The sequence below is a fragment of the Myxocyprinus asiaticus genome, chromosome 6 (assembly GCF_019703515.2).
Source record: "Myxocyprinus asiaticus isolate MX2 ecotype Aquarium Trade chromosome 6, UBuf_Myxa_2, whole genome shotgun sequence".
Taxonomy (NCBI): Eukaryota; Metazoa; Chordata; class Actinopteri; order Cypriniformes; family Catostomidae; genus Myxocyprinus; species Myxocyprinus asiaticus.
In genome coordinates this window covers 30,585,518-30,657,606 of record NC_059349.1, presented here as the reverse complement: position 1 = coordinate 30,657,606, position 72,089 = coordinate 30,585,518, and the positions used below count along the sequence as shown (strand labels likewise).

The following is a 72,089-nucleotide window of genomic DNA, read 5'->3' as shown; positions in this document are numbered from 1 at the left end:
ACTTGTGTATTTTGTCTTTCTGTACTGGCAGAGTTTTTTATAGTCAAAACAAGTGAAAAAAAATCTACCAGTGCTGAAGAAGTAATCCAAAGTATTTAGAATATGTTACTGACCTTGAGTAATCTAAATAGCATGTATTCTGTAATCTGTAGTGGAATACATTTCAAAAGTAACCCTCCCAACCTTGTATATACAGTTGTGCTCAAAAGTTTGCATACCTTGGCAGAATTTGTGACATTTTGGCATTGATTTTGAAAATTTGACTGATCATTTATTTAAGAATAGTGATCATATGAAGCCATTTATCATCACATAGTTGTTTGGCTCCTTTTTAAATCACATTGATAACAGAAATCACCCAAATGGCCCTGATCAAAAGTTTACATACCCTTGAATGTTTGGCCTTGTTACAGACACACAAGGTGACACACACAGGTTTAAATGGCAATTAAATGTTAATTCCCCACACCTGTGGCTTTTTAAATTGCAATTAGCGTCTGTGTATAAGTGAGTTTGTTGCACTGATCAGGCTAGATACTGAGCCATGGGGAGCAGAAAATAACTGTCAAAAGACCTGCGTAACAAGGTAATAATAAATCTTTATAAAGATGGAAAAGGATATAAAAAGATATCCAAAGCCTTGAAAATGCCAGTCAGTACTGTTCAATCACTTATTAAGAAGTGGAAAATTCAGGGATCTCTTGATACCAAGCCAAGGTCAGGTAGACCAAGAAAGATTTCAGCCACAACTGCCAGAAGAATTGTTCGGGATACAAAGAAAAACCCACAGGTAACGTCATGAGAAATACAGGCTGCTCTGGAAAAAGACGGTGTGGTTGTTTCAAGGAGCACAGTACGATGATACTTGAACAAAAATGAGCTGCATGGTCGAGCTGCCAGAAAGAAGCCTTTACTGCACCAATGCCACAAAAAAGCCCAGTTACAATATGCCCGATAACACCTTGACATGCCTCAAAGCTTCTGGCGCACTGTAATTTGGAGTGACAAGACCAAAATAAAGCTTTATTGTCACAACCATAAGCGCTATGTTTGGAGAGGGGTCAACAAGGCCTATAGTGAAAAGAATACCATCCCCACTGTGAAGCATGGTGGTGGCTCACTGATGTTTTGGGGGTGTGTGAGCTCTAAAGGCACAGGGAATCTTTTGAAAATTGATGGCAAAATGAATGCAGCATGTTATCAGAAAATACTGGCAGACAATTTGCATTCTTCTGCACGAAAGCTGCGCATGGGACGCTCTTGGACTTTCCAGCATGACAATGACCCTAAGCACAAGGCCAAGTTGTCCCTCCACTGGTTACAGCAGGAAAAAGGTGAAGGTTCTGGAGTGGCCATCACAGTCTCCTGACCTTAATATCATCGAGCCACTCTGGAGAGATCTCAAACGTGCGGTTTTTACACATGAAATGACTGCTTTAGAAATTGGTCAGACAGCTAACTGTGCAATAATTCAGCATTTAACTTCCTTTGGGATGCTTGTTAAGCTAGCTTAATGTTTTTGAAGTTTTAGTTTAAGACACCTTGATGATGCATTCAGTATTTTTTTCCTCATTAAAAAGGTTTACCCCTAAAGAAATGAAGAGTATTTTGAAAAATATGTTTAAAAATATGTACACTCACCTGAGATGATGGATCTAGTCATATCAGTAGCCTAGATTGACCTGAGTTGACTCATGTGGCTGCCATTTTAAGATGCCATTATCTGACACTTTTAAATCAGTTATCCCTGACTGTAAAATAAATAAAAAGTGATGTCAGACTGCAACAGCACATTTCAACAGTGGCATTGGCAAACAGTGGCATTGACAAATGGCAACTATTGCTTTTTCATGATGCTGCATCCACACCACTAGGTGTCAGTAAAAAATTTCAAGTTGACTGCCATATCGGCCAGACAAAAATTATAATAATAATGAGTGGTCCTCACCCAACTGTTAATGACTAGATGGCAAAGCTATACTATTATTATTATTATTATTATTGTTATTATTATTATTATTATTATTATTATTATTAAAGGTGCTGTAAGCGATTTTTTTTTCATGGAAAGGTATGCAAAAATGTTTACTACTCCCTGAAAAATATTAATTAAATAAGTGTCCTGAGATATCTCTGTGACAGCTCTAGACTCTATAAACAGCAAACAAAAATGTGTCCGGTCTCTGACGCTTTCTCAGGGGTGGTGCCAGAAGGGTGGCACAGGGTGGCAGCTGCCAACCTAAAAATGATCTTTGCAACCCCACTTTCCACCCCAACCTGGACCCCGATCACGTCCTGGAGACGGTGAGCAATGGCTTAACCCGTTCGTGTCTTGCATGGTCCATAACAACGTTCCGACCATATCTGTCGGTCTCAAAAAAGCTCATTTGGTATCTTTGGAGCACAGAGTTTTGGAAAAAAGATGCATGGCTAATCCAACGGCTCAGCTTGACAGCTTGTGGAAATTCTAGAATGGCTAAAATCGCTTACAGCACCTTTAAGTATAAACCATAAGAAATATTTATGTTGATGGCCTGGAGGGGAACAATCCTCATGTTATGACTGCCAATGCAGAGTATTGCTTTTGTGTCTATGGTTTTCAGCCTGTTGTGAATCACTCTTTATGGAGTGCTACTGTAATGTTACAATACTTAAGTGTTTTGTAATGAAAGCAATGATCATTAATAATAGCTCTTTATCTGACAGAACAGAATCTCTTTCTTCAGTAAAGAAAGATTTCAAAGTTTAATTTATGATGCATCCTTTTTCAGAGACACAAATGTTAAAAATTGTTATATCAAATAATTCTTTATTTGACCATTTAGTTCCTTTGTGTCTTGTCATTTTCTGGGGAGACTTTAATGAAGGCAGATTGCAGAAAATTACTTTCAAAGTGCCAAACATGCTCAGCAGGAGAAGGCTTTGCTTTTATTTATTTATTTATTTAATAGGGGAATTCCCATAGGCACTGCCATGAATTACAAAACACTAATCAATGTAGCCTGTCAAACACTGGAAGATTATAAATTATAATTAGGCTAATTATAACTATAAAAAATATACTCCTAGCTTAAGATTTGCTCTTTTTTTAATTTATTATCATTATTACAGAGGAATAAAAAAATAAAAATAATATAAAAAAACCTAACATGCTTGCTATTTAGAGCAGTACTAGCCATAAATCCCCTCCAATCAAATACTAATTGTAATGGAACTGTGATATGCAGCCATCCTGATTCAAAGATATCATTCTGTGAGAAATGTTGCTATTCTGTAAACCTGTTTGCTTTCACATAAACCTTTGAACTGATTTGGGCATATACAGGCAAAGGTCATGGCACACACCTGTAATGAGGTTAAATGAGCTGAATGTTGTATTATTCTGTGTACAAGAGCAGTGCAACTCTCATCATCAGTGCACGTTTTTTTTTTTTTTTTTAAATCAGTACCATGAAACCCCAGTCTGAGAGCTTTGGGGCCAAAGTAAATTAGCACTAGTGATTCTGAAGTCTTGCAGAATGGCTGAAAAGGCTGTCAGAAAGTCCAGATCATGTTCTCAATGAAAGTTGTGCAGACAGAATCAACACAACCTGCTTTTCAGAAATGTTGGAAGTGTAAGGCTGGTAACAAGCAATTTTTAAGGCATCCGGGAAACAATATAAAACAATGGCAATCAAAAAAAAAAAAAAAAAAAAAAGGGACTGCAGACTGAACCCCAGTGACCCCAAAATGTTAGAGAAGAGCAATGGGGAAATAGATCTCTTTAATTATAAAGCAGTCAATGGTGGATCGATGTGGTCCTCCTTGCATTAGGCTTTACCTTGTGGGGGAATCATAATGTGTCATGATGTATGATAAAAATTGTAAATAAAACTGTAACGTGTACTATTCAATAGCAGTCAGCACGAGCTGGTCTACATGAGCTGCCTGAAGGAACGAGCGATTTCAGGCTCTAGAATAGTAGTGGAGGGAGACCTGTTTTTTTTTTTTTTTTTTTTTGCAGAAAGTGTGGATAATATCTGTTTGAGAGAGATACTATCCAATGTAGCTCTATTGTATGTCCCTGTCCTGCCCTATATGGATGGATGGATGGATGGATAGATATGCTGTCCATATAATGACATACTTTCAGTTTAAACTGTATATGTGGGTGAGGCATTTATACCTTAGTTTATTTAAAGCTCTTACTATAAATGGCAGAATATATGTGAGAGGTGCACTTAATTGCAGCAATGTGATTAGTTTGCTTTTACAGGTGTGAAATGAAGATGAATGTGCATTTCTCCTATGTTAATGGTAATCTAAAACAGGGGCTACAGGTCAAGAGCAAGGTGAGTGACAGCATTTTGTGAGGAAAAACACTAATGATGACAGTAAGAAATGGGCCATACTCACAGAGGGGAAGTGGAGGAGACATCCAGTTTACAGCTCACACATGTCAAGACACAAGAAAGATTGGCAAGCATTGGTGTAAGTTAGCAGTATAAGACAGTCTTTCCAAGGACACTATTGTGTGAAGAGGCAGAGTGGCAGATAAGAATTGTAATGCTACAGTGCCAAAAAGATTTTAATTGGTTTGTTGACTCAACTAAGTCTCCCTCAAAGGTAGACCCTTAGCAGTGACAGATTGTCTTGTTATGCATTCTAGAATTACCTAGACGTCTAAGTGAGTCCTATGACTGGAACTAAAAATCAAGGGAATACTGATATTAAGGGAGTACAAAAAATTATTCAAAGTGATACAAATTAGTTTTTCTCAACTGAAGTGAATGTTTGGATGGGGTTGCCTGAGACAGAATGATTGACAAGGGACTGTAAGTCACTGAGATTGATGTATAATGACAACTCTATTTACAACTGTCATTATCTGTTTTAACAAGACCTAGGGAATATTGACCATGACAATCACAGACTTTCTTCCACTGGAGCCTTGACCTTAACCTTTCAGACAAGGAACACTCTGTCATCTCCAGGTACTGTTGTAATGGCTACCATGGCTTCGGGGGGTTTGGTTCTGTCTCTGAATGGTCCGTAGTTCTAGTGAGTGAGGGGGGGGTGCTGGTTCGGTGGGCTCAAGCAGAGATGAATAATAGCATCACTGAGATTGATGGAAAACAAGTTGATTAGGGGACAAGGGGTGGTTAAAATGCTTGCAGAAAAATGAAAGGGACTCCCAGGGGAAGTGGACAGAAGACTCAGAACCATATTATTAAGCAATATATTTGTCTTCTCATATGCTAGCAGGAATGTGCTGGCCTACTCAAAATGCTAATGCATTCTCATAATGAAATGCAAAATATGAGTTTGTTTTTTTCAGCAGAAATATTGTTTTCATTATTCCCTGTGTTTGCATGTGTGAAGCATACGTGCTGACATATTCTGAATGTAAAAAATATTGCTCACAGGATAGCACAGAATACTCTGCCCTTTAAGGGTATGCCTTGTTATTACTCTTGCATGACTTGTCTAATCAGTAACCCCTACTGGACTCTCTATACAGTATAATGTGAGGTTGTGTGCATACGTTACATTTCTGATGTTGAGAGTTTGAGGCACAATAGCTATGTAAAATAGTAGTTATGTAAAAAAAAGATATTTGTACTCCATATAGTTCTATTTATGTTTGTAGAAGAAACATTTCCTTCTTTTCCCTTTTCTCAGCAAATTGTTTAAGCATTTACAGGCATCACTCTAAATATGCTGCCCTCTTTATATAGAGCAGAGTCAATTGCATGGAATAATTTATTATGGAGTGTTTTGGATGTTTTTTTTTTTGTTTTTTTTTGTTTGTTTTTTTTTAGGTGTGGTGATGCCCTCTGGGGGTAAACACAACACATTGTTTTAAACGGAAGGCTCTGTCGTATACTAAGGCTTCAGATACATTTAATAAAGTTTGCGTTTTATTTAGTAAGTACTTGACCTGTATCCCATATGTGATCGTTACAAACATAGTATAAAGGCCTATACTACCTACTGTTGCTTTTCCAGGACAGCATTTGCCAAGAATATAATTTTAAATCACTAAGCACAAATCTTTTATTTTACAATGAGTCTGAAATAATTGAAGTCTGGTGCAATTGTGTACTTCTCTGGTAAACACAATGAGCTCATGAAGGCAAGACTGGCCATTAAATTACTGAGAAATAAATTTTTATAGTTAATATCCTAACTGATGCTAAGAGAGTATGAATCACACAGTGTTGGCAGCAACTAGGTGGAGATGGAGTTTTACCCTTCCATCACTTTAATGAAACTGTTGCACTATGATACAAGAATCAATATTAATTTCAGTAAAGAACAGTGCCTTCAAAATAAAGCCACCGATCTGCTCTCTCTGATTGGTTCCTTTTATCAGGCAAAAAACACTCACTCGGCAGGGGAGAGAAAAGATTTTCATGACCTAACAAAAAGGCATTGCTGTATAAAGGCAGAAAGACAAAAAAATATGGTGTGCTTCTCCAAACTAACAAGCAGATCAGATTTTCATGTTAAGAAAGATTTTTTTTTTCTGATGTAATGTAGTAGGGCTCCAGCATTGTGTGCTGGTACTGAGTCAAATGATTTTGTAACAATTACTGAATACACTGATGTAATATAATAGTAGTTTTGATGTCAGGCAATGGTACTGTAGCTAAGGTAACAAAAGGCTAAATTTTAACTGGAAATTTTGAAAGTGAATACTTTTGCTCACTTGTTAATGTTGGGGGTGATATTAACAGGTATTCCCCTATGGATATTTGGATGAAGGTGTCAATGATGTGAATTGTGCTCAATCAAAACTCTTTCCACCAAGCCCACAGTTGTCAAAATACACTGAAGTGTTATAATCTGCAACATGTGCAATCACACATAGGATTGTGCAATCTCAAAACATTCATAATTCATCAAAGTTTCTTACAGCTCCTGCAAATTCTGTCTGCAGTGCTATTGAAATTAATTAACTTCTGGTGTGGTATTTACTGTAGAAGCAGTGCTTGTCATTAATTTTGAAAGTTTCTCGTTAAACCAAAAAGTAGTAGTAGCTGTAGCAGTTGTTGATGGACAATGTGAAAATGGACTTTAACCAGCATCAAGACTTGATGAAATCAAGCAATGTGATAAGTGTGCGGTGTGATAAATAAATGTTTAAAAGTACAGATATACCATGCAGTCTCTCAATTAATAAAGCACATAAAAAGTCGCATGCGATGGATAGAAGAATGGATGGATGGATGGATGGCTGGCTAGATAGATAGATAGATAGACAGATAGATAGATGTAAGCCACTTTGAAATACTTAAAAAAAAAAAAAAAAAAAAAGACTGAATGCACCTTTAAGCTCAACTGACAGCATTTTCCGCATAATGTTGATTACAGCGTTGGGTCAGCAGCGTGGGAGACCTAGGTACGGATCCTGCATTAAAACCAAGAAGTAATCTTGTTTACATAATCAGTGACAAGTTTGATTCGGAGGCTGCAATTTTACCTCTAACATTAAATTTTTACTGGTTCACTTTTTGGTTTGGTTAAGGTTTAGTGTTTGGGTACACTTTGTAGAATATGGACAGCTGAAAACAACTCACTTTTGGCACCCCTCCATGAACATTACACCCATAAAATGGAGCTCACATGTGTCTATACAACCAACAACACTTACCGCTTTGGCCAATGGGGGTAGTCTTTCAAATTTTGGTAAGCACAGATCGATTTTAGCTAAAGAAATGTTAACCTACTGTTTACGATTTTACTGTGAGATCAGACTGTCCCAGTGCATAAAATGCTGAGTTAGACAACTTTACAGCTCAAATAATACATGTTTTTGCGGAAGTATTTATGTGTAAGTGCAATATAAAAACATTGAGCAAAGATATTTCGGCCTTTAAACCTTCTTTACGCTGGTACATTCACTTCCATTTAAAGTCTAACCCTAATTTTTGCATAAAAAAAATAAAAATTACATAAAAATTGTGGTAATCAACATATGCAACAAATACTATAGTGGGGTAGGTTGTAACTACAGCACTCTTTGTACTTGACACAAATTTACTCAGTTTAGAGACTGAGTCTACTAGGCCTAGTTTATTTTGTAGCCGATAAATAAGGGAATACTATATCAATACTACTACTACTACTACTACTACTACTACTACTACTAATAATAATAATAAAAACAGAAGAAAAAAAGAGAAAAAAAAAATAACAGATTTTGAAAAAATTGTTTGAACACTCCCGGATCACCCTTACTTATGTCACTAAAACAAAACTATTTATCTGTAACTATACCTGAGATAGTTATTAACCCCTATAAAACAAATGAACTATATATTGCTTAAAAAATTATTTTTAAGCTGATACAAGGGTTGACATTGTTGGGTAACCTGTGAGAGATGAATCCACTAATCAGAGGGGCATGAAATAGCTGTTCCAGTATTCTGGTATAGGTCAGCAAAGACCTCTAGAGTCTGCTCACAGCCTGTGCTTCCTCTGCAGAAAGTATTGCATCTCATTCTGAACAGACAGGACTGTTGCGCTTGATTTTGCATTCTCTTTTGATGTAGTGTCTGACTCAGCTGGTGTTTACATGTTTAATGTGGATTTGGTGTTATGTGGAGGGATTTCTTTATCTGTCTGCGCAATGGTCATAGACTACATGTAGAAAAAAAAGTCCAACTCTTTGAAGTCTTGAAGACTACATCTATGAATTTTATCAAGGACACTGTCAAGCATCTAGGTGGAGATTTTCACTATTGCTGATGCTCGGAAATGACTCATTAGGTAACAAAAGAGAATCTCTACAAGACCTTGTTCATTTATGGGCTTGCATGATGGCCATATATGAAACTACTGTATATAGGAGAGACTGGTCCGGGCCTAATTGTCACATGAGGAAGTTGTCACAAGGGGTATATCTGGGTTTTATATAATAATTTTTTGTAACAGCTGTTGGGTAAACAAGTGAACACAGTAAAAGCACACTATAGCATACTGTACACTCAGGCAAGGGCTAACTGTATATTTAAGGTAGAGTATAACTGAAAAGTTTAAATGTGTTCTCAGGACAAAGGTAAGTATTTTTCATAAATGTCAGGTTGGTGTCCCAAAATGATTCCAAATTATAACGTTATAGTACACTATATGGCCAAAAATATGTGGACACCCCCTTCTAATTAAAGAGTTTGGTTACCCCATCAATGCCAGTGAAGATAAATCATAATTCTACTCCAAACAATGGCATTCTAGGGCATTCGGTGCTTCCAACTTTATGGCAACAGTTTGGGGAGAGCCCTTTCCTATTTCAGCATGAAAATGCCCCTGTACACAAAGCAAAGTCCATAAAGAAATGGTTTACTGTGTCTGATGTGGAAGAAATTGACAGGCCTGCACAAAGCCCAGACCTGAACCCCACTAAACACCTTTGTGGTGAATTGGAATGCCAACTGAAAGCCAAGCCCCATCGCCCAACATCAGTGCTGGATCTCAGTGATGCACTTTTGTCTGAATGGGAACAAATCCCTGCAGCCATGTCACTACATACAGTATAGTGGAAAGCCTTCCTAGAAGAGTGGAAGTTGTTATTGCACCAAAGGGGGAAATTGATGCCTTTGGTTTTTAAATTTAAGGTTCATCAAGCACATATGGTGTCCACAAACTTTTGGCCACATAGTGTAATAATACAATTTTATCAATTAGATAAATAAAAGTATACATCAATAAGTTTTGCTGAAAAGCCTAGGCTATTTAATGGCATGTTCCCACTGTGACAGCTTCAATATTGTGACAACTTTACACATGTTATTGGGGTATATTGTAAGTACAATGGTCATTGTGTGTTAAATGAAATTATAAATTGTATGTTTTTACATGGGCAATACTAAAAAATGTCCAAAAGCTTTCAAGACTGAACATTTTTGTAAAAATAATAAGTAAAATAAATAACTTTTTGAGAAATATTTACTGGAGTACAAAAATGTGACTAGCCATGGTCTCCCCTACATTCTCAAATCATAAAAGAGGCTTTTATGATTTAATGGGTACCCGACACATAGTACAATTTCCATTGTGTCTTTGTAAATATAGATTTGTTAACTTTATTTTTATAAATTGGAGCTAGAAAACTACTCCCAATTGAACACTGTGAAAGCAGTTAGACAACTATTGATACATTAGCAGAGGAACATTTCAAAAAGATGTTGATACAAGAAAAGAACTCAGAACTTTCCTGGAGCAAGACCTGTCTAAAGTTAAAATCATCCTTGTTTCATTGTATTAAGAGCATGACTGGTATGACAATTAAAGTTCTAAGTTATCTGGTTCATTACAATAAAACTTGGATCTTGACATTTAGAATCCACTTGACATTTCTAAGTGCATTAACGTGTTCGAAAAACTGAAGGCAAGTCATCTTTCTCAACACAGGTAGGGTAAGATGTCCTCTTTGGATTGTGAGATAAAAAAAAATAAAAAAATAGCTCCTGATGATGAAAAAGGACAGAATTGGAAAGTGGAACATGCCTTATGTGATCAACCAGTTGATTACACAAGAGGAGTGCCAGCAATTGTGAGAGCCAAAAATGCATTTGGAGCCGGAAGTGTAGAAGTAATTTCCTTTGCCCTTTTTCAGTCTTTCTTCATGCAGGCATTGAAAAAGGCCATATATTCATTCTGTTCACACATGTTAGAAATGACAACACATTGTTGGGTCCAACATTTTTAATAACGAAAGAGTAAGGTGCACAAGCTGGTTTACATTTTGACAATATGTTGTGGTGGAATGACCCATCCCTCCCTCTTGTTATCGTCGCCCCGCCTCTGAGGGCCGTTATTCAGTCAGGCTCACAATGGAGTGGGGAGGAGAGAGCAGGGGCACAATTTAATAAGTCTCATTTGGCAGCGGATGATGAGGCACACCTGATTTGAATAGAGCCTCATCCGCTCTACCTTTAAAATGCAGAGCGCTCCGTTCCACAGGGAGCCGGCTTCTCCATTGTGTTACACACTGGCATCCTTGCAGGTCCAGGGGCCAGTTGCATCAGCTATATGTACATTACAACTTAGCCTAGTTTTGGCGTAAATTGGGCACTAAGTCACAATTTATGCACTACTAAATATTTGAGCATTGCTCCATTAAACTTAGGTAGAACGTAACCCTACGTATAAACAAAATATTTACGGAAGACTCACTTATTGACATCAATGAGCTCAAGTTTTGGTTGACAGGCTTCAGTCCTTTCGACATACATGATGGTTTTGAAATTTACAGTCGTTTACATTTACGTAAGAAAATATGATGTAAAAAATGTATCTCTTATGATCTAACGGTGCACTTTCCTGTGTACGCCGCCCGGTGTCAAGTTTCAACATATACGAAATAGATATTAAAATGAATAAATGTCTATTTTTCCAGCCTGTTGTATTAGTATTTATTTATTTATGGTCTCTTATTCATTTTAGATAGTTATTGAATATTGTAATTTATTTAAGCTAAATATATAATTAATGAAATCTTGTTTATTACGTATCATATTTCAATGGGGATATCATTTATTACAGCTGACAGTTACGAGCAAACAAGGTTTGAACAAGATCAAACTGAAATTCACGGCTGTCTAACACTTCTGTGTACTAATTTGAAGGCCTCTTATTGGATCAATACAGGTAAACGTCATATTATGCGACTACGCATCACTTTACAGAGAGCTTACAACCTACTAGTTAAGTCTTGCCTTAAGAACAGGTGGTGCAACCAGATTAAGCACTGACTTAGTTACAAACTAACTAGTAGTTACTAAGCCCTTAGTGTGAACATTACGTCTCAACTTACATGAGACCTTATGCACAGCTGGTGCAACCCTACCCAGGAGCAGAGCGGGGAGGGTACCGGGTGATCTAGATGTGCAATGGACCTGGGGATCACCCTTCCCATCACATGCCACAGCCCAGGGAAGGCTGCCACAGATGCCGCCGCCCCTCACATCCCGGAACCTATGAGGGGAGCGCATGCGACTGCCAAACCCCGCCCACATCCTGAACCATCCCATGGGCACTCCCTGACCAACACAAAGCCACGATCTCACTGCGAGGACACCAGATTCCCCTTTATTTTAGACACTTTAAAAATATTGTTCATAATCAGTTCTCAGAAGTTTAGGCAAAGTCATCAAGTACAAACAAAACCTTAAGTGACAAAAATACCTAAAATATTTACAATTTAGGGGAAATAAATGCCCCTAAAGTTAATTTTTCTGTTATTTATTTATTTATTTTTTGTTATCTAATAAATGTTATCTACTATTTGATAACATTCCACTCTAGTCTTATCTAGTTTTTGGGTTTAAACACTATACAGTAGGTGTGCGAGCGAGAGGGTGAGCTGGCCCGGAGATGTATGACCTAACCCTCCCTCTTGTCATCGTTGCCTGCCTCTGAGAGCCATCCTTCAGCCAGGCTCACAATGGTAGTGGGCAGGAGAGAGGAGGGGCAATTTAATAAACCAGTGGTTGATGAGACGCACCTGATGTCAGTAGAGCCTCATCACCGCTGCCTTTAAAACGTAGAGTGCACCTCTCCTCAGCTTCTATCTTCTTGTTTGCACACACAGGTGTCCTCGCAGATCCAGGAGCAGAGCAGGTACAGTGTACTGGCCGAGTTAGATGCATGTCAGACCCATTCCACCAGACCCCCCACGTGAATTAGAAGTGACACCGGGGATTACAGCATGTGTCACAGCCGACAGGCTAGGATGCCAGGCTGCCCTTCCCCTTACAAAAAAAACAGGCCACCACTTGCACCCTGGAACTAATGAGGTGAGTGCATGCAACTGCCGGACTCCGGCCATGTCCTGGACCATCCCATGAGCACTCCCCAACCTATACAAAGCCCACATCTCACCACAATGATGCCAGATTCCCCTTTATTTTGGACACTTTCCCCAATGAAACATCATTTCCCCTTTTGGACATTTTATGTTTATTATTATTTCAAATAAACACCTCTCCGAGGCCTGACGCCACACCCTCTGTGTCTGTCTCTTGCTCACCCTGCCACAACATAAACTGTATATATATCTATTTGTAATTCTGGGTATAAAATACTGTAACTGGGCAATAAAATCCAAACCTAGAGAAAAAAAAAAAAGGGCATTTAAGACAAACATAATAACTTAATTGTCCAAAGTCTCCATTTTAGTTATGGAATCAGAATCAGCTTTATTGCCAAGTATGCTTACACATACAAAGAATTTGTCTTGGTGACAGGAGCTTCCAGTGTACAACAATACAAAAACAATACAAAAACAGCAGCAAGACATAGACAATAGTAAAAAATAAAAAATTAAACTAATTATACACATACTTACAGACACACACATACATACATACACACATACACATGGGTAGTGCAAATCTAATACAATCTGTTATGTACAGTGCAAATACAAATCTTTTATGTACAGTGCAAATGTTTTTTTTTTTTGTTTTTTTTTTTTTCCAGAGGAATGAAATGGCAGAAGAGGTTGGATGTGTTGGATAAATATAAAAAAGACTAAACTGTGTATTGCACATAGTTATTGCTCAATGGGGCAATTTAACTGTTCATAAGATGGATAGCCTGAGGGAAAAAACTGTTCCTGTGCCTGACGTTTCTGGTGCTCAGAGCTCTGAAGCGTCGGCCAGAAGGCAACAGTTCAAAAAGATAGTGGGAAGGGTAAGTGGGGTCCAGAGTGATTTTTCCAGCCTTTTTCCTCACTCTGGAAGTGTGTAGTTCTTGAAGGGTGGGCAGGGGGCAACCAATAATCCTCTCAGAAGTCCAAACTGTCCTTTGTAGTCTTCTGATGTCTGGTTTCATAGCTTAACCAAACTAGACAGTTAATGAGTGCAGAGGACAGACTCAATGACCGCTGAGTAAAACTGTATCAGCAGCGCCTGTGGCAGGTTGAATTTCCTCAGCTGGCGAAAGAAGTACAACCTCTGCTGGGCCTTTTTCACAATGGAGTCAATGTGGGTCTCCCACTTCAGGTCCTGTGAGATGGTAGTGCCCAGGAACCTGAATGACTCCACTGCTACCACAGTGCTGTTTAGAATGGTGAGGGGGGTCAGTGTTGGGGTGTTTCTCCTAAAGTCCACAATGATCTCCACCGTTTTGAGCGTGTTCAGCTCAAGGTTGTTTTGACTGCACCAGACAGCCAGCTGTTCAACCTCCCTTCTGTATGCAGACTCATCGTCATCTCGGATGAGGCCGATGACAGTGGTGTCATCTGCAAACTTCAGGAGCTTGACAGAGGGGTCCTTGGCGATGCAGTCATTGGTGTAGAGGGAGAAGAGTAGTGGGGAGAGCACACATCCCTGGGGGGCACCAGTGCTGATGGTACAGGTGCTAGAAGTGAGTTTCCCCGTCTCACAAGCTGCTGTCTGTCCGTCAGAATGCTGGTAATCCACTGACAGATAGACATGGGAACAGAGAGTTGGTGTAATTTATTCTGGAGTATAGCTGGGATGATGGTGTTGAAAGCTGAACTGAAGTCCACAAAAAGGATCCTTGCATATGTCCTTGGTCTGTCCATATGTTGCAGGATATGATGCAATCCCATGTTGATTGCATCATCTACAGACCCGTTTGCTCGATAAGCAAATTGAAGGGGATCTAGAAAGGGTCCAGTGATGTTCTTCAGGTGGGCCAATACCAGTCTCTCAAATGATTTCATGACCACAGACGTCAGGGCGACAGGTCTGTAGTCATTAAGTCCTGTGATTTTTGGTTTCTTTGGGACAGGAATAATGATTGAGCGTTTGAAGCGGCATGGGACTTCACACTGCTCCAGTGATCTATTGAAGATCTGTGTGAAGATGGGGGCCAGCTGGTTAGCACATGATCTAAGACATGCTGGTGAGAAGCCATCTGGGCCTGAAGCCTTCCTCATCTTTTGTTTCTGAAAGACGCGGCTCACATCATCTTCACAGATCTTAAGTGCAGGTTGAGTAGCAGGAGGGGGGAGGAGGGGGGTTGCAGGAGGTGTTGGTGTTTGTGTGTAGTGAAGGTCAGAGGGGGTGTGGGGTGTGAGGTTGTGCCTTTCAAATCTGCAGTAGAACACATTCAGGTCGTCAGCCAGTTGTTGGTTCCCTACAGGGTTGGGGGTAGGAGTCCTCTAATTTGTGAGTTGTTTCATGCCACTCCACACTGATGCAGGGTCGTTAGCTGAAAACTTGTTTTTCAGCTTCTCAGAGTATCTTCTTTTAGCCACTCTGATTTCCCTGTTCAGTGTGTTCCTGGCCTGATTGTACAAGACTTTATCCCCATCCCTGTAAGCATCCTCTTTGGCCTGATGAAGCTGCCTGAGCTCTGTTGTAAACCACGGTTTGTCGTTGTTGAACTTTAAATAAGTCCTAGTAGAAATGCGTATATCCTCACAGAAACTGATATATGATGTAACAGTATCTGTGAGCTCGTCCAGGTCTGTGGCTGCAGCCTCAATAACACTCCAATCCGTGCAATCGAAGCAGGCTTGTAGTTCCCGCTCTGCTTCATTGGTCCATATGTTTACAGTCCTTACTACTGGCTTGGTTGATTTTAATTTCTGCCTGTAGGTTGTAAGAAGATGAACCAGACAGTGATCAGAGAGTCCCAAAGCTGCTCTAGGGACAGAGCGATATACATCCTTTATTGTTGTGTAACAATGATCAAGTATGTTCCTGACTCTGGTGGAGCATGTGATGTGCTGTTTGTTTTTGGGCAGTTCACGTGTGAGATTTGCTTTGTTAAAATCCCCAAGAATAATAATAACTGAGTCCAGGTATTGTTGTTCCATGTCTGTGATCTGATCAGCCAGCTGTTGCAGCACTGTGTTCAAACATGCGTTTGGTGCGATATATATACACTCACCAGAATAAACGAGGAAAACTCCCGTGGAGAGTAGAAAGGCTTACAGTTAATAAAGAGTGCTTCCAAATTAGGACAGCACATCCTCTTTAACGTTGTTACATCTGTACACCAACTTTCACTGATATAAAAGCATGTTCCACCGCCTCTCGTTTTCCCCGTTAACTCCGTGATGCGATCTGCTCTGAAAAGCTGGAAGCCCGGCAGATGTAACACACTGTCTGGAATGGCTTCACTCAGCCAGGATTCTGTGAAGCACAAGGCAGCAGAGGTTGAAAAGTCCTTGTTTGTGTGGGTGAGGAGATGTAGTTCGTCCATTTTGTTAGGAAGAGAGCGGAGATTCGCTAAGTGAATACTCGGCAGCGCTGTTCGAAATCCGTGCCGACGGAGTTTGACCAGCACACTGGCTCATCTCCCTCACCTGCGTCTCCTGAACAACAAAGCCGCGCCTCCAACTAAAATGTCTAGCAAAAACGTCTGAATATTCAAAAACCGGGAAAAGATTGTCTGGTACATGCTGTTGAATGTTCAGCAGTTTGTCTCTGTTAAAACTGACTGGAAAATGATTACTAAACACAGGACAAACAAACAAAAACAACAAAAGAACTGAGGAGCTCCACACCGAGGCAGCCATCCGTGGCGCCATCATGATGATCATTCACTATATGTGAATGATCACATATGATCACATATGATCACATCATGATGTTCATTCATTATAGACACATGTTTATACAATATACTCAGCAGTGGAAGTGATTTTTTCAAATTTTCTTGTAACAAGGTTTTGACAGATATCATTAGATCCTTCATCAGGGAGACTTTGATAGATAGTGTGGATCAAATTAACATCATCCTGAATCGGCTGGCCAGTACAGAATTACTGGAATAAAAAAATTGCCCAAAATTGCATGTAGGTTGGTGTCAGAGTGTTACCAAACTGTTAGACATTAAGACAGCTGGACCAGAGAGCCTGTGGCTATCAAACTGATGGCAGAGGACTGGAGGATAGTGTATCACCATAAAACAAGGGACAGTCTGGGACAGTCAGTGAGGACTATCCAAACAGATGTGTTCATGGGGCATCAGTGAAGAGTACTGACTGTGACACTGTATTAGGAATTGCCCTCACAGAATTCCTGCTAAGTGTTGGTAAATATGTTTGGAAAGGGAGTTAGCAGATTACTTTTTTTATTGTGATGTTTATCATATTTTTTGCTCCACGTGGCCCACTTTACACATTGAGCCTTACAGTTTAGCTACAGACTTCTCTTGGATCAATGCAAACAGTTGAAAGACAAATAAAAGCAGTTTATGAGGCACTTTTTTGTTTCAAAGGGGTATCACAGAATCCCCAAAAGAGATTTTTTGGTTCTTTGACTTTGAGAAATATAAAACCGACCTTAAAATGCAATTGGAAAGATTTGCCCTTGCAGTTCCACTTTTATTCAAATAATGAACAGAAGAGTGTAAAATATGCATGAGGAATAGGAAAGGCACATAGCCAACTTAATTAGTGTCTTTCCCTAGCCACAGAATTCTTCTTGATTTAAGAGGCATGCCTGAAATGAATATGCACTGTGTTTCTCACAGAGCTCCTGAAAAAGACATCATTCCAGTGTTTCCTTTATCGACTCAGTCTGTGGTCTAGTCTCTGAGTTCTCTGTGGCCTTAGACTCATGCTCTTTAAATATTCCAGCCAGTGTTTTGAAACGAGAGCCCCAGTCAAAGATGTTTCTGTAATCCTCCTTGGGATCAAGCACCCAGGACTCAATGGAACTGAGGGAATCTGCCACCGAGCCCTCTCCCTCATATGCATATGTGACTAGGGAATCATATGGAGAAGCTGAGTTACTGATGTGGTTCTCCAGAAGACAATGATGGATGTAAGCTTGGATGTCCTCACTGTCCTCCATGTGTGCATCAGTCTGATCCTCTGATCTTATTTTTGGTAGCTGTGCAGTCTCTTTGACACCTTTGGGATTGCATAATGTACCTATGTCAAAGGCCTGGGTGTCCTCCTCCCCACCCCCCTCATCATCGTAGTAGATCACATTGTCCCTAATGTCCTCTTTGGATGACATCAGAGTGTCCTTCTTCTTGTGTCTTCTCAGTCCCATATAGAGCACCACAATCACTGCAAAACACCAGAGGCAATTGTGATTTTTATTTTATTTTCTGAACAAGTAACTTGCTCTGTGACATAATGTGCACTGACATACACTACCGGTCAAAAGTTTTGAAACACTTGACTGAAATGTTTCTCATGATCTTAAAAATCTTTTGATGCTTAAATGTTTGAAATTAGTTTTGTAGACAAAAATATAATTGTGCCACCATCTAAATTTATTTAATTATAAAACTAAAATAATATATATATATATATATATATATATATATATATATATATATATATATATATATATATTGAAATTGATGACTTGGACCAAATAATAAAGAAAAGCAGCCAATAATTGCCCAACATAGATGGGAACTCCTTCAATACTGTTTAAAAAGCATCCCAGGATGATACCTCAAGAAGTTGGTTGAGAAAATGTCAAGAGTACATGTCTGCAAATTCTAGGCAAAGGGTGACTACTCTGAAGATGCTAAAATATGACACAGTTTTGATTTATTTTGGATTTTGTTTAGTCACAACATAATTCCCATAGTTCCATTTATGTTATTCCATAGTTTTGATGACTTTACTATTATTCTAAAATGTGAAAAAAAAAAAAAAAAAAAAAAAAAAAAGATAATAAAGAATAAAGTAGTGTAAATACAGGACACCTAAATGATAGGAGACTGGGGAGAAAAAAGGGAGGTCACATGAATTAGCTGATAAATTTTTTTTTTTCCTTCTGATGTGGGTTTTCAAAATGGAACAAAGAGAACGGCAGCCTGAGGGTTGCCATAATGCATTTGTGACATACTGTCTGTCTCCATTGTGGTGCCTCAGTTGTGCGAGAGGAGGCAGTTTTTCTGAGCTTTTATCTCCCTCCTCAGAGGCAGGCAGTGCTTACTCGCCCCACTCCACTCAAAGAAAGTAGGGAAGAGAGAGAGAAAGAGAGATAGACAGGGAGCCACCAGACACTGCTTAAACAAGAACTAAAGATTAAACCTTAAAAAACATGCTTTAAAAAGAGGCAGAGGGCAAAATTGGCCAAATAAATTTTGGCCAGTTTATTTGTTATTAGGATAAGGTATTCTCACGTTGATTCCAGTCCTTTGGAATATAATATTTAGTATCAGATTCTTATCATTATTTTGACTTCAGCTCCCCCAAGTGGCTGAAGTACATAAAAAAATGTAAAACAATAAATAAAAATAAAAATCTCTTTCTGTACCACTGACCAATGAAATTTTCCATTGAGACTAATTTTATGTTTGGGGTCCCTGGGACCCCGATGATGTAGGTATAAAAATAATAATGTTAATTTTGATATAAGCTTCTTATTTTCCAATCAAATTCTTGTAATACTGTATGTTCCTCTGACCAAATCAAAACCTAGTAGGTAGGTATTATTTAGGCTGCATTCCTCAGTTTTACCACAGAGCAGATTTTTGACTGGTATCCATTCTAATTACACTGTTTTTGTTTGGGGTTAATTTGAACAAAAAGACATTGTAGAAAAATATATTAAAATAAATCAAAACAACTAGCAAAACTGTATCTCTACAGTTTTATATCTCTGGTCTCTAAGACTCCAAACACAAGAAATGTAACATTTTTCATGGAAGACTTTTTACGCATGGTATTGCATGTTATTTTTAAGTTTGAAATATTGTTCATAATCAGTTCTCAGAAGATCAGGCAAAGTCATCAAGTATAAGCAAAAGCGCCACCTTAAGTGACAAAAATACCTAAAATATTTCAAATTTGGGGGAAATAAATGCCCCTAAAGTAAAATTATCTGTTATTTATTTATTGTTTGTTTGTTATCTAATATATGTTATCAACTATTTGATAACATTCCACTACTATCTAGTTTTTTGTTTAAACACTATATAGTAGTTACTGTTTCAACTAATTTATTCAATTGAATCATTTGCATTACATTACAATATGTTAGAAAAAAGTAATTATAAATACTTAATTCATTTGCTTTTTGAGTATTTAACCATTTTCTTGTATATACAGAATATACTGTACATCATTTTTTTCCATTTTTCCTTTATCACAAATAATAGCCGATTCTGTTATATTTCTCACAAAAAGCACCATGGTAATACACTTGTTTATTTATTTGTTTATTTTCAGACATGGTCTGTGATAACCCATGTTTATGACACATGTCATAGTAAAACCATGGTATTTTTTAAAGTACTTGGAGTACCATGACAGTATCATGAAATATGGACATGATCAATCATTCAGTACCATTCATTACCCTGGTAACGTGGTGCACGTTGCAAAGGCGCGATGAGAAAATGTGAGCACGAGGTGATCGACTGTGTTCCGTGAATGTTACAGGGTCCTTGAATAACATATAACATGCGAGTAAGGGCATGCACCCCTGCTAACCCCCGTTCTGTGCACGTCAGTGCTTCCTCATATTTAAATGCTAAATACATTTGTAATGCCTGTACCCTGTACCTCCAAACAGGAGGTAACCCCTCCTTTATTTACCAGCATCTTTTTAAAGACTATTTAGCACATTAATTGCATATGTCTTTGTTTTAATCACAGATACATGAACATGTGTCATGCAATAGGACACAACATACTGTATGCTGCACATTGTACCTACAGTACTGTAACTCACCCAGCAGAATGAAAATGCACAGAAATATGGCCATTATAGCTCCAGGGCTGAGTCCCATGGGAAAGAAGACTGCTTCCATATTGCAGGAAAGAAGGGAGCCGTCTGTGTCGCAGGTACACACACGCATTGACATTGTCCCCGTGCTGCTACGGATCGGGTACCCACCGTCCTCCACCACTACTGGCACATGATACATGTTCTTCTCTAGTCTCTGAAACCCTCCTCGCTTGGTCACCACTCCAGCTGTGTTGTCTGAAATTGAGCCCATTAGACCATAAAACTTTAATACTTACGGATATAGTGGAGAGCATAATTTATTTTACATAATGCATTTGCATCTATAGATAATCTGTGATAATCATAGTCATGCTGTCGAGGATCATAAACTGGCATACCTAAATTCCTCTGTGATGAAATAGAATGTATTCAAAAGCTATATATGCAGCACAGAAACTGGCATTATTCCAGAATTAATAAGAAAAGTCATTGCCTTTGAAGTGGAAATAAGTGCAGAAATAAATTGGTTTTGGTTAAGGGGATAACGTCTTACATGAGCTACTCTTTGGAAAAGCATGCTATACCTTCCTACAGAAGACTCTAAAACAGCTAAATTCAAAACAAAGGTAGGATATACAGGAGGCTGCTGAAGTGTGCTTTAATCACAGTAGGATTTCTAAATGACTATACTTCGCAGTATTAACTGTACATATAAAATCGTCCTAAATGAAGTATTAAGTTAGATGGTGGTGTGGCCTAGTAGATACAGTTTAAGGCTGGTAACTAAAATGTTGATGTTTCCTGCCCTTTAGCAAGACAATTAACCACAGGTTGTTCCAGGGGGATTTTCCCTGCAGTATGTGTATTGTAAATTGCTTTGGGTCAAAGCTTCTGCTAAATGACTAGTTGCTTACTGTAGGTCTGCCAGAATTTGGTTAATTTAATATCATATATGGGTGATTTTTAAATTAGGTGCACTATTAAATACTTGAAAACTTCTTCAAACTTTTTTATCTGTGTCAAAAATCTGATCATGACCTTGATTAACTTTCAAGTAGATTTTGGTATAATGTGTAATTTTTTATGTTGTGTGATATGATGATTTTTACTTAGATTTAGGTTTAGGATTAGGTTAGGTTAGGTTAAGTTAGGTTAGGGAACTGGGTAGCTCAGCGAGTACTGAAGCTGACTACCACCCCTGGAGTTGTGAGCTGGAACCCAGGGCATGCTGAGTGACTCCAGCCAGGTCTCCTAAGCAAACAAATTGGCCCGGTTGCTAGGGAGGGTAGAGTCACATGGGGTAACCTCTTAGTGGTCACAATTAATGGTTCTCGCTCTCAATGGGGCACGTGGTAAGTTGTGCGTGGATCGTGGAGAGTAGCATGAGCCTCCACATGCGGAGTCTCCGCGGTGTCATGCACGACGAGCCACGAGATAAGATGCGTGGATTGGTCTCAGAAGCGGAGGCAACTAAGACTTGTCCTCCACCACCCGGATTGAGGTGAGTAATTGCACCACCACGAGGACCTACTAAGTAGTGTGAATTGGGCATTCCAAATTGGGAGAAAAGGGGATACAATAAAATGTTAGGTTAGGGTTAGGATATAGAGTTAGTTGGGAAGGCCTTGAACTTGCTAACAAAACAAGTTAGATACACTGTAAAATACTTAGTTTTTCCAGTTAGATCTACAGTAACATTCAGGCAGCAGGTTGCCAGCTGTTACATTAAAAATAGATCAACAAAATTTGGTAGATCTGTGTTTTCAGTTAAAGCAGTAGAATAATGGAATTCTCTTCCAAGGAATTTTAGAGAGTGTAGCACTTTAAAAGTGTTAAATTAGGTGTAAAAAATGGCTGAAAGAAAAACAGTCATGTGTTCACTAAATAGAGTTGGTATGATTTGTGTATTACTGTTGATTTATTGTTCATTTTTGATTCATGCAAATCTCTGCGCTCTCACACAGATTTCCTTTGCTTTCACTCAAAACTGGACGCGCACTCTCAAATCTCCTTGCTCTCGTTCAGAGAGTGCGTGTGCCACTCAAAACATGTCATGTGTACTCGCAAATCATTTATAATGCAAAATAACTTAACAAAATAAATATGTTTTTTTCATACAAATATTCTGCCTCTGCAGACGTGGTATAGCGTTTGAGGAATCAACTTGCCATTTGGTCAGTGGTGAATAATACATGGTTAAAGTCGTACTGTAAGAATGATATTCTGATGCTTGCTGGCAATGTAAGAGACATGAGCAAATCAAATGCCAGAAACCCTTAACAAAGAACATGTTGCGACTCAAGTCCTCTCAAAACTTTCACCTCAGTAGAAAACTTACAGTACCTGTGCAAGATTGTCTAGAACGCATAAAGGATTGTTCAGAATCTATGTGGCGGCACATACGTAAAAATTTGAAAATATGTGGGAAAAAAATCATAAATCATTATTAGGAGTTATAATTATAACGGGAACAGAAGAATATTTAATTATAACGGGAACATAAGAATGAATGTTCATGCGTTTATGCAGTTTTACATAGAGACGGAGACTGGCTCGTGTGATGCGAGTTTATCACAAATGTAGGCGAAAACAGCTAAGTAATCCCATTGTTAAAATGACATCCATCCATCCATCCATCCAAGAAAAATCATGTGAATTGCTCCAACGCCTGAATTATAATAAATTGTGATAATATAACACTAGAGGACAATACCTTAGAAAAAACAAATAAATAAATAAACTTCAAATAAATGGCAAGAATGCATTGTTGTTTACAAAGGAAAGATATTTTTCTGACATCTAATTTTTTATTTCCTTGATTATTGTATAGGCCTATATACAACACTGTGAGATAGATAGATAGATAGATAGATAGATAGATAGATAAATAGATAGATAGATAGATAGATAGATAGATAGATAGATAGATAGATAGATAGATCGATAGATAGATAGATAGATATCAAAAAGCATATCAAACATCCAAGTAACATTAAGAAAATAAAAAACCTACAGAGATGGTATTGTTATTGTGTGTATGGTTTCTTGTACAGTGCACTTTGAAAGGCTGAGTGTGTGTGTGTGTGTGTGTGTGTGTGTGTGTGTGTGTGTGTGTGTGTGTGTGTGTGTGTGGGTGGGTTTAGGTGGTTTACCAGGAAAACAAATTAGGTTACAAACTGGTAATTGCAAGGGTATTATGCTAAAAATGTGGTATATGAGGAAATTTCTAGTGTACCCATAATTCAAATCACTTAACAAAACATACTAAACTATGTTTTGTTTTGTTTTTTATGTAAAAATGCAGAAAGTTTTTTGTGAGGGTTAGGTTTAGGGGATAGAATCAATAGTTCGTACAGTATAAAAATCATTAGGTCTATGGAGAGTCCTCATAAGGATAGCCACACCAACATGTGTGTGTGTGTGTGTGCCAATTAACTTAAAATGGCAATAGAATTGTGATTTCTTTGCTTATTTTATGACATAGTCAAGGACTCGTAACTCAGACTTGTATGCAGTTATTGGCGACTCGACTTGGACTCGGACTTGAGCAGTGAGGACTTGGACTTCACTCGGACTCGAGATGTAGTGACTTCACAACACTGGTAGATGTTGTGTGCATTTGTTTTTTTTTTTAAGAATGTTTGTTATTTGGTATGGTAATTATTCACCCTAGGGACAGCAAAACTCCCCTAATTGAAGAATTACCCACATATCTACAAAAGTCTTCATTTCACAGATTCAAATGTGAAATGTCTAGGCAGTTTGGACCTTCTTTGATTCCCCAACCATAAAAACACTTGTCTAGCAAAGTGTTCCTTGTGACCTCCCCCCCCTCCTTACTTGATGAGTCAACATGTTTAGATGTGCTTGTCCATGCCTGGAAGGTCAGCTGACCCCATCATCAGGGGTTTGTTATGCCTAGGAAGCTGGGGGATTTCACTTGACAAGGTAAGGGCCATTAAAGCACACCTTGTGCCTGTTTGGCTGCGTAACCCTGAGTAACCCTGTCTCTGTAAATCACAATTGATGATGTTCATGTGCTGAGAACACTAGGGACTGAGCTGAGGAGCAGGCAGCAAGGCTGTAGGTGTCTGTACAAATGGATCATGCAGAGATGTGCAGCGCTGGGACCCGGCCACTATTCAATTCACAGTACTAATTCAGTTAGCTTAGACAGATTATGACTTCCCAGTAGCAACTGCTATATGTAGTGTTATGCCAGGTTCACACATCCTCCGTGAGCGTGGCGTGAGCGAGGCACGAGTGGCGCGTGAGCTGGGTGGTTACGTTGGATGTTCACATAGGCCGCGTCTCTTCCGTGAGAAACAGCAGCGTCTCTGTGCAGAAAATAAAGTTATCTATATGGTCCTACGCCAAATTTTTCTTTAATAAGGTCATAATAAGATGAGGTTATTGCTGCTTCAAGGACAACAGTGAGAAGTCACGTACACTTCATCTTTATCAGCATATTTGGTTATGATTGGTTAATGTTGTGTCTATACTGTACCTATTTACACAGAATGGCAAAAGGTCTGGCAGTTTATTAATTCTTTCCTTTATTAAGTTATATTATTGAGTTTACTTACATGCAGACATATAAGTTGTAGTGTGCTATAGGTTCTGTTTGAATAATTTTCATTTGCTTTTGTGTCTTTTTGTAGCGTTGTTGCTGTAACATCTGTAATGATGGTGCTGGTAATGACAAAGATGATGATGAAGAAGTAAAGAACCCAAGTGCAAATTTATTCAAATCGTGACATTTACATTTACATTTATTCATTTGGAAAACACTTTTATCCAAAGCGACTTACAAAAGAGGAAAACATAAGCAAATCATCTTAAGGAGACAGTGGTACGAAAAAGTGCCATATTACAAAGTTTCACTAGCATCAGAATAGTTTTCAAAACAGATTAAAGTGCAAAAAGATTTTTATTTTTTTGATTTTTTATTAGTGACTGGTTAAGTGCTCATGGAAAAGATGTGTTTTTAGTCGTATTTTGAAGACAGAAAGTGAGTCAGCTTCACGGATGGAGTTGGGAAGGTCATTCCACCAACGTGGTATGATGAAGCCGAAAGTCCGGGAAAGTGTTTTGGTGCCTCTTTGTGTTGGAACAACAAGGCGACGTTCCTTAGCCAACTGCAGGCTTCTAGTGGGCGCATAGCTCTGCAGAAATGATTTTAGGTATGCTGGAGCAGACCCAGTGACTGTTCTGTATGCCAGCATCAGAGCCTTGAATTTGATACGTGCATTAACTGGCAGTCAGTGGAGAGAGACAAGGAGTAGTGTAACATGCGCTCTCTTTGGTTGATTAAAGACCAGACATGCTGCTGCATTCTGGATCATTTGCAGGGGTCTAATTGCACATGCAGGGAGGCCTGCAGTGAGAGCGTTACAGTAGTCCAGTCTAGTTATGACAAGTGACTGAACAAGAAGTTGTGTGGCATGTTCAGAGAGGAAGGGTCTTATCTTCCTGATATTGTAGAGAGTAAATCTACATGATCTTGCGGTCTTTGAGATGTGGTCTGTGAAATTTAGTTTATCGATGGTTACCCCTAGATTTCTAACCGTTTTGGAAGGCGTTACTGTACCCAGCTGCACTGTGATGTTGTGTTCAACAGCAGGGTTGGCTGGAAAGACAAGGAGTTCGGTCTTGGCTGGGTTGAGTTGCAGGTGGAGTTCCTTCATCTAGGCCGAGATGTCTGCCAGGCAGGCAGAGATTCAAGCAGTCATTGGGCTGGAAAGACAAGCAGAGCTGTGTGTCATCAGCGTAGCAGTGGAAAGAGAAACCGTGTGCCTGAATGATGGGTCCCAGTGATGTTGTGTATATAGAGAAGAGAAGTGGCCCAAGCACTGATCCCTGAGGTACCCCAGTAAGTAGCTGATGTGGCTTGGATACCTCACCTCTCCAGGCTACATTGAAGGACCTACCTGAGAGATAGGAATTAAACCAGTCAAGCACAGTTCCTGTGATGCCCAGTGAAGAGAGGGTGGAGAGTAAGATCTGAATCCATAAACCCTAATTACAAACGTAATTAAAACATAAACATGAGCTTGACTTGACATAAACTTGACTTAACATAAACTAGACTTGACATAGACTTGAACTCTCAACCAAAGTTACATATAAACAATACCTGACAATGGACAATGGAAAACATGAGGGTTAAATACATGACATGGGAGAACATATGACAAAGATAACCAATAAACACAAAGAACTCTAAACAAGATAACAAGACAATCAACCAATGAAAAAAAAGACACATGAACATGGAAAGAAACATGAAATCACATGACAAGAGAACCACATGACATGAAACAGGAACTAGAAATTTCAAAATAAAAGACATGAAAAACCTGAACCAACAAAATACACATAACATATCCCCCCCACTAAGGGGCGGCTCCCGACACCCCAAAACATGAACCAACACATAAAACATGGCATAAACTCAAAGTTCTGTAGGGAGATGGGAGGGGGGGGGTCTTGAAGCATGGCTTGGCAAGACAAGGTGTGAAGCACGGGATCAGGGCAACGTCTGTGGAACGTGGAGCCATGAGAGACTCGAGGGGCAGAGCCTTGAGAGACTTGAGGGGTGGAGCCATGGAAGGTGGAGCCATGAGAGACTTGAAGGGCGACACCATGGAACTTGGAGAGTAGCCGACGACTCGAAGGACCATGGTGAAGCCGGAGGTTCAGAGAACCGAGGTAGCGCCCAAGGCTCAGAGGAGCTGGGGGATCGGAGGACAGAGGCGTAGCCGGTGGGACTGAGGAACATGGCAGAGCCGTAGGGAAGGAGGTCCCTGGTGGAGTCGCAGGGTCAGATTGATGAAGCGTAGCTGTGGGATTGGAGAGCTCAGGCAGAGCCAGGTGACCGACTGACCAAGGTGGAGCTGGAGGGGCGAGGGACCCCACTGAAGCCGATTGGCTGAAGGACCATGGTGAATCCGAAGGGACATAGAGCCAAGGTGAGACTGAGGGCTCGGAGGGTCTAGGCAAATTTGGAGGGTCGGAAGTTCCCCTTGTCTGATCCTGAGGAAACATCCATAGGGTGGGTACAAGGGCGGGAACCATCTCCAGGTCCAGTAGCTCAGATGTGGCTATGACATGGCATGTAACAGACTCAGGCGTGGCTGTGACGTGGCATGGAGCAGGCACAGGCGTGGCTGTGACGTGACATGGAGCAGGCTAAGGTGTGGCTGTGACAAGGCATGGAGCAGGCTGAGGCGTTGCTGTGACATGGCATGGAGCAGGCTGAAGCGTTGCTGTGACATGGCATGAAGCAGGCTGAGGATCCGGGGCAAAAGATGGCGCTAGCTCAGCTACCATGACAAGGAACTCTGGCTTGGCGGCCATGTCGTGGAACTCTGGCTGGGCGGCCATTTCGTGGAACTCTGGCTCTGGCCATGTCGTGGACCATTCCAGCAAACTTAAAGATTATTTTTATTTTGATCTGTTGGGTGAATTCTTGTAAAAGCCAATTGAAATAATTTTTTTTAGATCTATTGTTTATCTGTTTGTGTGTTCTATGCAAATTACTTAAAACTATCTTATAATAGTATTGGAAAAAATGCTTTAAAATAATATCTTGAATTTTACATTTGTGTGACGCCATTGCCAACTGATGTCTGTTTCACCAATTCCGTTTTGCTGACCTGAGACTTGAGCTAGACAAGGACTGTTTTCATGTATGTGTTTTATTTTAGATTGCAACAAATCTATTACTCACATTATGCGCCATTAAGCAAAATTTCCAAAAAGGTTTCTCAAAGATCTACCGGCCCCCATCTACCATTAGGACAAACTAGTCCCTGCTGAACAGCTTATAGTAGGTAGTCACACCCCAAACTTCCCCCATTGGTTGAAAAATAAGTCAGCATGTTGGACCACTCAAATAAAGAGGTATGTTTTGAAATATTATTATAATTTTTTTTCAAACAGTGTTTATACATTCTAACCTATAAATGGCTTACTTGTCCATTAAACTGGGATATGAAAAAAAATATTTGATTATTTATATATACAGGTGCATCTCAATAAATTAGAAGGTCATGGAAAAGTTCATTTATTTCAGTAATTCAACTCAAATTGTGAAACTCGTGTATTAAATAAATTCAGTGCACACAGACTGAAGTAGTTTAAGTCTTTGGTTCTTTTAATTGTGATGATTTTGGCTCACATTTAACAAAAACCCACCAATTCACTATCTCAATAAATTAGAATATGGTGACATGCCAATCAGCTAATCAACTCAAAACACCTGCAAAGGTTTCCTGAGCCTTCAAAATGGTCTCTCAGTTTGGTTCACTAGGCTACACAATCATGGGGAAGACTGCTGATCTGACAGTTGTCCAGAAGACAATCATTGACACCCTTCACAAGGAGGATAAGCCACAAACACTGTTCACAGAGTGCTGTATCCAAGCATGTTAACAGAAAGTTGAGTGGAAGGAAAAAGTGTGGAAGAAAAAGATGCACAACCAACCGAGAGAACCGCAGCCTTATGATTGTCAAGCAAAATCGATTCAAGAATTTGGGTGAACTTCACAAGGAATGGACTGAGGCTGGGGTCAAGGCATCAAACACACACAGACATGTCAAGGAATTTGGCTACAGTTGTCGTATTCCTCTTGTTAAGCCACTCCTGAACCACAGACAACGTCAGAGGCATCTTACCTGGGCTAAGGAGAAGAAGAACTGGACTGTTGCCCAGTGTTCCAAAGTCCTCTTTTCAGATGAGAGCAAGTTTTGTATTTCATTTGGAAACCAAGGTCCTAGAGTCTGGAGGAAGGGTGGAGAAGCTCATAGCCCAAGTTGCTTGAAGTCCAGTGTTAAGTTTCCACAGTCTGTGATGATTTGGGGTGCAATGTCATCTGCTGGTGTTGGTCCATTGTGTTTTTTGAAAACCAAAGTCACTGCACCCGTTTACCAAGAAATTTTGGAGCACTTCATGCTTCCTGCTGCTGACCAGCTTTTTAAAGATGCTGATTTCATTTTCCAGCAGGATTTGGCACCTGCCCACACTGCCAAAAGCACCAAAAGTTGGTTAAATGACCATGGTGTTGGTGTGCTTGTCTGGCCAGCAAACTCACCAGACCTGAACCCCATAGAGAATCTATGGGGTATTGTCAAGAGGAAAATGAGAAACAAGAGACCAAAAAATGCAGATGAGCTGAAGGCCACTGTCAAAGAAACCTGGGCTTCCATACCACCTCAGCAGTGCCACAAACTGATCACCTCCATGCCACGCCGAATTGAGGCAGTAATTAAAGCAAAAGGAGCCCCTACCAAGTATTGAGTACATATACAGTAAATGAACATACTTTCCAGAAGGCCAACAATTCACTAAAAATGTTTTTTTTTTTATTGGTCTTATGATGTATTCTAATTTTTTGAGATAGTGAATTGGTGGGTTTTTGTTAAATGTGAGCCAAAATCATCACAATTAAAAGAACCAAAGACTTAAACTACTTCAGTCTGTGTGCATTGAATTTATTTAATAAACGAGTTTCACAATTTGAGTTGAATTACTGAAATAAATGAACTTTTCCACGACATTCTAATTTATTGAGATGCACCTGTATATATATATATATATATATATATATATATATATATATATATATATATATATATATATATATATACACTATATTGCCAAAAGTATTCGCTCATCTGCCTTTAGACGCATATGAACTTAAGTGACATCCCATTCTTAATCCATAGGGTTTAATATGACGTCGGCCCATCCTTTGCAGCTATAACAGCTTCAACTATTCTGGGAAGGCTTTCCACAAGGTTTAGGAGTGTGTTTATGGGAATTTTTGACCATTCTTCCAGAAGCGCATTTGTGAGGTCAGACACTGATGTTGGACGAAAAGGCCTGGCTCGCAGTCTTCACTCTAATTCATCTCAAAAGTGCTCTATCGGGTTGAGGTCAGGACTCTGTGCAGGCCAGTCAAGTTCTTCCACACCAAACTTGCTCATCCATGTCTTTATGGACCTTGCTTTGTGCACTGGTGCGCAGTCATGTTGGAACAGGAAGAGGCCATCCCCAAACTGTTCCCACAAAGTTGGGAGCATGGAATTGTCCAAAATCTCTTGGTATGCTGAAGCATTCAGAGTTCCTTTCACTGGAACTAAGGGGCCAAGCCCAGCTCCTCAAAAACAACCCCACACCATAATCCCCCCTCCACCAAACTTCACAGTTGGCACAATGCAGTCAGACAAGTACTGTTCTCCTGGCAACCGCCAAACCCAGACTCGTCCATCAGATTGCCAGATGGAGAAGCGTGATTTGTCACTCCAGGGAACGCGTCTCCACTGCTCTAGAGTCCAGTGGCGGCGTGCTTTACACCACTGCATCTGACGCTTTGCATTGCACTTGGTGATGTATGGCTTGGATGCAGCTGCTCGGCCATGGAAACCCATTCCATGAAGCTCTCTATGCACTGTTCGTGAGCTAATCTGAAGGCCACATGAACTTTGGAGGTCTGTAGCGATTGACTCTGCAGAAAGTTGGCGACCTCTGCGCACCATGCGCCTCAGCATCCGCTGACCCTGCTCTGTCATTTTACGTGGCCTACCACTTCGTGGCTGAGTTGCTGTCATTCCCAATCGCTTCCACTTTGTTATAATACCACTGACAGTTGACTGTGGAATATTTAGTAGCGAGGAAATTTCACGACTGGACTTGTTGCACTGGTGGCATCCTATCACAGTACCACGCTGGAATTCACTGAGCTCCTGAGAGTGGCCCATTCTTTCACAAATGTTTGTAGAAGCAGTCTGCATGCCTAGGTGCTTCATTTTATACACCTGTGGCCATGGAAGTGATTGGAACACCTGAATTCAATTATTTGGATGGGTGAGCGAATACTTTTGGCAATATAGTGTGTATATATATATATATATATATATATATATATATATATATATATATATATATATATATATATATAAACATAATTCACCTTTAAAGTAATGTCTTATTTTATACAATATATGTGTATTTACTGTAATTTTTTCTGTTTGTACATAACTGAGGGATGAGTCAAAATTATTGGTAACACTTTACAATAAGGTTGTATTCGTTAACATTAGTTAACAACATTAGTTAACATGAAATAACAATAAACAATACTTTTACTAAATGTATTAATCTTAAAATAAAAAGTTATTTCGTAATACATTAGAAACCAACATAAACTATCAATGATTAATAATTTTATTTTCATAAATTAACATAAACCAAGATTAATAAACGTTATAATAAAATATTGTTCATTGTTAGTTAATGATACCTAATGCATTTACTAATATTAACAAACACAACCGTATTGTAAAGTGTTGCCAGATTATTGTCTGTGGTATTCAACAATATGAAAAAATGGTCCATAATCATTAAGTTGAAAATAACCTTTATATATGTCTGTAAGTGATGAGTCATATACTGTTCATCTTTAAGACTTTCCTACTTACTTCCAAAATCCCTGATTGTGAAGTTTCTGTTTCTGATGTGTGAAGGGGATTTGAAGTAGAATCTGTGTTCTACAGTGGGCATGTCTCTGTCTGTGGCACTTATGATCTGAATCACCTAGGGAACAGAGAAGACAATTATCTGATTAAAACTCCTGGGCAACACCACAAACAGAGCACACATATTTCATTAAAAAATTTAGAATGTTTAAAAGCCAGCGACAGAGCTTACATGCTTGAGTCATCAAACCTCAGAGAAATGGTTTTGAGGTTGCCCTTATGAATCAAATGGGGCATAACTTATGACTTGAGCACTGTCAGCTCCATAGACCAAGCATGCAGGGTGAGAGACATGATATACCACAGCAGAAAGTAAATTCTTTATAGTTGTCAGTTTAAAACATCTATAATCTTTTTTTCCCTTAGCAATTTTTCAGATATACTATAAATCTGCACAAATAAATTAAGCATACCTCAGCATATATTATTCATTTATCATTAGTGTTTATCATCAGTATTTATTAATGTAATAAAACATTTAGTTGAACAAGTTTAAACTCATTAGCTTTTGACTATAACAGAACCAAGGACCCTGCACCAAGACTCTCAAACCAAAATATTCTCGGTATCACTTTACTGTATAATAACTTGGTAACATTTTACAATAAGGCTGTATTCTTCAACATTATGTAACATGAACTAACAAAGAACAATACTTTTACAGCACTTATTAATTTTCATATTCATTTAAACATATAATAATACAATTAAATTAAAAGTGTATACATTAAAATTAGTTACTACATTATGAACTTTTTATAATTATAGCATGAAATAACAATGAAAAAATTAATTTTTCATAAATTAACCTTAACCAAGATTAATACATTCTGTAAAAATAGTGTTAATTTTTAGTTCATGATACCTAATGCATTAACTAATGTAAATGGATTGAACCTTAATGTAAAGTGTTACCAATAACTGTAATTAAGAACATTAACTAACATTACAACATTATATAATGATCATTAGATCATTAATGTTCATTCAAATTGCTCAAATATTGAGTGCAGACCCACTGCAGTACCATCATGGATTGATGATGGTCATTTAGAATAAATTGGAGTATGGACCTTAGTAGACGCCATACGTTTGTATTGATTGTTTATTAAAAACATTGAATATATTTCCAGTGGACACAAAACTGTAAAAATGAGATGTGATATAGGACCTTAAAGGGAAATGTTTCCCAATAATGAAAATTCTTTCATCATTTAGCCATCCTCATGTTGTTCCAAACCTGAATAACTTTCTTTCTACCATGGAACACAAAATGAGAAGTTAAGAAGAATAACGGACTCAGTCACCATTCACTTTCATTAAAGGTGCTGTAAGCTATTTTTTCATGGAAAGGTATGCAAAAATTGTTCCTACTCCCTGAGATATATTACTGAAATAAGTGTAAGATATCTCACCTGTCTCTGTGACAGCTCTAGATTCTGTAAACATCAAACAAAAATGTGTACGTGGACCTCGGACAATGACGCTTTCGACCTATCAATCATTTTGCATGTTCTCATAGTGTTGTAATGCAGCAAATTATTGAGACTTACTGCCATTTTTAAGCCATGTTGTTCATAACAGTTGTCAGTTGAGGGCGCTATTTTGCTGCTGTTGTTTTTAACAACCGTTAATTGAGACTGTCGGTCTCAATTAAGCTCATTAGCTCAACATCAGCTTTGGAGTGTGGGGTTTTGGGAAAAGGGGGCGTGGCTAATCCAACAGCTCAGTCTCGTGGAAGTAGAACATCTAAAATCGCTAACAGCACCTTTAAATGGAATAAAGATTTAATCGAAGTTCATGATTACTGAGACTAACATACTGTCTAACATCTTTTGTGTTCCACAGAAAAAAAAGAAGAGAAAAAAAAAAAAAGAAAGTCAAATGGGTTTGGAACAATATGAGGGTTAATAAATGATGATATAATCTTCATTTTTGGGTGAACTATCCATTTAAGGCAGTACAACCTTTTGAACAGAATGGACACACAAAGGCTTGTTATATTTTGCGTTAAATTTAATATGGTATTTACATTGGTCTGTTGCTTCACCTTGAAAATTGCATATACAGTATTATTTTGCAAAGGTTTGTGTTGGTTGGTTGACTGTAACTGTATTTACTAAATTGTGAAAAGGCCCCGCTGTGTCATCTTGTTCACATATTTCTCACAACTTAGTGTTTCTCTTCCATAATTCTGACTCTAAGCAAGGAAGCTACAATAACAAACTCAGCAGGAAGACACTGACTGGCAATGTTGTCCTGGGAGTAGCACACTTTAGAATGAAAAAAGATCAAGGCACAGTTCTCTAACATTAATTCACGGCAGCACTGAACAAAAGGTCCAGAAGCTCTCACACGCGCGCGCGCACACACACACACACACAAACACACACACACACGCACCCACACACACACACACACACACACACACACACACACACACACACACTTACTTGCCCTACTTTTGCATTTTCACAAACAAACGTCTCATATAAGGCAAGCTCTGGAGGGAACTCATTGACATCCAGCACCTTGATTGTGACAGTAACTTTGCTGGACAGCAGAGGCTTGTCTGAAAGATCACACAAGATATTGTTCAATGAGAGAAAATAGATCACTAGGAACTGAAAAATATCAGACACATTTCATGTACTTAGAAAGAAAAGGGCTAATGAAAGTCTTCTACATGTAATACTGACACTAAGTGACACTCTTGAGGATCTGATGAAGTTAATTTAATGTTATAACAAATCCTTTTATGGAATCTATTATAGCTACAAAAGAGAGAGAGAGAGAGAGAGAGAGAGAGAGAGAGAGAGAGAGAGAGAGAGAGAGAGAGAGAAAACATTTCAAAATGGCTGGATTTCAAAATCAAATCTTTTTGTTGTTTTTTGTGGATGTATTGCATAATCTTTACAAGTTGACATTTGACTTATTCAGTTGACAAATCTCTTGATTTTTAACTTTATTGTGAGCTGTATGATTTATATTTTTTACATTTTATTTTAAGCTTTATGAGTGATGCATTGCTGTATTCTCAGTAATCTCCACTGGATGGGGATGTGATCATTAGAAATGTTTGGATGCAACTGGGATACATCCCCATTTTACATAATCTACAGTTATAAATTACATGCAACACTTTTATGATCAGTTGTCTATGCATGCCATATTGTATCTGTACATCTGGGTGAAACATACAACACTATCATACTTACTAAATTTTGTTGCTACAACAGTGACGTTGTGTTCAGAATTCGTCTCTCTGTCCAGGGCTTCGCTGACAGATAGAGTTCCTTCAACAGAGTCAATGTCAAAATGGTTTTCAGAATCCTTTCTCCACTCAATAGAATACCTTAAAATCGAGAGGGATATTGATTTGTTTTCTTTTTAGAATGTACAGGAAATTTAAACATATTCATAACAGTTAAAAAAAGACAGATCAAATTTTATTTTTTTTTTTTTTTTTTTTCGATTCAAGGAATCTCATCAGGTCTCTGTGTTTGGTGTGTTACTGTATCTCTCAAAAACCAGTGTGTTACCCACAGGTCAGGTAATTTTAACTGATAAGAATTCAAATCTAAAAAATTTAAAAAAAAACCTGTGTATGTTCAAAATGGCATTCTATAATTTATGCTGTTTTTGCAGCATGCACTATTGCACACAGTGTGCAAATGTTCTGCATGCATGTTGTACCCGGATAAGTTATTACATTTGACATATTACATGCATACATTTTATGCAACCCAAGCAAACAGCATGGATTAGTGTATCCCACAATGCAATACGCTGACTTTACCTTCCATTTTCAGTGTGATTTTGATCAAACTGCCAAAAAAATAGAAATTGTCACTAAAGAAATTGGATTAAAATAACTATTTATTTCCAAGACGATAACTGGACTCCAATCATTGAATTAAACATGCATCTTATTGAGTTCATGAGGACAAAAATGTAGCATTTTTATGACATTTATGGTTGCATAATGCACACTATTTAACATAATTGATTTTTTATTATTATTTTTAATTTTTTGGTATTATTCCATTTTGAACATTAGCCTCGTTGGCTACATCAACACAAATCTGTTTTCATTTGAAAACACATTGCTTTTTCTATGCACGTTTACTACTCTCAACCACATTGAAACTTTGAAAATTGAGACTTTCGAAAATGCTCTCTATTACCGCATACTTCGGAAAACGATGGTGTTACAAAACTAAAAATTTAGAAATTTGCACTTTCTCCATCTCTCACCTGCCCCATCTCATTTCATATCACTCACTGGACATCACACAAAAGGTTAAAAAACTAATGTGTATGTCAACATAAAGATCAAATACATTAAATAATAACCACCCACAGCTGACATAGCTAACATTTATAATAATAATAAAAATGCTTTTAGAATTTAGAATTTGAATCCACATCAGTTAAAATTAACTTATGAATTCAACACTACTTTAACCGATTTTAGCACCATGGGTTACAAATGGGAAATGTAGTTAAAATATTTAACACAGGGCTCCACTTCCATTTGTGTACCCTACATGAAATATTCATATTACTGTAAAACAAATACTTCTATAAAGATAATACTTTTGCGTCATGCTTTCAGATGCTTTTAATATCAACACTGTAACACTTTCAAAGGCACTTAAATGAAGATGGGACCAAAAAGGAAATGTGCCACATTAAATAAGGTTCACACTTGCAAACTGCAGCAGAAGTTTGTCAGAGTGGATTCAATCAAAGCAGTGAACACTGTTCATAACAAGATGGCCAAACTGAGATGCAGATGCCTGAGAGATTTACAGACATAAACCATGGGACCACAGGTTTGTTATTGTTTTATGTTGTCTATGTATACTTGGACTTCATATAAAGTGGCTTTAAAAAGGAATTCCCACAGAGATCCATGTATATAAGCACTTATTTGTGCTGCTTGCATACCTAACAGGACTGTTGCCTACATCCAGGTCCTCAGCTGTGACTGCTCCGACAATAATGCCCACTGGTGTGTCCTCGTATGTCTCCAAGCTGTAAGATTGTTGGCTGAAGACAGGAGGTTCTTCAACATCCAGAACATTCACTTTCACTGTGGCAGTGTCCTTAAAAGGTCCCAAATGTAGGAAGCGATGATCAAGAACTGCATTTGAAGCTTCCACTTTAAAGGTGAAAGCCTTCCTGGTCTCAAAGTCTAGGTGCTGTAAAATGAATAATGAGTTCTTACGAGTTCTTACATCAATTTATACCAAAGGGTTTACCTGCAATTCATTGATCTCTTTAATTTGTATTTTTGTGACAGTAGAGGAAGATACTGACTGGCTCTATCCTGCTCTGTAATAAATAAATAAATAAAATATTTTTATTTCAATGAAAATAGTTGTATCAAAATAGTGTAAAAAAAACATATTGTCAGGCAACCTAAAAATGTGCTTCATGTTAAAACATCTAAATGAACTGGTTTTATTTAAGTCAAAAATGCTATTTAATCCTGCTAAATAAACCTGAAAAATTTGATTCAGGGATGCAAACTCGTGAGAGGTGAAAAAGGTGAGAAAGTCATAGTAGGTGTTCTAGATATATATTTTTAGTTGATTTGTTTGTTGTATTTAAAGCTTTTATTGCATTGAACACTTTTAAAGTGTTTAAGTCCCTTTAAAGACTGACAGCAACTGACTTTGGGGGCATTGTAGTGCAACAATATCCCTGTAGCTTAACTGATAGAGCATAATCCTATCAATGTCAAGTCATGGGTTTGATTCCAAAGCAACATACAAACTGATCAAATATACATATTGAATGCAAGTTGCTTTGGATACATATTTTGCCGAATGCAAAAATAGGCCTAAATATAAATTACATTGCAGTTCCACTTTCAAAACCTTGTTAAACATGTAACTTTCATATATACAAATAGTAGTATTTTCACCATATCAAACTAATTAATTTACATAAGTTTTATTAAGCCAACAAGGAATTATTATTATTATTATTATTATTATTATTATTTTATTAATTTTGTTTTTAATTTCTTTTGTTTTTTTTTTTTTTTTTTTTTTTTGAGAGACTTTTTTACAGTTTCTCAAAGCACAAGATAGTACAGCCAACTTTATTCAGGGCATGAAAATCAAAGACATGATCTAACTGAAAATGCTTTTCACAACAGAGGACTCATGCAGAGATCAGATGTTAGGGGAACGGAAAGGAAAGGCTGGCTCTGAATTTTCCCTGGAATTACAAGAAAAAAAAATGAGGAAAGGCAGAAAGCAGGGAGAAAAGTCTTTGGGCAGTGGGTGTTGCATCTCTGTGCTCATTCAGCTATGTAAAAGGCAGAATTTTACACAGTAACACCTGAAAACCACAGAGTTGTAGCAGCTATCCTCTCCATAACAGACAGCAAAATTCAGAACTCCAGCAATGCTATTAAAACTTTCAACACAGTTTAGTCCACTTTAAATAAGGAAATGCTAATAATTTTTGTATGCTCTGTAATGCTCTGGAAATAAATGACCTGCAATTGTTACCTCAAGGAGCTACACTATATTGCCAAAAGTACTCGCTCATCTGCCTTTAGACGCATATGAACTTAAGTGACATCCCATTCTTAATCCATAGGGTTTAATATGACGTCGGCCCACCCTTTGCAGCTATAACAGCTTCAACTCTTCTGGGAAGGCTTTCCACAAGGTTTAGGAGTGTGTTTATGGGAATTTTTGACCATTCTTCCAGAAGCGCATTTGTGAGGTCAGACACTGATGTTGGACGAGAAGGCCTGGCTCGCAGTCTTCGCTCTAATTCATCCCAAAGGTGCTCTATCGGGTTGAGGTCAGGACTCTGTGCAGGCCAGTCAAGTTCTTCCACACCAAACTCGCTCATCCATGTCTTTATGGACCTTGCTTTGTGCACTGGTGCGCAGTCATGTTGGAACAGGAAGGGGCCATCCCCAAACTGTTCCCACAAAGTTGCGAGCATGGAATTGTCCAAAATCTCTTGGTATGCTGAAGCATTCAGAGTTCCTTTCACTGGAACTAAGGGGCCAAGCCCAGCTCCTGAAAAACAACCCCACACCATAATCCCCCTCCACCAAACTTCACAGTTGGCACAATGCAGTCAGACAAGTACCGTTCTCCTGGCAACCGCCAAACCCAGACTCGTCCATCAGATTGCCAGATGGAGAAGCGTGATTCGTCACTCCAGAGAACGCGTCTCCACTGCTCTAGAGTCCAGTGGCGGTGTGCTTTACACCACTGCATCCGATGCTTTGCATTGCACTTGGTGATGTATGGCTTGGATGCAGCTGCTCGGCCATGGAAACCCATTCCATGAAGCTCTCTACGCACTGTTCTTGAGCTAATCTGAAGGCCACATGAACTTTGGAGGTCTGTAGCGATTGACTCTGCAGAAAGTTGGCGACCTCAGCGCACTATGCGCCTCAGCATCCACTGACCACGCTCTGTCATTTTACGTGGCCTACCACTTCGTGGCTGAGTTGCTGTCATTCCCAATTGCTTCCACTTTGTTATAATACTACTGACAGTTGACTGTGGAATATTTAGTAGCGAGGAAATTTCACGACTGGACTTGTTGCACAGGTGGCATCCTATCACAGTACCACGCTGGAATTCACTGAGCTCCTGAGAGCGGCCCATTCTTTCACAAATGTTTGTAGAAGCAGTCTGCATGCCTAGGTACTTCATTTTATACACCTGTGGCCATGGAAGTGATTGGAACACCTGAATTCAATTATTTGGATGGGTGAGCGAATACTTTTGGCAATATAGCGTATTTCTATCTGATGAACCCTTAAAAATGAGTTTTGTTGGTGTAATCTAATCCATCCAGGTTGATTCACTGATGTCAATAATATTTCTGACTTGAGTAAAACTAGTTAATTTAGATGTTACCACAAGAAGCACATTTTCAGGATATTTTTTTTTCAGTACACAATTAGCTTTACTGTTCCGAGATAATAAGACGATGAAAAAAGCATGTTGATTTTTTTTTTTTATTAACTGATGGTTATCTTCAGCGGCGCCTGCAGCTGTACGGCCGTACACACTGCACGTACCATGAATGCAGACAGGAAGCCAGGACCCAAATCTAGAAAACCGTCTGGACAGGAGAAATGACAACGAACCGACACAGACAAGCACACACAAGGGGAATATAAAGGGAAGGAAATGAGGAGAGTAACGAGGAAGGTAGGTGGAACAGATAACAAAGGTAACTAGGTAAACGAGGGGGCGGGGTATCACTAAAGACTGACCTGACATGAGTGCACATGGCAATGAAGAACACAAAGCCATGTGCACTTACACAACAATAGTGTCAGTATCCAGCCAAAAAACTATAAACAAGACTAACCGGAGTGGCAGTATCCTGACACTTGATACACAAGACAGAACAAACACAAAAACACAAGTACCAGGGGCCGGTTGCACCAGCTATACGTAAGTTACAACTTAGCCTAGTTGTGGCATAAGTGGGCTCTAAGTCACAATTTACGTACTACTAAATATTTGAGCATTGCACCATTAAACTTAACCCTACGTATAAACTAAATATTTACGGAAGACTCCGACCAGGAGTAACGGTTGGAATAAAAAAGCAGACTGATATTTTATAACATTAATTTTATAACATGTTTTGCGTGACAGGCTTCAATCCTTTTGACATACAGTATGATGTTGACATTTACACTCGTTAACATTTACGAGAGAGAGAGAAAAAAAACCTTACTTTTAAGCGGCTCTTCAGAATGAAACCGATCTAACGGTGCAGTCTTCAGGATGCGTCGCCCGGTGTCAAGTTTCAACACATTCAAAATATATATAGGATATTAAAATTAATAAATGTCTATTTTTCCAGCCTGCTGTATTAGCATTTATTTATCACCCCTTATTTATTTTAAATACAGTTCCTATGTATTGTTATTTACACAGGGAAAATTTATCAAATGTATTTACTATTTATCAAATCTACTTTTATTACGCATCATATTTTAATGGGGATATACTTTACAGTTTATAGTTACATGAGCAAACAAGGTTTGAACATCAACTGTAACAAGATCAAATTGAAGTTCACGGCTGTTAAACACTTCTGTGTTCAAATTTCAAGGCTGCTTATTGGATAAATATAGGTAAACATCATAATATGTGACTATGCATTACTTTACAGAGAGCTTACGACCTACTAGTTAAGTCTTGCCTTAAGAACAGGTGGTGCAAACAAATTAAGCACTGACTTAGTTACAAACTAACTGTAGTTACTAACCCCTTAGTGTGAACTTTACGTCCCAACTTACGTAAGACCTAATGCACAGCTGGTGCAGCCCTACCCAGGAACTTGACAGTATTAAGCAGATTTCTGTGCATACCTTCAGATGAAATCCTGCAGGCGCCCATGGTTATCTTGACTACTGTAGTTTGATTGTGGCAACTCTAAGTAGCTTGATTGAGCCTACTTTATGGTAATTAAAATATTATATTAATGATATACGGTATTAAAAACAGGCTAAATGATTTATTTGTTTTTTGCTCATGGAAGTATTTTTATTTTGCAACAGAAACAATTCAATGTTTTTTTTTGTTTTTTGACACCACAAAAATTATATATATGTGGTGAACCATCAGACCAGATGACATTCCATAAGCCAGTTTATGGCAGAGCCCCTCTCTAACTTTCAAGGCAAAGAAAAGTTGCTCCATTTTGATTGGATCATGGCAGAAACAAATGTCAAGCACAGCCATCAGATAAGCTGCTCGGACAACTGCCAGACACCCTTCACAAGGCAGAAAAGACCTTCCAACATGTTGGAAAAGACTTCTCATCAGTCCATGAGTGGTTTCTTAGCAACTAATCACACCCCCCATCCTAAGGTTTTCCCAAGTCCAGAGTTGAGTTAAAGACCATAAATATTGTCACGGTTACTTGCGTAACCTCCGTTCCCTGATGGAGGGAACGAGACATTGTGTAGATGTAGTGACACTAGGGGTCACTCTTGGGAGCCCGAGACACCTCTGGTCTTTGATAAAAGGCCAATGAAAATTGGTGTGTGGTATTTGCATGCCACTCCCCCGGACATACGGGTATAAAAGGAGCTGGTGTGCAACCACTCATTCAGGTTTTATGCTGAGGAGCCGAGACAAGGTCCTGCCATTTCAGCAGGTAGTTCAGCGTTGTGGCAGGAGGGACACAACGTCTCGTTCCCTCCATCAGGGAACGGAGGTTACGCAAGTAACCATGACGTTCCCTATCTGTCACTCACTCGACGCTGTGTCGATGTAGTGACACTAAGGGTCCCTATACAAAATGCCGCAACTGGCTGAACTGTGTTACGTGAACTGGCGGAGTGTGACGGGCAGACAACTGTGTGCCTCGTAGCCAGCGCACCAGGCCGACACGTAACCTCCCCCAACATAGTTATGAGTGTCGAACGGCCCTTTGGGGACAAGTCGACTACCCAAAAGATAGAGACAGGCTAACCCAGTCGTAGCCTCTTTTCCCCTTCTTTTTTTCCACTCCCTAAAAAACAAGGGGGATTATCTGACTGGGCCACCAGGTCTAGTCAGGGGGTGTCCCTCCCAAGGGGAGGACACCGCGGAGACCACATCTCGCCCAAAGAGTGGGGGGGATATTTAAGTGGAAAAATACATCACATGGTCTTGCCGACCATGTGGAGAGTCTCGTGGTAGATCCTACCCAACGGGGGAGGAGTTACTACAAACATGGAGACTGTGGCAGAGGGGGCTCTGCCCAAGAAAGACGCAGTTTACCAACAGGGAAACAAATTAGCGGAAGATATACATCGCATGGGGTTACCTTACAGGGAACCACCACATGCAGAGCACCTACCCCAGAACAGGGCTCTTAGTTAGCACGTTTACTGGGCTGGCAGCAAGTCTCTCCGAAAACTCGACTGCCACAGGGCTCGGAGGAAGTCAACCAGGGAACATAGTTTGTGAACACTACTGGGAATTAATAGCACACGTCTTCAGCTCAGAGGAGGTGAAAGGCGCTATGTGCAAGCGATACACCCGGCCAGCTATCCCGGGCTTATCCGCTTGTATTGCGTGCCACTACCTGGGATGAAACCGGTTCCACCCGGAGGTTGTAGAACCTTGCAAAGGTGTTGGGTGTTGCCCAGCCTGCTGCTCTGAAAATGTCTGTTAGAGAGGCACCCCTGGCCAGGGCCCAGGAGGCTGCTATACCCCTGGTAGAATGGGCTCGTAGCCCTACCGGGGGCAGCACGCCCTGGGCATGATATGCCATAGCTATGGCATCAATGAGCCAGTGGGCGATCCTCTGCTTGGAGACAGTGCTTCCTTTCCGCTGTGCACCAAAGCAGACAAAGAGCTGCTCAGAGATCCTAAAGCTCTGCGTGCGATCCAAATAGATGCGTAAAGCATGCACCGGACACAGCAATGACAGGGCTGGGTCTGCCTCCTCCTGGGGCAGCGCTCGCAGGTTCACCACCTGGTCCCTAAAAGGGGTCGTGGGAACCTTGGGCACATAGCCCAGTCGGGGTCTCAGGATCACGTGAGAGTAGCCTGGACCGAACTCCAGGCACATTTTGCTGACAGAGAACACTTGCAGGTCTCCTACCCTCTTGATGGAAGTGAGTGCAGTCAGGAGGGCAGTCTTCAAAGAAAGTGCCTTACACTCAGCTGACTGCAAAGGCTCAAAGGCTCTGTAGACCCTGAAGAATTACAGAGAGGTCCCATGAGGGAACGAGGCGTGGTCTGGAGGGATTCAACCTCCTGGTGCCTCTCAGGAACCTGATGATCAGGTCATGCTTCCCTAAGGACTTATCGTCCACTGTGTCATGGTGTGCTGCTATAGCAGCAACGTACATCTTCAAGGTGGAAGGTGACAGCCAACCATCCAACCTCTCCTGCAGGAAGGAAAGCACCGATCCGACTGTGCATCTCTGGGGTCTTCCCATCGGGAAGAACACCACTTAGCTAACAGACGCCACTTAAAGGCATACAGGTGCCTTGTAGAGGGGGCCCTAGCCTGAGTGATCGTGTCTACCACCGCGGGTGGTAGACCGCTTAGGTCTTCCACGTCCCGTCCAGGGGACAGACATGGAGATTCCAGAGGTCTGGGCGCGGGTGCCAGATGGTGCCCCGTCCCTGAGAACGAAGGTCCTTCCTCAGGGGAATTTGCCGGGGGGGGGGGGGGGCTGTCGTGAGGAGTGTGAGGTCTGAGAACCACGTCTGGGTGGGCTAGTAGGGTGCTACCAGGATGACCTGCTCCTCGTCCTCCCTGACCTTGCACAGAGTCTGTGCAAATAGGCTCACTGGGGGAAACGCATATTTGCGTAGGCCAGGAGGCCAGCTGTGTGCCAGCGCGTCTATGCCGAGGGGTGCCTCGGTCAGGGCGTACCAGAGCGGGCAGTGAGAGGATTCTTGGGAGGCGAACAGGTCAACCTGTGCCTGTCCGAATCAACTCCAAATCAGCTGGACCACCTGAGGGTGGAGTCTCCACTCTCCCCTGAGGGTAACCTTCTGTGACAGCACGTCCACTGTAGTGTTGAGGTCGCCCGGGATGTGAGTGGCTCGCAGCGACTTGAAGTGCTGCTGACTCCAGAGGAGGAGATGGCGGGCGAGTTGTGACATACAACGAGAGTGCAGACCACCTTGGCGGTTGACATATGCAACCGTTGCCGTGTTGTCTGTCCGAACTAACACGTGCTTGCCCTGGGTCAATGGCCGGAACCTCCGCAGGACGAGCAGAATTTCCAACAACTCGAGGCAGTTGATGTGCCAATGCAGTCGCGGGCCTATCCATAAGCCGGCGGCTGCGTGCCCATTGCAAACAGTGCCCCAGCCCATTTTGGAGGCATCTGTCATGACCATGACACGCCTGGAGACCTGCTGTAGGGGAACTCCTGCCCGTAGAAACTAGAGGTCGGTCCAAGGGCTGAAAAGACGGTGACAGACCGGCGTGATGACCACGTGATGTGTCCCGCGGCGCCATGCCCATCTTGGGACTCGAGTCTGAAGCCAGTGCTGAAGCAGTCTCATATGCATCAACCCGAGCGGGGTGGCCACCGCTGAGGATGCCATATGCCCCAGGAGCCTCTGAAAGAGTTTCAGTGGAACCGCTGTTTTCTGTTTGAACGCCTTCAAACAGGTCAGTACCGAATCTGCGTGCTCGTTCATGAGGCGCGCCGTCAAAGAGACTGCATCCAACTCCAAACCGAGGAAAGAGATGCTCTGAACCGGGAGGAGCTCTTTTCCCAGTTGACCCGAAGCCCTAATCGGCTGAGGTGTGATAGCACCAAGTCCCTGTGTGCACACAACATGTCCCGAGTGTGAGCTAGGATTAGCCAATCATCAAGATAGTTGAGAATGCGAATGCCCACTTCCCTTAATGGGACAAGGGCTGCCTCTGCGACCTTTGTGAAGAAGCGAGGAGACAAGGACAGGCCAAAAGGGAGGACCTTGTACTGATATGCCTGACCATCGAATGCAAACCGCAGGAAGGGTCTGTGTCGAGGTAGAATTGAGATGTGGAAGTACGCATCCTTCAGGTCTACCGCCGCGAACCAATCTTAATGCCGGATACTCACCAGAATGCGTTTTTGTGTCAGCATCTTGAACAGGAGTCTGTGTAAAGCCCAGTTCAGGTCTCGCAGGTCCAAGATTGGCCGCAACCCACCGCCTTTTCTCGGTACGATGAAGTAGGGGCAGTAAAACCCCTTCTACATCTCGGCCGGAGGGACAGGCTCTATCGCACCCTTCCATTGGAGGGTGGCGATCTCCGCGCGCAAGGTAGCAGCGTTTTGGTCCTTCACCAAGGTGAAGTGGATACCGCTGAACCTGGGTGGACGCCTGGCGAACTGAATCGCGTAGCCGAGTCGGACAGTCCGGACCAGCCATCGCGACGGATTGGAATGCGCAAGCCACGCATCCAAGCTCCGTGCGAGGGGGACCAAAGGGACAATCTCGTCGGATGTACCGGCGGGTGGGGCCTTGCGGTGGGGCAGAGCTCGAGGTGCCACACCGTGTCGTGGCCGTGCTAAGTTCAGGGACATCGAAGTACTTAGCTGGCTCCTTGTGACCACCCCCTGAACAGCCTGGGATGGGGGAGAAAGAGGCCTGTCCTCGTGACCCGTGGAGACTGTCACATCGGGGGCAGATTTGTGCCACAGCTGGGCGCTCAGGGGCGGGAAGACCACCGCTGGAGCACCAAACCTGCCAAATAGAGTGGTGGATGGTGGTCATGATGACGGCCGTGCACACCGGATACGTGACCCAGGGAACAATGAAACCACTCTTGCTGAACTCTTGGGTACTGCAGCCACTTGGGCATGCAGCGCAATTAAATGCAAAGGTAACAAAAAGATTCTCCTCCCGGCTCTTGACCGGGGGAACCGTCTGCTTACCAGCTCCAGTGCAGCAGGTTTTGTCGTCCCTTGTTTGCCCGTCTCAGGGGCGCTTTGAAACCTTTCTTGGGTTCTTGGCGGCCGCGAGACGGGTGGCGTCTGCTTCCTGCGGTGGACTCCACACCAGGGCCGGGCTGAAGGGGCGGGCTGCGGCGGAGCCGGTGCAGTCACCACAGGGGGACACCCTTGGCGATGAGCAGACGGGGTGTGGGATCTTGAGCCATGCCGGAGCAGGATATGCCGGATAGCCTCCGTCTGCTGCTTCACCGTCGAGAACAGCTGGAAAAAGTCCTCGACGGTGTCGCCGAATAGGCCAGCCTGGGAGATGGGGGCAGCAAGGAACCGTGTCTTGTCAGCCTCACCCATCTCGACCAGGTTGAGCCAAAGGTGGCGCTCCTGGACCACTAATGTGGACATCGTCCACCCGAGAGAACGCGCCGTGACCTTCGTCACTCGGAGACTCATCCGGAAGCCCGATTGGGGCAGACGAGCGTGCTGGGGAACGGGAGGTCCGCGGGGGGATACCCGGAGGTGGCAGTCCCATTGGGGTCCCCAAATCGCCCCCAGTGCTAGCCGCGCTGGCCTCATACCCGTGGGTAGAAGGACCGAGGCGGGGAGCCTCTGGGGTGGCTTGCTTTCTTACGAAGGTAAGCCGCGACCGCATCGTTGCCATGGACATGTTCTCGCAATGAGTACATGACCCATCCACGAATGCTGTCTCCACATGAGCAGTGCCCAGACATGAAAGACAGTGATCGTGACCGTCAGAAGGAGAGAGATAACGAGCACAACCAGGAATAACACACAAAGGAAAGGCATCTTTAAAAAGACGCGTCTTTAAAAAGACGTTCCGTGTGTGCCGCTCTTTTAGAGAAATATACTCTTTTAGAGAAATATACTCTTATTTCTGCCGAAGCGCCCAGGGAAATTCTCTGCAGTGCACCAGTGCAGAGGAGGGAGAAGCCGCTGAAATGCGCCATCAGATTCAGCAGAGGTGAATGAACAGTCGTGGGAATTCAGCTCAGTTAGCATGACCGTTCAGCTCCGAAGAGAAAATCTGAATGAGTGGTTGCATACCAGCTCCATTTATACCCGTATATTCGGGGGAGTGGCATGCAAATACCACTCGCCAATTTCCATTGGCCTTTTATCAAAGACCAGAGGTGTCTCGGGCTCCCAAGAGTGACCCTTAGTATCACTACATCGACACACCGTCGAGTGAGTGACAGATAGGGAACTTCAAGACCTCTTGAAGAAGCATTAACTTACCATGTGGTAAAAGCTGAAACAAAGATGTCACAAAGACAAATCTTTATACACAAACTTTTATTCCTATCTTGGACACCAACTGCAACACATCCACTCCATGTTTGTTCACAGAACTGTTTATGTAAATTGCAGTTGTTCAATTAGCACAACAGTTTACACAAACTGAACTATGGTGGTATAAATTAATGCATGCATAATATATAATTTTTCAATATCATGTTTGTTCTTTATATCTTCAGAAAAATGCCAAGAGTATTTTTGAAGAGGTTTAGAAAAGGAACAATGCACAGATAAAACTTTAAAGACATCGTTCTAACTATGTACTTTAAAATATGCAAATGCTCCACACAGAGAAGGGAGGGTGAGCCACACTGGATGGGCCCCCTCTGATGTCAGCAGCCAATCATAACCCTTAAACAAGAAGCACCAAACTGAAATCTCCTCCTCATCAGGAAGGTATAAATCTATCCTCTGGATGGCCACACCTTTGTCCTGAGTCCCTGTCCAGAGGGTCATTAACAGGATACACTTCTAAAATGCCTTTGTCCTGAGTACCAGTCCAGAGGGTCGTTAACAGGATACACTTCTATAACACTTCTCTGTTCTGGTCTCATTCCATGAGAGAGAGGATAACAGATCATCCAACATTCTTACTGTCCATCTGAGAGACAGAAGAAGATTGACCAAGTACCAAGTCTCACTACAAGAGACTATTGCAATGCCAAGTTCGAAATCCCTATACCAGGGAGATAACTCTCTTCAAGTTTCGTGCATCTGCGTGTTCCAGGGGAAGAATCTTGCACCAACATAAGGGCTGTATATCTGCATGTTCCAGATTGCAAGAACCCTCTCGGTGCTTCCAGGAGATCAGCATTCCTCAGCTCCTTATGTGTTCAAGGCTGTTGAAATGGAAGCCAGCTCCTTCCCCACTGTAATGTGGTCCTGAACCCCAGTGGAAGACGTCACCGTCACTGAACTCATCGATCGAGCAAGGAGAACGTATATATCACTACTATACCACTCTCCAGAGACCTTGGCGTTAGTGTATACTATCAGTTTATGATTTTCTAATGTTCTTTAGATTACATAACCTGTGTATCAAATGTTTAGCAAACAAACTGAGTTAATTGTTTAAACAGAAATAAGGTTTTCACCTTATTAATTAACAGAGAAACAGCAACTTATCTTCCATAAGATAATAGTCATACTTTGCCATTGCTACATCCTATGCAACCACTTGCATCTTCCCATCATATGCACTTTATTTACCTATTCATTTATTTTATCTTTTAGCATATTAATTCCATTTTGTAGGTTTTGTTAGTTATTCTGGTTTATCTTTTTGTAAATAAAACTCATTTTGTTACAACTGTGTGTTCCTTGTGTTGATGATACAGACGGGCTCTAAAGGGTTAGGCTGAAACTCATGAATCCTTCAGATTAATCAGATGACCAGCTCCCTCCAATTTACATATATATAATTTATTGAATGATCCATTTGGATAATTATTTTACTGTTAAGGTGAAATTCCTTAGCTGGTGCCCCGAGGATGAAGGAAGGAGCCATCTGATATTAATAATCACACACACATACACCTTAAGTGAAGTGTGATCAAAAATCACCACAAGCTTTGGTGTCTTGTGTGAGGCCCAGTTTATTTCAGTTGGTACCAGTGTGATTCTCACTACATATAGATATAGAGAGAGACATCTGTAGCATTTTTATCAACAGATATTAAAGCAAGTTGTTATAAAATTAACTGTTCATTTTCAGCATGCCTCTGCGTGAATGAGGAACCATATTCCAGACCTGAGTGCAGTGGGCGTTAATATGGAAATATAAATTTGTATTGCACTGAGGTTGGTTCATGAGTTTAACTGAGTGAAAAAAGAACAATTTGTACTAGTTTGTTACAAGCAACAAACAAGAGACATGGGAGTGAAATTCACTTGCTCTGGTAATATTTCCAGAGCATCTTAGGAAATATGATCTGTCCTGTAGTTCTGTTTAACTATGTTAAAAGAGACACTTTCAACAAATAAGACAGCTGTTCTAATTTTCAAAAAAACATATTATTTTCCATATCCTTAGTGCAATGAAAAGGCATCAGCTTCATGTCTAAACCACACTGTTGTTCAAAATTTCTCCTACAGGAGGTCTTGACACCAGTGACAGTGCCAGTTATGTCTACTGTTATCATTCCAAGCTGGTTTTTAGATATGTGTGTATATCCATCACTGTCTGCAGGCTGAGCTAATCATTGTGCTGAAAGAATATCAACCTGAGACACGGCAGGACAAAGATACAGCTTGCCAATTGGATGCAAACAGCCTGTAGCAAGCTTTTGTCAGCCGTGGTGTGAAGTCCATTTCAAACTTAAACTCAAACCTTAGGAAGCTTATTATCTGTATGAAATGGCAATTTCTATCTTGATCCAGTCTTATGGCACCTCTAGCAACAATATTTGGTTAAATTTGGAAAATCAGAAAGCAATTTAACTAGTTTAAAGGAGTAGTTCACCCAAAAATTGAAATTCTGTCATAATTTACTCACCTTCATGACTTTCCAAACCCATATGGTTTTCTTAGGCAGAACTTTTCACTTTAAAGCTTAAAAGAGGACACAAAAGTGTCATAAAAGTCATCCATGCTACTCATAAGTCATATTCCTAGTCTTCTGATGTCTTACGGTTTTGGTGAGAAACAATCTGAAATTTTAATATTGTTTTCTGTGAAAATCTTGAAGTGAGCACAATAAGAGAAGCTCATTCACAGTGGCTCAAGTGTTCACACCCTCAGAATACTGAGATGCTTGCACTCTTTTTTTTTTATACCTTTGAGTCCTTTTATAAGCTTTTAAGTGACTCACTATTAACTTAAATTCTCCTTTTGTATTCTGCACAACAAAGAAATTGATACAGGTTTGGAACAACATGAGGGTGAGTAAACTATAAAATAATTAAATTTTTGGGTGAACTATTCAATTAATTATTGTAAATGTAAGTAAAGATCAATATTACAAAATCATGGACTGATCTACATATTCATTTTAGTTTAAACCTGTCATGTTGTGGTTCATTTGTAACAGAGTCACATTGGACACCTTTAGATGGCACTGTTCATTTGGTTGTTCCAGAGTCTACTGTGACCGTTCCACAGAGAATTAACACAAAAGACCATTTTCCTACATTGGATCCTCTCCACTCAAAAGAAAATCCTAATCAGGTGCAAGTCTATTGAGTTGTTTTAGTATTCAATACAGTGCACATCCCAAAACTTTAATTCCCTACTAACTGACATTTATTCATTAATTCTTAATTACACTTCTACATTGTACGCTGGAGAATATTTGAAACCCATTCCGAGTTTGAAACTTTGAACACTAGCTTTCTCAAAAGAAAGGTATTTTGAACTCCAACAATATGTTCATAAAAAACTGCTTTCAGGCTCTAAACACAGTGAAAAAAACTCATTATTTGAGCAGAATAATCCCAGCAATACTTCAAGCCTCAAAAATAGGTATTTCAGTCACATTTACACATAACTAAACTAATAGATCCTTCCTGGGTGATGCTGCGTATCTCTTCAGATTATCCCATGTGTTGCAAGAGCAAAGCCCACCTTTCATCCTGTTATTCATTTAGAGACAATTATTCTTTGAACCCATTACCAAAATAGATCATCTTTCTGCTCAAACCAGCCCTGAGCCCATAAAGCCACAAGACCCCAAATGTTCTGCCTCTGCATTTCAGAAAAGTCCCTGTGTAGCACAGCAGGGAAATGATGGAACAGCTCATCAAAGAAAAGTAAAGGGATAGGGAAGTCTGTTATTGAGGACAGAGGTAGGATGGGGTATTGTCATTGACCCTCTTCAATGCCTCATAGTGAGGAGACCACACATCCATTTCCCAACTTTTTTTGGGTCACCAGATATGGCACACCCATTTTGCAAGGTAAGAACCATGTCACTTTGTCCTATCCATACTCAGCTTGGGGAATAAAAAAGGCGGAATATAAAAGAGTGAGCGAAGGACGGAATAAAATTATGATGATCTACTGTCTTTGAATTATTTGCGTGCTTTCATTGTGGTTTCTTTGTTTCATTGTTTCCTTTCATTATGAAACAAGGCACATACCCCTAAAATGCTTGGACATTCCACATACAGTATGCATCTCTGAAGAAAAACAGTCGGCTATCAGCAGTGTAAAGAAATTGTCTACAGACTACACTAGCTCTGAGTAATGAAAGAGTAACCTCTCACTCCAGCCTCATCCACAAGCTTTTACCAAGGCATTTGTTTCAGCTAAGCACTTATATCATGCCCAGCACATCTGTGATTGGCCATGTTACGGGGGCATCTGAGGAGATTTCTACTAAATGTAGATGTTCTGATGGCCATGGGCACACTCATTCATTCATGTCCACTAAATCCCAAAAAGATTGGATTCTTTCTTAGGGAAACTCAAACAATGTATTTTTAAATCCCCTGAGAAGTCCGCATTCAATATACATTTTGTATGTGTGTTTTCTCACATGTTAGCAAAACAGAAATGGAAAATCAACATTCTTGGAAAAGGACAACCACAACCTACATAATGAATTGATAAATCCAAGAGCTGGCATTGCATAGCTTGGCTTAAGTTTTAGCACTTTTATGGCTTAATACATTATTCATTCAGGATGCTATGAATGATCGTCCAATAATAAGATATGACTCACCTCAGGATAAACACACTTTTTTATAAATGAAGTAGCTGTAATAACTTCTTATCTTAGTTCACGCAGCTGTATTTACTTTTTTCACTAGATTTTTTTTTTTTTAAACCTGGTCCCATAAAATCATGTTACTATATGTAATTTTTTTCAAAATGATTTTAAGTGGCTAACTGTATGTATTGTGGCAGTTTCCTACAACAACAACTTTTATTCACTTTCACACAAATCACAACTAAAACAGCAGATTATCAGTTCATAAACACTTTTCGCCCTGACCACCCCCACACCAATTTATTTATTTTTTCCCAGAGAATGAAAATAACTAAAGGAAGGATTTCCCTACCTTTTTCAGTATAACTGTTCCCTCTTGAGTGTGCTTATTGCTGTAAATATCGAACAAGGAGCCCCCATCACCAGGGACAATGCTGTATTCCACATCAGCATTCTTCCCAGAATCCAAATCATGAGCTTTGACCCTTCCCACTGATGAGCCCACCGGTGAAGTCTCAGGAACTCGCAGGTGAAAGATACCTGTTAGGATTCACAAACACCTTTAAAAGTGGTAGATAATGATCATCAGGATCAGTTCCTTTTCTCAGGACCTAATACACTACATTTAGACATTACTATGAGGGGCAGTTAACAATAATCAAAACTAATCACTTCAGCAGCTCTGGAGAAAAGTGCAGGAATGCTAATCACATTTGCAAATCCAACACTATTTATTTGTTTGTGTTCGGCAAGAGTCCTGGAGGTCTTTAGCATGGCCAAATGTAAATATGAAGTGCTCTGCCATGTTGGGTCATGCAGAATGTTTAGTCCTTGTTTCGCTATCAGTACCATCCATTCACTGAGCTAAACATTCCAAATAATGGACTCATGTTTAAGATTTCAACAGAGCAAAGCATATATGAAACCAGATTAAATTCATATTAAGGTAAACCCCAGGGATAAACTGCAGCTGATATAGAAAATGCTGACTATGTAAGCCTCACTGCACTTTATAATGATCCCATGACTTCTAGAAACATCTGTTTACGAACATACTTTTAGAAAACCGTGGTGAGTTGTCGTTGACATCACGGAGAGTGATATTGATGGTAGTCAACCCAGCTAAGCCCCCAAGCTGACCGCCCATGTCCTTAGCCTGTAGGACCACCTGGTACATTTCTTTAACCTCCCTATCCATATTGGATAAGGCAACTCTTATCACCCCTGAGGCAGAGAGAGAGAGAGAGAGAGAGAGAGAGAGAGAGAGAGCTTTACAAAGAATACACATCAATATGATGATTCACTCAAAAATGAAAATTATGTCATCATTCACTCTTGTTCCAAACCCTTATGAATTTTACAAAAGATGTTAGGCAGAATTACATTCTTAGTTAACATTCACTTTCAGTGAATGGTGACTGAAACTAACATACTTTCGAAAAAACTCTTCTTTTGTGTTCCATTAAAGAAATATATATATATATATATATATATATATATATATATATATATATATATATATGCTTCTGTGAACTGTATCATAAAAAGGCAACATTTTGACACACGCAATTCTAAAGGCTAATCAATCCTAATAGTTCCCCTCTCAGGGGAGCTGCTTTTTGATCAGGAGATGATGGCATGACATGGGGTGAATAAAATGCCAAAGGCAAAGCAGTAGAAAGGATTGGCTTTGCACAGAGGAGTGTGCTGAACTCTGCAGAATGCTAAAAATTGTATGTATTAAATACAATAACCCACACAAAATTCAACTGTGTGTCCTCACCGGTCTTGGGCTCAACTGAGAAGTAGGGCTGTCCCTGTAGGATGCTGTACACAATCCGTGCACTGTTTCCATAAGTAGGATCATCAGTGTCAGTGGCGGTTATTTGTGTAACAAATGTGCCTGCTCACAAACACAAGAGAAACCATAAGAGGAAATTCAAAAGAAAAATTAAAAAAGGCCACATACAACAAATAATTATGAAAAAAGAGTGCATGTATTGTAGGAAACTTAAAATCTGAGCAAAATTTATTTATTGTGGTAGTAATAAAACATACATGTTCGAGCAAACATGACATTTTAAATGGCGAATTAAATCTTCCATATTATTTTAACCATCCTTATTAAGTTTGGATATGTTTTTGGCTTATTTTAATAAGTATCTATACACTAGATCAAAACAAGACTTGGCTTGTATGCTGATTATGATTAATATGAGGTTAAAAGAATGTTAGGGGAACCATTACACACAGCCTAAAATAAATGTACTTTTTCTGTAAAATAATAAAATTAGATTGTAGGCTATATGACCATGAACTATTATTTGCATCTCATGAGTACAGATTTATTGTGTATGTTTGTCTAAATTTTTTAAACCATGTGCCAGCCAGAAGTGGATGAGCCCCCCTCGGAGTATTGATTCCTTCTAAGGCTTCTTCCTTTTTGTACATAAACACCTTATGGAGTTTTGTCTTGCCAGTGCTACATATGGCTTGCTCACTAGTGGGGTGAAGAACCGCAATTGTAAATACGCAGGCATTGTGTAACAGATTTACAGTATTGTGTATGTATGTTTGTTTCAGTTTATTTAAACGTGCCAGCCAGAGGAGGATGGACTCCTGCTGCTGTGTTTATTCTTTGTAAAGCTGCCTTGGAAAAATGTGAAAAGTACTATATAAAAATACTTAAAAGTAAAAAAAATTCCATACATATGTATATTTCCACATCACATAGCACTATGATTTTATATAAATACTATATAAATACTCTATATGCTATGGAATGACATGACACAAATGCAATAGAATATTTTGCTGACATTTCTCAGCATTTCTATTATTAATCTATTGCAGTGAATGGGAGATCAAAAAAATATTATTTTTGCTTACCTGTTTGCTTCAACAAAAAACAAAAAACAAAAAAAAAATAAAAAAAAAACTATCAATTTATACGTTTCCATGTCTTTCCATAAGAGGAAAATGCAGCTGGATTACGACAGTCAGAAAAGAGAAGATGCCAAATTTACTGTCACTCCCTCAGCAGCTGTATCTGAAACGCCATTGCATGTGTAATAACTAGAATTTTAGACTAATTTTGGGATGATATAAAGCATAATGTTATAAATTTACACTAAATAATAAAACATTTTGCGAGATTAACACTGCTAAATGAGGCAAAACCGCATCATCACAGTCTGTGAAAAGTGTCCATTGTATAAGTTTGTCCATATTAACTTGTATAACAATTAGAAGAAACAAGCAAGATGCTAGCTAGCTATTTTTTTCTGACAGTATAATGAACTTTTGATCCTTTGTTACAGTTACAGCTACAGTTTTTTAGTTCATAGTGCAATAAAACAGTAAGGTTTAAAGCATTATGTATTGCACTTAATCATTTGTCTTATTCCATGAACTAATTTTTTCATATATTTTTTAACCCTTAAATGCATGGTTGTTTCATCAGTCATTATTACGTACCTCGGGTCTTTAGAGACCCAGCATGCATATCTATCTCAAAACGATCTACAAAATGTAAAATTCTCTAAGCATTTTATTGACAATTAGAAAATATTAGTATATAGTGTAATATTTTGATGTTTTGTATTTCATTTATCAAAAAGAGGATGCAATTAATTATAGAACGGATTTATATATTTCATGCTTATATTATATGAGACACAACTGGTTGTGTATTGAGCTACACATAAGAGAACACTGTTCTGAACAAACAAACTGAAAATGTTGTTAACTTATCTAACACCATCCCAGTAGCAGATTTAGGCATGGGCGACATGTGCAGTTGCCCAGGGTGGCATCTTGCAGGGGGGCGGCACGAAGCACCCACACTATATATATATATATATATATATATATATATATATATATATATATATATATATATATATATATAGCAATTTCATCATGCTTTCATTATTGTTATTATTATTATTAATATGTAGTTACACTATTCATAAGAGAAAGACTGAGGAACACTAAAGAGGTGGTGGAATAACTCCAAAACATGGATGAGGCAGAGGGGGTGGATTGAGGTCCTGGGTCAATTAAAACATGTGAAAATGCTGCATACATGTCCGTCCGTCCCGTCCGTACAATGTATATTGTACAAGTGTGTATAATGTACAAAAAATGCTGATAATTACTAGGAATGTTCCAATACCATTTTTTGAGAACAAGTACGAGTAACGATACTTCCTTTTTGGTACTTGCCGATACCAATACCTGTTTTTTTTTGTTTGTTTGTTTTTTACATTTACAATAATTAATTCACTTTTTAATTAAATTTTATCATCAAAATTGTGTTCAAATAAATTATTTAATTAAACATCTAATTAAATAAAAATATAACATACTTTTCAACATAATTTTGTATTATTTTTATCAAATGAAGTGCTTTTATACAGAACCTAAATATAATATAATTGCTTTTGATTTATTCTTATTAGTAGTAGTAGTAGAAGTCAAGGATGGAACATATTCAGGATTGGGGGCGGAGCAACTGTAATAATTTAATAATCAACCATGGAAAAAACCCATATCGGTAGACCACTATTATGAATATTGGGGGGGGGGGGGGCAGACATGAGCATTTTGTGTCTTTATGTCTGGACAACACCGGCTCCACACATTCACAAGCACTCACATTTGAAGTGCGCAGCACATGTAAACTGTTTATTTAATTAAATCGCAGCCTTTGCGGTTTAATTTTCACACTGACATAATGTGATTTTAATTTGTGTGTTTAAATGTGCTAAGTTTTGAATGAAATGCTTAGCACATTGAATTACACTGTAAAACATTTTTGTCAGGTAAAATGTGCTTACAACAAAGCTGTAAAACTCTCATCTCACTTTTGAGTGCTTTGAGGCAAGGATTTTCCCACAGTATAAAACACCCAACCATCTGGGACATAATGAAATTGAACTCACCGACAGGTGACATCTCTGGGATGCTGGCTGAGTATGGGCCCTCCAGGAACCTTGGCTCATTGTCATTGATGTCCTGTACTTTGATAATAAACTCAGACTCTGGCTCTAAGGGTCTGCCTGTAAGTGCGTCCACAGCCTGCGCTCTCAGTGTGTAATAAGGCTTCTCCTCTCTGTCCAGGCTCCTTAAGGCATGGATGTCTCCAGTGCTTGGCTCAATGGTGAAAATGGAGCCGACTCCTTCACCTGAGAGTGTGTACTTTACCATATTATTCCCCTTATCCAGGTCAGAGTGAAGCTAAAATGTAACAATATGAAAAGTGAGCTTGTGCTTATCATTTTAATTTCTCAATAAGGTGTAGGGCCTTGGCCCACTCAAAATGGCAGCAGAGACCGCATGGCCCTTTGTTCTATAATCAAAGGAGAGACATTGAACTCAGTTTCCCAGGATCCTTCACAAATTCACAACTGGATGCGAAGTCCCGCCCATGGACCCAGTCTCAAACGCCATTGGTTGAAAGCGGCCTATGACCGATGATGTCATCTTGTCAATAAAACCAGCGGACAGATGAAGTTTGACCTCTCTGTGCTAAGCTCTGCCTGGCTGTTAAGGGACATCTGTACTGTGCACGTACTGAAGGAGTTTTCCCTCCATTTTGGACTGAGAACAAAGAGACCACGTTTTTCTAACCTCACCATTTGGCCACGGTAGAGTAAGATTAACTTAGCTTTGTTCAAGTCTTATAGTATACTTATAACAACCGGTCCAGTTTCACTGTAAAGCAACAGTGAATTTATTTTGAAAAACGGAAAGGCGACCAGTTTCCCTTCTCCCTCTTTTTCATTCAACGTTGACTACTTTCTGCATTCTTCTCCATCACTGGATCCGAAGAATAAAGCAGAGACATGTCATTTCGCTGGCGAGCGTAAGACGAGGGACCATCCAGACCGTTTCTCCTGACCGCTCAATGCAACAGGAATTCCAACGGACAACCCTACTGAAATCACTCAGGATTTCCCAAGTAAGGCTTGATATCTGGGCAGATTTAGTTTAGAAACTATGATTTTTCTTGTGAAACTAAATCGTATTTTTGATCCTAAATGCTGATGTTTTGAGTATATTTGTATGTTAAACTCTGCTCGCTGCTTCGAGTTGGGAGATTTGTTTTTAGTTTCTTTTGGGGTTACGTTTGTTTTGTTGAGTGATCTGAACTAGTAATTCAGTCCCGCTGTTACGAGCGGTTACCCTTAATTAAACTGCATGCACTTTTCCTCTCTCTCTCGCTCTCATTCTCTCTCTCACTGATATTAATTGAGTGAGCGGCACCGCGGTTTGTGTTCGACTCAGGCTGGTGAACCAAATTCTCCCGCCTGTTTCGTCAGTTCCTTTGTGTGTCCGCTCATTTCCACCCTCACGTGGTATCAGCTCCAATTTGGATCTAACCCTCCATTTTGAACCTGATCCTCCATTTTGATTCCTTGTTACCGCATCTGGACACACACATACACACACACACACACACACACACACTAGCATATAGCTCCACTGTTAGTTTAGGATTTCCTTGATTTATTTTTGGATTATATTCGGATAGTATTGGCTGTGTTCACTGGCTGATGAACCAAATTCTCCCGCCTGTTTCATCAGTTCCTTTGTGTGTCCACTCATTTCCACCCTCACGTGGTATCAGCTCCATTTTGGATTTAACCCTCCATTTTGAACTGATCCTCCATTTTGATTCCTTTTGTTACCACATCTGGACACACACACACACACACACACACACACACACACACACTAGCATATAGCTCCACTGTTAGTTTAGGACTTCCTTGATTTATTTTTGGATTATATTCGGATAGTATTGGCTGTGTTCACTACTGCTTGATTATAATAAATCTTGTTATATTATAATAAGTACTCCTGTTTGTTTTTGTTTGAATATTGTGTTGAAGCCAAGCTCTGCCATGTGAAGAACTCCCAAGTTACCTCAGAGTACTGTTATTTTATTGGTGTTAGAAACTAACTGTAACTAGATTACTATTAGGTTTGTATAGCAATAATTTAACTAGTTTTTCCCCTTTTTAATTATTTTGATTAACAATTAAGATACTCAACCTACAGGGTAGATTTTGTTTTGTGAGACTCAATCAGTAACTTGCTATCATTTTTCTCTTTGCAAAGAGTGGTGCCCCGAGAATAGAATTTAATGAGTTAAATTCTATTTAATTATTATTTAATTATTTAATTGTTAATTAATTATTCCATAATTAGTAACAATTAATTATTGATTATTTCTGATAGTAAAACTGATTTAAACAACCAGTAGCACCTACAAATATAATTTAAATGCAAACAAAAGCAAACATTCAAATATGAAATAAGTAAACAGTAAACCAGGGGCATATCCACTACAGGAAGTAATCATTTAAAAAATACAAATCATGCATATAAAATGGGACTATTTATTTATCAATTTATTTAAATCCATTTTAAAATACTTATAAATTTGCTTTTATCAAACCCAAACCAATCCCATTTTAGCTTATGTTCATGTGACTACATGCTGGCCAGTACAGTGTAGATAGCATATCATCACCGGTACAGTTCAATGATGTCCAAAGAGGACTGATGTGGATAACCCCAAGTTATTTATTTTCTCTTAGAGGGCTTGACAGCTGATTTATTTACAGCACAGATGTTCTTCAGCTGAAAATACAATGGCTTTACTAAAATTCCCCTTTTCAGGAAAAATAAAAACTTAAATATAAAAACAGACTCTAAGATTATGGTGTGTCGCAGGAAGCTTAATATTTTTAAACAATTGTCTTCCAACTCAGTGGAAGCATAGGGAATGCTACATTTTTGGAGTGAAATTGAGTTTGACCCTCTCTCTGTGAAAGAAAGGATTAAGCCTGAAGTTCTGGAATTAATACTCTGAAAGGGAAAATAATGATATAACATGAAAGGATGTGCGATGATCAAAACAGAGAGGCCAAACTCTGTATTGCTTAATCCTGCCATCTTTTAAAGTTCATGGGTGGCAGGGTAACTAATAAAAAAATAAAAATAATATAGGGTATAACAGGCCATGAAATAATGTATTACTGTAAGATAGCAGATAATCCATGAGCTACAACAACAAAACAAATTCTCACATAACACTAATTTTTATGAATGTCAATGAGTCTGATAAATGAAAAATAGATATAATTCAGTCTCTATACAATGTCTTAAAATGGTGACCACCTGTTTCACTGCTTATATACTGTAGCAGTGTATAGCTACACAAATGTAACCCATTATGAGTTTAGAGGTAAGGATCCTGAGGACAGTAAAAAAACAACAAAAAAGTGAATACTCTCAAGAAGAGTTATTTTCTCCTGAAAAGGTCATATGGATTGAAAATGTGACAGTGGGATAATATATCCTCTCTGCAAAGGGCAAACAAGGAGTGTACCTTACTTCCCATGAGAAAATAAAAAAAGAGAGCTTGCGGCAAATGTTGATTAAGTAAATTGGTCAATTTGTCAGCTTTACCTCAAGAAATTCCCTGACACCTAGGATATTAACATGTTTAGCTTTTAAATATAATAGGTAGCTTTTACTACTATGACAATTTTAGTCTGCATTTCAGATGCCTCAACTTGGGTTTAATTGTTGGTATAATCTACAATAATTGTAATAACTTTGCAAAACATTCCAATTAGAATCCAATTAAATTCCTTGTGACAACCTCTGGAACATCCTAAATTTCACAATCCTTTCAGAAAGTAGACCACAAGAGCTACCACACTAAGCTATGATTTTCTACCAATGGCTCCATACTGAGCAGTCTCGACTTTAAAATATATTTGCCGTTGAAAGAAAGTCTGACTGACATTTATTCACACTGACCCACTGTATCATAAATATAAGAGGGGATTCAACTAAATTGAGAGTATAATGTGCTGCAAGCATATAGCAGACACTGAGTGGACTTTTATTTTCCTTTCCTGTGTTTTTCTTGCTTCCTCACTCTAATTAGAGAACTGGGTTTAGTTTTCCTGCCATCCAAACCTTTCATATACAAAGACACTTTAATTGTGGTGGCAGCTCAAACAGTAGATGAGGAAATGTGTTGTCATTTTTCCACAATTCTTGTGGCGGCGGGGGCGTGGTCGAGCATTCGTCCGGAGAGAGAGAAAGCGGTAAGTGTGCACACACCTGAGTGCTATAATGTCTAACACCTGTTTCTGATTGCAGTAAGCACTGCGGAGAGCGATAAAATGGACCACGCCAGAGATGAGGGAGAGAGAACGACCCATCTGAAAAGGACTATCTTGAGTTGAGCCAAAGAGTGTACTGCTGAAAAGCCCTTTGAGTTGTTTATTAAAAGTTATACCTTTGAGTTGAAGCCCAAGAAAACCCTCCCTTCCTTGAACGTTACACTGGTGCTGAAACCCGGGAGAATTGGAGGAAATACACCGGCATGGAGTCCTCACAGTTGGCGGAAGTCATCAAGTCCCTCGCCAGTATGCATCAATCACAACATCAAGCCCTGCTTGAGCTATGCTAGGACCAGGATCGCCAATTCCAGGAGGTGCTCCAAGCTCAAGCAGAGGACCGGAATGCAGTCCGGAGCCTACTACACCAGGAGAAAGCCCCGGCCACGACCCCGGACCCAGCAGCCCCCATGCCCCCAGTTGCCCCCAGTCAAGGGGAGTACACATCAAGCCTTGGTGGATACGGGCTGTAACCAGACCACTATAAACCAATGTTTGGTTCATGACGAGGCTTTGGGCACAAGCAAAGGGGTGAGGTGTGTGCATGGGGATATTCACAATTATCCTGTACTGACACTTGTTATTACATTTTGGGGACAAAAGCATAGAGTGGAAGCGGCGGTTAGTTCCCGCCTCACCCATCCACAAATTTTGGGAACTAATTGGCCGGAATTTAAAAATGTATTAAAGGGAATGTGTGTGGATGGGTCCTGCGAAAAAGTTGTTAGATGTGAAATGTGCAATGCCTTGGCAGGGGAGGCAGAGCCAGGGCAGTCCTTGTCAGCTCTGCATCAGGATGACGTAAGGGAGGGGGAGGCTTCGGCCTGTCCCATCCTTAGAGGATTTTATGAAAGGGATTTTTGGAAAATGCAGGATGATCAGACAAAAGAGGATAAAACCCAGCTGTTAATACCATGGAGCCGTCTGGAAATGCTATTCCAGATGGCTCATTATAATCCAATGGCGTGTCACTTAGGGGAGGAAAAGACACTGAACTGACTAATGGCCCATTTCTATTGGCCCAGGCATTCACGGGGATGTTCGCAGGTGGTGTGCGGCATGCCGTGAATGTCAGCTGGTGTATCCGCCGGCTACCCCAAGAGAGCCCCCTTCCGTTAATCGAGGTCCCCCTCAAAAGAATTGGCATGGACCTCGTTGGGCCATTAGAGCGGACAGCATGTGGACATCACTTTGTATTGGCTCTGGTGGACTATGCAACGCGATATCCGGAAGCAGTGCCTCTGCGCAACATCTCAGCATGTAGTGTTGCGGAGGCACTCTTCAGAATAATCTCCCAAGTAGGGATTCTGAAAGAAATCCCCACTGACCAAGGCACTACATTTATGTCACAAACACTATGTGAACTCTACGAATTATTGGGTATTAAATCGATTCAACCAGTGTTTACCATCCACAAACTGACGTGTTGGTGGAATGATTTAATAAAACCCTGAAAAGTATGATTCGTAAGTTTGTGCATGAGGATGCTAGAAACTGGGATAAATGGCTCGAACCCCTGTTATTTGCAGTGCGAGAAGTCCCGCAAGCCTCCACAGGGTTTTCCCCATTCGAGCTGCTGTATGGGGGGCGGCCGCGTGGTGTGCTTTACGTCAAACTGGAAACTTGGGAGGAGGGACCTTCAAACAGTAAAAATGAAATTCAATATGTTCTTGATCTTAGAGCAAAACTCCACACTTTGGGTCAACTAACACAGGAGAATTTGCTCCAAGCTCAGGAACATCAAAGCCGACTGTATAACAGGGGTACTTGGCTATGGGAGTTTGCACCAGGAGATAAAGTGGTCATATTACTCCCCACATTGAGCTCTAAATTACAAAGTGGCAAGGGCCCTTTGAGGTCACACGACGAGTGGGAGATCTCGATTATGAGGTAAAACGAACAGATAGAGGTGACGCACATCAAATATACCATCTCAACCTCCTGAAATTATGGAGGGAGGCGGTCCTTGTGAAGTTGGCAATAGTAGTTCCGGAGAGAGCGGAGCTCGGACAGGAGGTGAACGTAAAAGCCAATCATGTCACCCCGGTCACTTGTGGAGACCACCTCTCACCATACCAAGTCACAGAGGTTGCCAAGTTGCAGAAAGAATTTGCAGATGTTTTTTCTCCTCTGCTGGGTCGTACAAACCTCATCCAGCACTACATCGAGACAGCACCTGGGGTAGTGGTACGTAGCCATCCCTACCGACCGCCCGAGCACAAAAAGAAAATAGTTCGGAAAGAATTAGATGCAATGCTTGATATGGGAGTAATAGAGGAATCCCACAGCAATTGGTCCAGCCCGGTTGTTCTAGTTCCTAAGAGCGATGGGCCTGTACAGTTCTGTGTGGATTATAGGAAAGTCAATGCGGTGTCTAAATTTGACTCATACCCATTGCCTCGTATTGATGAGTTGCTCGATCGGTTGGGCACAGCTCGCTTTTATTCTACACTGGATTTGACAAAGGGTTATTGGCAGATCCCCTTAACGCCAATATCCCACGAAAAAACAGCCTTCTCCACACTGTTTGGCTTACACCAATATGTGACACTTCTGTTTGGTTTGTTTGGGGCCCCGGCTACGTTCCAGCACCTCATGGACTGCGTCCTCTGACCACATTCTGCTTACGCCGCTGCCTATCTAGATGACATCATTATATACAGTAATGATTGGCAGCGGCACATTCAGTATCTGAGGGCTGTTGAGGTTGCTGCGACGGGCAGGACTCACGGGAAACCCCAAGAAGTGCACAGTTGGACGGGTGGAGGTAAGATATCTGGGGTTCCACTTGGGCCATGGGCAGGCGCGTCCCCAAATTGATAAAACTGTGGCGATTGCGACTTGCCTGAGACCCAAGACCAAAAAGGAGGTGAGACAGTTCTTGGGGTTGGCTGGCTATTATAGAATGTTTGTGCCTAATTATTCGGACGTCACCAGCCGGCTCACTGATCTCACTAAAAAGGGAGCTCCAGACCCGGTCCAGTGGATGGAGCAGTGCCAACAGGTGTTTACGCAGGTGAAAACTTCTCTTTGTGGCGGACTGCTTTTACATTCACCCAATTTCTATCTCCCTTTCATTTTACAGATGAACACATCAGACAGGGGGCTGGGGGCGGTGCTCTTGCAGGTGGTGGAGGGGGAGGAACGCCCGGTGCTGTACATTAGTCGCAAGCTCTCACTGAGGGAGACTAAGTACAGCAGCATTGAAAAAGAGTGTCTTGCCATCAAGTGGGCCATCCTCACTCTCTGGTACTACCTGTTGGGGCGGGCCTTCACCCTCTGTTCAGATCACGCCCCACACCAATGGCTCCAATGCATGAAAGATACCAACGCGCGGATCACACGTTGGTATCTGGCTTTTCAGCCATTTAGTTTCGAGGTGGTCCACGGAATTCCTTTCCAGAAATGGGGGGGGGGGGGCAGACTGGATGACTACCCGGCCTGAGTCGGGTGGTAGGCATAGTCGAGCATTCATCTGGAGATAGAGAAAGTGGTAAGGGTGCATACACCTGAGCGCTATAATATCTAACACCTGTTTCTGATTGCAGTAAGCACTGGGGAGAGCGATAAAAGGGACCACGCCAGAGATGAGGGAGAGAGAGCGACCCGTCTGAAAAAGACTATCTTGAGTTGAGCTAAAGAATGTACTGCTGAAAAGCCCTTTGAGTTGTTTATTAAAAGTTATACCTGTGAGTAGAAGCCCAAGTTTCCTGTGTCCTCCTTTCCCTCCCTACCTTGAACGTTACAATTCTATTTCCAGTTTCCAGTCTTAATGGCTCCACTTATCAGTGTTTGGCACAAAATAGAAGTTTTGATGCTACTAACTTAACTAGATATTTCAGTGGTGTGAGAGTAGCACAGCAGAACAGTGTTTTTATACACAGTATGCATGTGTGTGTGTGTGTGTGTGTGTGTGTGTTTGTGTGTGTGTGTGTGTTGCATTGTGCACACAGCTATGCAGCTAAGCGAGCTGAAGCAATAAATAAACACATTCTCCTAAACATATCTCTGTCTCTCAAATGTAGTCTCTCATACATAGTGTTGGCAAGACCAATTAGGTTTAGTGAATCATTTTGTTCAACAATCGATTTACTGATTCATCTGAATCCCTGCACAGAAGTTCCTGTGCAGTGATTTATGTATTTTTTTGTAGCTAAATATGTAGTTAAATACTGCTCTTTGTCACTATGTATTTTACTCTGTTATAAATTACACTGTTTCTCGTTTACACACAATAGTTTACTAAATTCATCTGTTCAAGTTTATTGCTGTAACCCTACATGAGATCTGCATTGTTTTGTACCAGATAATTATAGGAGGCTCTGATTGCAAAAATAAATAATATAATCTGAGTTATTTTAAAATACATTTCTCCCTTAAATAGCTTCAATTTAGTGACTTTTTCAAAAGGATAGTTTGCTTAATTGTTTAAATTATGAGTAGTTTATAGTTTGAGAAGCTATAGTTTCTAAGAAACTTCTCCACCATTGCCATATATGTATCACTTGTTCATCAACATGTGTGTGAACATGCTACGTCGTCTCACCTATTGATCTACATCATTATTCATTCTTGAGAAAGTTATTGAACATTACAGTTATGTCTAAGATGTTGTCAACAGTTAAAAATTATTCTTTAAATAGCAGCTTGCTCATTTGATGATAACATCACCCATGCAATTTATAAGTATCCTTTAAGACATATTTTTCCAGTGTCTTGAGTTAAAGGAGGCTAGACCAAACAAACCCTATTTATAGTGACAGCCTAACATGTTTATTTCAAATTAAATCTTCACTCCGTCTTGCTGCAGCTGTTGTCTGAGTTTGACAAATCAGGAGTTAAAGGCATGGCTTCAGCATGTCATCTGGCTTATTTCCAGTGAAGAAGAGTGAGGCGTTTTATAATGGGCAGCTACAGAAGTAGAGTTGGCATTTGGTTGAGAATATGACTGTGACAATCTCTTGTCTCCCAGTTTAAATCCATGCAGACATCACTCAGTTAGGCCACACTGATTGCACTGGCATTGACTGCAGACTAATTATTTTTACTCTGATCCCATTTAAGCTGGTGGTAGAATTCCATCTACTCTGTAGAAGACCTTGATGACTTTTCAGCCTGTGACACAATATGGAGTCACTTTAACCTTCTCCCTTTTGTCATTGTTCACTGCATGGAAAAGTTGATCTTCTCCAACATTATCTTTGCTTGGCTTGTGATATCTAACCACTAATCATTGTCTCCATTTTTCTGGTTGCTTAAACCATTTTTTTACTGTATATAGAACATATTGTTCTAAGCAATCCAAAGATGGTCATGAACAAAGAGAGGATAAAAGAGCAAAATAAATATATAGAAGCAGTGAGTTAGGATTTCCTCTCAAAGAGCTAGTATGAGCATTTGAACTCCCCCACAATCATATTCTCAAGCCCCAATCTCAAAATATCAATACATTTGGTTTTAAGCATTGACTTTGAGAAACAATAACATTTTACCTTTCCAACATACTGTGGATCAGATCCCATGTATTCTTCCAAGACAAAGAACTGGTTCCACACCCATCCCCTCTTGACTCTGTGAGCTCCAATCATGCCATGTTTCCGATATACCATCAGGTTCCTGTGGTGCTCCTTCCCCATCCTGTTCTGGGATGGGGAGGGCAGCAGAGAAGCAAAGCTTTTTTCTAAGAGGCACCAGAGGAACAGCAGCAGGCAGTTCCCCATGAGCATTGGAACAACCTTTAGGTGCAAAGTGGTCACTTTGCTGGACACAAGTGACTTCTATGGTGACGGCAGATGAACGATAAATCCAATATGAAGCACTCCACAATGCCTTGGCGGCATGAAAGAACTAACATCCATGGAACTCCAGGAGTGTGCTTGATATTCACCACCTACAGGAGAGAAGAATCAACAGCACTTTAAATCAACAAAATTATGATGATTTGTAGGGGTGTCTGAACATCATGTTGTCATGCAATAAAAGGAGAAGAAGGCCACCCTGTCTGTGATGTCTTTATCTTTGGAGAGGCAGTTTTGGCTGTTCAGCTATAATGTAATCTCAATTGAAGGGTATTACAAATACAGGATATCTGTGCAAATTGTCTCACTTAAGTTCATTTAGCACATTTAGCACTGGGAGGTTTGTGAAAAAAGCATATAAAAAAGATTACAAGAAAGAGGGAGTTTGGCAAACATGGTACAACTGTTGGCAGACCTCCAGGAGAATGCTGGATGTGCAATGCTGTGTTCATTTTCAGTGCATTAGTCTCAAATATGAGGTGGATGCGCTTGAATAGGAGGGGTGTTTTTGACCTGGCAACAAATAAGGTATGTCACATGAAGCCAAAGCCTGGCCAGATGCTTAGGGTCACAAATCAAACAACTTTCCTTTTGATCACTCTCAAAAAGGAAAGAACGCAAGTAATTAAGAACAAGAGAACTATCCATCACTGTTGTACCAAGTATTATGAGAATTAAATAAGATCATACAAGTCAGGAAACCATTAGAATACATAACTGAAAGCCTTCCTTTTTTCATTTTTTTTTTTCAGTCAAGACCACTTCGGTCAAATGAATACTTTGACTTGAATACTTTGAATTAGGGCTGTGCAATTTAATGGTTCACTAATGTTTTTCCTAAGTTCCTGTGGATAAAATTGGAATAAATATATTTCCAGGAGCATATCCTAGCACAGAAACTGATTGTGTGAAGCAGTGCATGCTCATTCATTATGCACAACGTATGTCCTGGGCATAATAAACACAGAAATGGATTTACTGTATGGATAATGAAGACTTTACCGGCAAGTGGTGAGCCATTTGTGGGAGGGAGACTGGCAAGCTGCTGTATCTCTTCGCATTACCCAAAAACACTCACTCACTTTCAACTGAACCAGTGTAAAAACCGAAACCACGAGAGAGACCCAGCATGTTCACGATAGAGGCTAAACAGTGGCTAGTTAAAATAATAGTTTTGAAATTTTAAACTTCAGCAAGGAATTAAGATTATTTTATATATGAATGTATAGTCTCCTTTAATGCATTGGCAATGAAGACTTAAGTTTATCTTTCCATTAAATATTGATATAAATTGCACATTTGATCCTATTATTAAAAAAGTTCATTGGAAAATGGCAGAATATTTGCCCGACTTTTAATTACAGCATGTCCACTGATTTTATAGCAAGTAAACATATACTTCTATTAAAGATATATACCTGTAAATACGTCTGTATCTTATTAATTTTATCTGCAAAAATATATATATATATTTCAACATATACATATTAAATAAATAAAATAAATGATAACTAAATGATTTCTTGCAAGTTCTTTGAGACAAAGTAAAAAGTAATGTATTTTAATGTTTGTTTTAATCTACCATGTACCTCAATTAATTGTGATTTATTAGAGAAAACTGTGTGATTAATTAGTTAACATTTTTAATTGATTTACAGCCCTACTTTGAAAGAATACTTTTATTCACTTAAAGACAATTGAAGCAATGGTACAATTGTTCATTTGCATAATAGATGAATTAGACACTTGAATGAACTTCATATCAATTTGGTAAATCAAGAACAAGGTGCAATAACTAGGGATGTGCCCAAAGTCGAATACCTTATTCGGAAAGGCACAAATAATGACTTCAAAATGAATAATGGATTCATCCGAATAATATAAAAAAAATATTTGTATGACTGATTATCCAAAAAGCACAAGGATAAAGCGACATTTTAAATAAACATATCCAAAATTACAACGAATTTATGAATCATTGCAGCCAATATTTCTAAAGTGTAAACCTTAAAAATGAAAATGATTTCAGATCGGATGGCCGCTTTCTCGACTTCATTCTTGGTCTCTGTTAATTCTTTGTGTCTGGAGTTTGTCAAGTACGACATAATATACACGTTCCACTTCTTGAAAAGTCTATGTTAATGCCTCACACGATTCACAAGTGATTCCCATGTATTCATTAAATTAAATTCCTGACCTGTAGTGATTTAACGTCGGAGCTCATCTATCCATCTCTTAAAGTTGACCACATTTATATCAACATCAAAGATTAAGGTTATTAACTGGTTAAGACTTTATTCTGAAAAAAAGTTAAAATGCTTCATAAAGGTTTAAATGCAGCACAGAGTATTAATCTATTAGGAATATTCCTCCTTATGTAAAACGAAGAAACTGAAACACCGTCTTTTTTTTTTCTTCTTCTTCTTCTTTAAACTGTGCTAAATTTGAAAATGTTAAATGTTCTTGAACTCTGGTAAGGCACTATGTAAATGTAACATTATTATTATTATTATTATTATTATTATTATTATTATTTAATGATGTCCTATCGTAAAAATTCCTGATAGACTAGGCTACATTGATTTTATATGTTATAATGTTTGTATTTGTATTTATTATTCACTGCAAAATGTGTGCTTGACATATCACATTTTGCTTGACACCTCCTGCCTCCAGAATAATGTTGTTATAAATGCACAGACAAACAAAAATACTATTTCATGCAGATATTAATAACTGAAATACCAGGAGCAACCACAGTTAACATCATATTCATGTCCAGAGTTAATGTAGCCTACAAATTCAGCTTCATCTGGTAAGAAAAAAAATAAAAAAAAAAAATTAAAAAAAAATATTTGTTTTAAATAATAATTGTATAATAATAATAATAATAATAATAATCATTATTATTATTAGGATATTGTTATGAAAAGGCATATACAAGGCAAATTTTATTAATAGAAATTATAAGAGTAACACTTAAAAATGGGCATTTCATTTTGTTTTGACGCCCTTCCGGTTTAAGCCCCGCCCACACCCAGTTCTGTCCGAATCTGATACAGATAATTTTGTCACATGAACAAATACATATACAAATACAGATAATGGCTTCGCTGCACAGCCCTAGCAATAACACACTCAAGATAGGTATTCCAAACTGGCAATCAATTGTAGTCTAAGGGGTATTTACACTTGGTCACTACATGCGTTTTTGCTGATCGGAGGTGTTTTGAGATGCATTCCAGACGAAACTCGGTCAAGTGTAAATGCATCTGGTTGTTCAAGCTAAATATTTTACTCCACCCAAACAGCGCTACGTCAGCATAGGGAAAATGTGAAACATAACAGCTATTCCCTATCTGTCACTCACTCGACATTGGTGTCGATGTAGTGACACTAGGGGTCACTCTTGGGAGCACGAGACACCTCTGGTCTTTGTTAAAAGGTCAATAAAAATTGGCGAGTGGTATTTGCATGTTACTCCCCCGAACATATGGGTATTAAAGGAGCTGGTATGCAACCACTCATTCAGATTTTCTCTTCGGTGCCGAACGGTCATGCTCATTGAGCTGAATATCCCTGTTCATTCACCTCTGCTGGATCTGACGGCGCATTTCAGCGGCTTCTCCCTCCTCTGCACTGGTGCACTGCAGAGAACGCCCCTGGGCGCTTCGGCAGACAAACTAGAGAGTGTATTTTCTGAAAGAGCATTTTTTCCCCTCTAAAAGAGTATATTTCTCTAAAAGAGCGCACACACGGAAAGTCTTTGTAAAGACGCGTCTTTCTAAAGATGTCTTTCCGATTGTGTGTTATTCCGGGTTGCGGTCGTTATCTCTCAACTTCGGATGGTCATGATCGCTGTCTTTTGTGTCTGGGCGCGACCCACACGGAAGCAGCATTTGTGAATGGTTCATGTTCTCACTGCGAGAACATGACCATGGCAATGTTGCGGTCGCGGCTTGCTTTCGGGAATGAGGCCAGCGCGGCTAGCACTGGGGGCGATTTGGGGACCCCAATGGGATCGTCTCAGCCGGGTATCCCCCCGCGGACCTCCCATCCCCCAGCACGCTCGTCTGCCCCAATTGGGCTTCCGGATGAGTTCGCCGGCTCGTCGCACGGCGAGTCTGGCTTCTTGTTCGGAGCTCGCGAAGATGATGAGCTCTCGAGCACAGCATCGGAGAGCAGGCTTGTCTAGTCGGATGCAGAAGCCTCAGCTGGGCTTCCCCCTTCGGGGACAATTGCCCAGTCACAGAAATGACGGACATGCTTTCCCAGGTGGCCGCGAGCGTCGGGCTAGAATGGAACCCTCCACTTTCCCCTGAACCCTCGCGGCTTGATGATTGGTTTCTGGGCTCGTGGCGCCGCTCAAAGCAGCCACGCCCTGCTCCAGTGCCATTCTTCCCAGAAGTGCACGAGGAGCTGACGAAGTCGTGGGAGGCACCTTTTACTGCCCGGCCCCGATTCCGCAGTTCCCCCGCTCTCACTACCCTCGATAGCGGGGCGGCCAAGGGCTATACAGCAATTCCCCCAGTGGATAAGGCGCTCGCGGTG

The 72,089-nt window shown here is 40.1% G+C and overlaps 1 protein-coding gene across 2 annotated transcripts; it reads right to left on the bottom strand.

Moving 5' to 3' along the window:
• Positions 1-17,140: 17,140 nt before the first annotated feature.
• Positions 17,141-67,466, bottom strand: LOC127442359 (cadherin-12-like). Of its 2 annotated transcripts, XM_051700321.1 has the most exons (11): positions 67,233-67,466; positions 57,478-57,772; positions 54,315-54,434; positions 53,588-53,755; positions 52,884-53,071; positions 37,107-37,360; positions 35,372-35,508; positions 34,607-34,725; positions 32,097-32,211; positions 20,616-20,867; positions 17,141-17,986 (listed from the first exon to the last, which is right to left on the bottom strand). In XM_051700321.1, exons 1-11 carry the CDS (start codon positions 67,464-67,466, stop codon positions 17,460-17,462), a joined length of 2,409 nt encoding a protein of 802 aa, XP_051556281.1. In that variant the 3' UTR covers positions 17,141-17,459. The 2 variants fall into 2 exon arrangements, with proteins under 2 accessions (XP_051556281.1, XP_051556282.1); XM_051700322.1 differs by lacking the exon at positions 54,315-54,434 and having other exon boundaries at positions 67,233-67,277.
• Positions 67,467-72,089: the final 4,623 nt, after the last annotated feature.

Excerpts from the sequence above, each read along its gene's own strand:
- LOC127442359 (XM_051700321.1), bottom strand. The coding sequence starts at position 67,466 with ATGCTCATGGGGAACTGCCTGCTGCTGTTCCTCTGGTGCCTCTTAGAA. Across the intron at positions 53,072-53,587 it reads CTCACCACGGTTTTCTAAAA|GTATCTTTCACCTGCGAGTT; the intron begins GTATGTTCGTAA and ends GAATCCTAACAG. Across the intron at positions 37,361-52,883 it reads GAACAGTTATACTGAAAAAG|CACCTAGACTTTGAGACCAG; the intron begins GTAGGGAAATCC and ends TTCATTTTACAG.